The 67,719-nt window shown below is 58.7% G+C and overlaps 5 protein-coding genes and 1 long non-coding RNA gene across 13 annotated transcripts; 1 reads left to right on the top strand and 5 right to left on the bottom strand.

The window, feature by feature from the left end:
- Nucleotides 1-14,811: 14,811 nt before the first annotated feature.
- On the bottom strand, nucleotides 14,812-15,841 carry LOC123361584 (kinesin-like protein KIF22). The gene is made up of 4 exons (XM_045001570.1): nucleotides 15,795-15,841; nucleotides 15,369-15,572; nucleotides 15,218-15,277; nucleotides 14,812-14,950 (listed from the first exon to the last, which is right to left on the bottom strand). Exons 1-4 carry the CDS (start codon nucleotides 15,837-15,839, stop codon nucleotides 14,891-14,893), a joined length of 369 nt encoding a protein of 122 aa, XP_044857505.1. The 5' UTR covers nucleotides 15,840-15,841; the 3' UTR covers nucleotides 14,812-14,890.
- A 425-nt stretch (nucleotides 15,842-16,266) lies between these two features.
- On the bottom strand, nucleotides 16,267-22,088 carry LOC123361557 (kinesin-like protein KIF22). Its single transcript, XM_045001534.1, has 5 exons — nucleotides 21,871-22,088; nucleotides 21,640-21,767; nucleotides 21,397-21,557; nucleotides 16,652-16,692; nucleotides 16,267-16,300 (listed from the first exon to the last, which is right to left on the bottom strand). The coding sequence occupies exons 1-5, from the start codon at nucleotides 22,047-22,049 to the stop codon at nucleotides 16,267-16,269; spliced, it is 543 nt and encodes a 180-aa protein (XP_044857469.1). The 5' UTR covers nucleotides 22,050-22,088.
- A 2,044-nt stretch (nucleotides 22,089-24,132) lies between these two features.
- Nucleotides 24,133-33,308, bottom strand: LOC123361586 (zinc finger protein OZF-like). Of its 2 annotated transcripts, none has more exons than XM_045001573.1 (2): nucleotides 32,731-33,308; nucleotides 24,133-26,931 (listed from the first exon to the last, which is right to left on the bottom strand). In XM_045001573.1, exons 1-2 carry the CDS (start codon nucleotides 32,762-32,764, stop codon nucleotides 25,391-25,393), a joined length of 1,575 nt encoding a protein of 524 aa, XP_044857508.1. In that variant the 5' UTR covers nucleotides 32,765-33,308; the 3' UTR covers nucleotides 24,133-25,390. The 2 variants fall into 2 exon arrangements, with proteins under 2 accessions (XP_044857508.1, XP_044857509.1); XM_045001574.1 differs by having other exon boundaries at nucleotides 24,133-26,928.
- Nucleotides 33,309-33,470: 162 nt separating this feature from the next.
- Nucleotides 33,471-36,594, bottom strand: LOC123361587. The gene is made up of 3 exons (XR_006576177.1): nucleotides 36,149-36,594; nucleotides 35,319-35,452; nucleotides 33,471-33,604 (listed from the first exon to the last, which is right to left on the bottom strand). It is a non-coding gene; the product is annotated as an uncharacterized LOC123361587 (long non-coding RNA).
- A 3,581-nt stretch (nucleotides 36,595-40,175) lies between these two features.
- Nucleotides 40,176-44,820, top strand: LOC123361591 (flavin-containing monooxygenase FMO GS-OX4-like). Of its 7 annotated transcripts, none has more exons than XM_045001588.1 (7): nucleotides 40,176-40,265; nucleotides 40,784-40,964; nucleotides 41,577-41,803; nucleotides 42,073-42,211; nucleotides 42,891-43,021; nucleotides 43,467-43,519; nucleotides 43,644-44,820. In XM_045001588.1, the coding sequence occupies exons 3-7, from the start codon at nucleotides 41,589-41,591 to the stop codon at nucleotides 44,414-44,416; spliced, it is 1,311 nt and encodes a 436-aa protein (XP_044857523.1). In that variant the 5' UTR covers nucleotides 40,176-40,265; nucleotides 40,784-40,964; nucleotides 41,577-41,588; the 3' UTR covers nucleotides 44,417-44,820. The 7 variants fall into 7 exon arrangements, with proteins under 7 accessions (XP_044857523.1, XP_044857527.1, XP_044857529.1 ...); XM_045001587.1 differs by lacking the exon at nucleotides 40,176-40,265 and having other exon boundaries at nucleotides 40,299-40,964; nucleotides 43,644-44,441; nucleotides 44,498-44,820; XM_045001590.1 differs by lacking the exon at nucleotides 40,176-40,265 and having other exon boundaries at nucleotides 40,299-40,964; nucleotides 43,644-44,446; nucleotides 44,502-44,820.
- A 5,700-nt stretch (nucleotides 44,821-50,520) lies between these two features.
- LOC123361592 (lysophosphatidic acid receptor 6-like) lies at nucleotides 50,521-51,565 on the bottom strand. Its single transcript, XM_045001595.1, has one exon. The coding sequence runs from the start codon at nucleotides 51,563-51,565 to the stop codon at nucleotides 50,543-50,545; it is 1,023 nt and encodes a 340-aa protein (XP_044857530.1). The 3' UTR covers nucleotides 50,521-50,542.
- Between the last annotated feature and the right edge of the window lie 16,154 nt (nucleotides 51,566-67,719).

Raw genomic sequence — 67,719 nt, 5'->3', positions numbered from 1 at the left:
GCATGTCATAAATAAACAGATCAGGGTTAAGGTCTCTTTTCCCTGGAAAGGGTTAACAAGCTCAGTAACCTGAGAAACACCTGACCAGAGGACCAATCAAGGAGCAGGATAATTTCAAATCTCTGTGGAGGGAAGCCTTTGTCTGTGTTCCTTGTTTGCTCAGAGCTCTCTTTGGATCTAAGAGAGGACAGTCATGTCTCCAAGTTCTCCTGGAGTAGTTTCTACTATTTAATAGTGAGTATTAATTAGAAAGGCGGATTAGTCTTATAATTTGATTTCTATATTTGCAATTGTGTGTTTTGCTGAAGGAAATTCTTTATTCCTGTTTGTTACTTTGCTTTCACTGAGAAAGAAAGGGGGAGGGGGAATTCTCTCCAAAGATTGATAAGTTTACACCCTGTATATTGTTCCAATTTGGTTACAGAGACAGTGACTTTCCTTTTTATTCTTTAATAAATTCTTTTCTATTAAGGACTTGGTTGATCTTTCTTTGGGTGGATTCTCAGGGAAAGAGAAGGGGGAGGTATCCCTCTGTAGTTAAATCCCGGTGTCTCTCCTAGGAAAAGGGAGGGGGGAGGAAGCAGGGGGGAATGGTTTACTTCTCCTGGGTGTAAGAACTCCATGGATTTGGGGCTCTTGGAATCCCCTAGGATTTTGGGGAAGGACTGTGTCTCAATCCACATTTCCTGATTGAGTGGTGGCAGCTTTTACTAGATCTAAACTAGGATTTTAGTTTAGAGGGAAACCAGTGCAGGTCCCCACATTGGAACCCAACAGCTCCAAGTGGGGGTGAGACCTATGACACAGCAATAGAGCTCTGTGAAGTGATAGTTCTTGCTTGGCTTTATTAGTTTGCAGAGGAATCATCCAGGATCCCTCACCGGGAGAGAATATGGCAGAAGTGGACCTGAGAAGCCTGGACATCCTTCTAAGGAGACATGAATAGTTCTCAGCTTTCTGCCTCCCGCTTAAGTGGCTATGAGTAAGCGGTCAGTGCTTTCAATTACTCATCTGTACTTGCTGTAGTTTTCTTCACAGACCATGTGGTTCCTTGTTGGGTACGGGGCTCTGTGGGATTAAGGCTGGGAAGGGGCCATAGTCTTTGGGGCTTATAATCCGCCAAAACTGGAGGAAATTTTCCACAAGAACAAGCCGTGATATTTCAAACACACCAGCTCTGCTGTCTGGCACTCACCACCCCTTCCTGGTACCAAGTCTACACGGGGGCTGCCCAGAAGCTGAGAAAGTACTGAGGAAGGAGAATGTCCCTCTTCTGTCCACTTGCCATTGCCACGTTGTCCTGGTTTTTGTATGAAGGAAAAAAATGTTTTCTAAGATCTGTTGTTTTTTAAATAGTTGCATAGAATAAAAGCTTTAATAAAAGTTCATGTTAAAATAATCAGGGCCACGTTCCTTCCTGTCTGGGGTGGGTTTTTGTTGACACTTCGTTTTGCTGTGGGAAAGAGCAGAGGCTTACTAAACTACAGCACTGCCCCCTCAGTGTCACTTTACTTCCTCCTATGCTCTCTCCCTTATGTGTACCCATGCTGCTGTGTGGTACTTGAGAACCCCTGTCTGATTGTATGCCTCTAGATGGCAGTGCAGATGTTCTGAATGGACAACTGACAGCGTTACATAGCTTCTCTCCTTGCGGTAAGCTAAATGCCCAGATAAAAGAGCTGCATGGACGATTATAAGTCAGATGAGTAAGACTTGCTGTCTTCAGGGCCTGAGCTCTTCATTTGCTCCTTAGTAGTTAAAATGTATGGCCTTTATAGTCAGGTCCGGCTCCAGACCCCAGCGTGCCAAGCAGACACCTGGGGCGGCATTGTCTGGCAGGTCGGCATTTGACTCCGGCAGACCTTCCGCAGTCATGCCTGCGAGACGTCCACCGGAGCCCCGGGACGAGCAGACCTGCCTTAGGTATGACTGCGGAGGGTCCCCTCTTCCCGCGGCTCCACTTGAGCTCCGCACCGGAGCCGCGGGACGTGGGATGTGATGAGGCTTAGGGGTCTGGGGGGACCACCCAGGCCTCTCTGCAGGCTGTAGGGGTCCCAGGGGGCTTAGGGGCTTAATGGGGGAACCCCAGGCCTCTCTGCAGGCTGTAGGGGTCCCAGGTGGCATTAAGGGGTTCCGGGAGGCTCCCTAGCACTCTCTGCAGGCTGTAGGGGTCCCAGGTGGCATTAAGGGGTTCCGGGAGGCTCCCTAGCACTCTCTGCAGGCTGTAGGGGTCCCAGGGGGGTTTTGGGGGAACCCCCAGGCCTCTCTGCAGGCTGTAGGGGTCCCAGGTGGGATTAAGGGGTTCTGGGAGGCTCCCTAGTACTCTCTGCAGTCTGTAGGGTTCCCAGGGAAGAGAAGAGAGAAAAAGAAACCAACCAGTGAGTGAGGCAGTTTCCTCTTTAGCACATTTGCTTTTTTGCGCAATAAGCTATAGTGCCAACACATGACAGCAAGTGGGAACAATGTGGGTGGTCCCATGGGCCCCCACACAACACATCCGCTTTTCAGAAGAACAGTGCTGCCCAATTCCCTTGCAGGTTGAAACACGGTTTGTTCTTCAATTTAACAAGGCTGTGACAGCAGGATTGATCTGATTACAGTTTTACTACACTTTATTCTAGGAACACATGGTCAGATTTTTAAAAGCATATGCACGCTGACGACAACAGGAGAAGCTGGGTGTTGAGCAATTGTGAAAATCTGACCCTGGTTCCTATACGGACTTTGGGCACTTATGGACACATAGTCAACACTTCCTCCCCCTGTTACGTTGTTATATTTATGTGAATGGTAAGACTGAATACAAGAAAAGACAAAGGACCAGGTAGCTCTGCTCCAGGCATTCAGGAGAACAAAACATTCATAGAAAGTTAAAGCTCAGCCTCTGGGTATGACTCTCAAGATACACTGTTCCCTGGATATGCCAAGCAGGAAACCTAAGTGCGTTCAACAGCCAAGTCCTCCGCTTGGGAGCGGTTATGTAAGGCCTCCCCCAAGGAAGCAAGGCTCAGATTTGTAAAGGTATTTAGCTGCCGAAAGAAGCAGATAGGCACTTAGTGGCATACCAAAAAGTGCCTAAGAACCTAAATCCAGGGTCACACAAAATTCCATTGATCTGAGGCTGTGGGCCTTAGTTCCTTTGCAAAATCCCACTAGGCATCTAAACACTTTTACAAATCTGGCCCTAAGTGTATTTGGCTCCTTGGACCTACTTGAGAGATGTTTTCCCAAGACAGTCAAGATTTTGCAGTGACAGAAATGTAGAATTATGGAATAATCCACCCATATTGGATGGTTCCTCTCCAATCCCGGCTGCCCAAAGTTGGCTCGTGTCCAGTTCAGGAGGGTGTCTGTCCCTTCCCAATGTCTGGGGGCGATGGGCAGAGAATAAGTCAGCAGTGGTATCTGATTCTCTTTATGCGGTAAAAGGCAAGATGCCCCACGAGAGCCACCAGCCAGTGGCTTTGCATCCAGTCACATCCCCTCAGAAATCTGCCTTCTCTGGCACAGAGCTGGGAACCTACATAGTCACAGGGATGTTGGACACCTGACCTGACCCCATCCATGATGCCTGACCCCACTCCTGACCTGACCCCAGTCCTGACGTAACCCCCGACCCCCAGTCCTGATGTGACCCCATCCATGACACCTGACTCCAATCCTGACCTGACCCCATCCCTGATGTGACCCCAGTCCTGACCTGACCCCAGTCCCGACATAATCCCTGACCCCCAGTCCTGATGTGACCCCATCCATGACACCTGACCCCAATCCTGACCTGACCCCAGTCCTGATGTAACCCCTGACCCCGAATACAGATGTGACCCCACCAGCCCCCACCCTTGGACTCCCCCAGCCCCGACCCACCCGGCCCCCGCGCCCGCTGTGACCCGGCTTCAGGCCTGGGGGGCGGAGCCCGGCAAGCGGGGCGGGTACCAGAGGGGGTGTCGCTCTCTCCCGGGGAAAAGGGCCCCACGGTGTGTCCCGCGCCGGCCACCGTCCCGCTCCCAGGACTCACTTTCCCCCAGGGGTCCTCGGGCGAGGCGCCCAGCTGCTCCGCCATCTTCCCGGGGACGCGGGTCTTGTGACCTCCAGCATCAGCCAATCACAGCGCCCGACCATTGCAGTGAAAGGAACTTCCGGGAGACACCTGCCGCGGGGGCTGCTGGGAGATAACCGTGTCACCGCGGGGACTGACGGGAGTTGTAGTTCCACCGCGGGGACAGATGGGAGCTGAAGTGTGTCCGGGGCCCTGGCCCGACTGAGCCACGAGGGGGCGCCGTGACAGCGAAGATCCTGCAGAGGGAGGCGCTGCTGTCTCAGCACGGGGGGAGCCGCGTAACCCGAGTCCGGCGGGGAAGGGGCCCAGAGGGTGTGGGGGGCGCACAGTGGAAACCACGTGTCAGGGCTGCTAACGGTGGGACACTGGTGGGGGAAACAGCCAGGAACACCTGAGGGAGCTGGTCCTGTGACATCACGTGGCCCAGTTATTTGTCCAGTGACCCCAGATGACCAAATTTGCTCCCCCGGATCTAGGCTGTAACCTCAGATAACCCCATTACTTGCCCAGTGAACCCCAGATGATGCCATTCTGTGTCTTGGGTATGGACCTGTAATCTCAGATGACCCCATTACTTCTTCAGTGACCTCACATGACCCCATTTGCTCTTCTGGAGCTGAGTCTGTGTCCTCAGATGACCCCATTACTTCTCCAGTAACCTCAGATGACCCCATTCTGTGTCTTGGGACTGGGCCTCTTACTTCAGACGACCCCATTACTTCATCAGTGACCTCACATGACCCCATTTGCTCTTATGGATCTGAATCTGTGTCCTCAGATAACCCCATTACTAGTCCAGTGTCCTCAGATGACCCCAGTTACCTCAGCTGACCCCATTACTTTTTCAGTGACCTCACATGAAAACATTTGCTCTTCTGGAGCTGAGTCTGTGTCTTCAGATAACCCCATTACTTCTCCAGTGTTCTCAGATGACCCCCATTCCCTGCCCTGAGTCTGGACCTGTTACCACAGATGACCCCGTTACTTCTTCAGTGACCTCACATGACCCCATTTTCTATTCTGGATCTGACTCTGTGTCCTCAGATGACCCCATTACTTCTCCAGTAACCTCGGATGACCCCATTCTGTGTCTTGGGTCTGGACCTGTTACATAAGATGACCCCCATTACTCCTTCACTGACCTCACCTGACCCCAACTGCTCCTCTGGAGTTGAGTCTGTGACCTCAGATGACCCCATTATTTCTCCAGTGTCCTCACATGACCCCAGTTACCTCGGCTGACCCCAGTACTTCTCCAGTGACCTCAAATGACCCCATTTGCTCTTCTGGAGCTGAGTCTGTGTCCTCACATAACCCCATTACTAGTCCAGTGTCCTCAGATGACCCCAGTTACCTCAGATGACCCCCATTACTTCTCCAGTGACGTCAAATGACCATATTGTTCTTCTGGAGGTGAGTCTGTGTCCTCAGATAACCCCATAACTTCTCCAGTGTCCTCAGATGACCCCATTTCCTGCCCTCTGTCTGGCCCTGTTACCTCAGACGACCCCCATTAATTCTTCAGTGACCTCACATAACCCCATTCCCTGCCTTGAATCTGGACCTGTTACCTCAGATGACCCCATTACTTCTTCAGCGACCTCACATGACCTCATTTGCTCTTCTGGATCTGAATCTGTGTCCTCACATAACCCCATTACTAGTCCAGTGTCCTCAGATGACCCCAGTTAACTCAGCTGACCCCATTATTTCTCCAGTGACCTCAAATGACCCCATTTGTTCTTCTGGAGCTGAGTCTGTGTCCTCAGATGACGCCATTATTTCTCCAATGTCCTCAGATGACCCCATTCCCTGGCCTGGGTCTAGCCCAGTTACCTCAGATGACCCCATTACTTCTTCAGTGACCTCACATGACCCCCAATTGCTCTTCTGGATCTGAATCTGTGTCCTCATATGACCCCAGTTACCTCAGATGACCCCATTACTTCTCCAGTGAACTCAAATGTCCCCATTTGCTCTGATGGAGCTGAGTCTGTGTCCTCAAATGACCCCATAACTTCTCCAGTGTCCTCAGATGACCCAATTCCCTGCCCTGGGTTTGGACATGTTACCTCAGACGACCTCAATACTTCTTCAGTGACCTCACATGACCCCATTTGCTCTTCTGGATTGACTCTGTGTCCTCAGATGACCCCATTACTTGTCCAGTAACCTCAGATGACCCCATTCTGTGTCTTCGGTCTGCACATGTAACCTCAGCTGACCCCATTGCTTCTTCAGTGACCTCACATGACCTCATTTGCTCTTCTGGATCTGAATCTGTGTCCTCACATAACCCCATTACTAGTCCAGTGTCCTCAGCTGACCCCATTACTTCTCCAGTGACCTCAAATGACCCCATTTGCTCTTCTGGAGCTGAGTCTGTGTCCTCAGATAACCCCATTACTAGTCCAGTATCCTCAGATGACCCCATTCACTGGCCTGGGTCTAGCCCTGTTACCTCAGATGACCCCATTACTTCTTCAGTGACCTCACATGACCTCATTTGCTCTTCTGGATCAGAATCTGTGTCCTCACATAACCCCATTACTAGTCCAGTGTCCTCAGCTGACCCCAGTTACCTCAGCTGACCCCATTACTTCTTCAGTGACCTCACATGACCTCATTTGCTCTTCTGGATCAGAATCTGTGTCCTCACATAACCCCATTACTAGTCCAGTGTCCTCAGATGACCCAAGTTACCTCAGCTGACCCCATTACTTCTCCAGTGACCTCAAATGACCCCATTTCTTCTTCTGGAGGTGAGTCTGTGTCCTCAGATAACCCCATAATTTCTCCAGTGTCCTCAGATGACCCCATTCCCTGCCCTGGATCTGGACCTGTTACCGCAGACGACCTCATTACTTCTTCAGTGACCTCACATGACCCCATTTGCTTTTCTGGATTTGACTCTGTGTCCTCAGATGACCCCATTACTTGTCCAGTAACCTCAGATGACCCCATTCTGTGTCTTCGGTCTGCACCTGTAACCTCAGCTGACCCCATTACTTCTTCAGTGACCTCACATGACCTCATTTGCTCTTCTGGATCTGAATCTGTGTCCTCACATAACCCCATTACTAGTCCAGTGTCCTCAGATGAACCCAGTTACCTCACCTGACCCCATTACTTCTCCAGTGACCTCAAATGACCCCATTTGTTCTTCTGGAGGTGAGTCTGTGTCCTCAGATGACGCCATTATTTCTCCAATGTCCTCAGATGACCCCATTCCCTGGCCTGGGTCTAGCCCAGTTACCTCAGCTGAACCCATTACTTCTCCAGTGACCTCAAATGACCCCATTTGCTCTTCTGGAGCTGAGTCTGTGTCCTCAGATGACCCCATTACTTGTCCAGTAACCTCAGATGACCCCATTCTGTGTCTTCGGTCTGCACCTGTAACCTCAGCTGACCCCATTACTTCTTCAGTGACCTCACATGACCTCATTTGCTCTTCTGGATCTGAATCTGTGTCCTCACATAACCCCATTACTAGTCCAGTGTCCTCAGCTGACCCCAGTTACCTCAGCTGACCCCATTACTTCTCCAGTGACCTCAAATGACCCCATTTGGTCTTCTGCAGCTGAGTCTGTGTCCTCAGATAACCCCATTATTTGTCCAGTAACCTCAGATGACCCCATTCCCTGCCCTGGGTCTGGACCTGTTACCTCAGATGACCCCATTACTTCTTAAGTTACCTCACATGACCTCATTTACTCTTCTGGATCTGAATCTGTGTCCTCAGATAACCCCATTACTAGTCCAGTGTCCTCCGATGACCCCAGTTACCTCAGCTGACCCCATTACTTCTTCAGTGACCTCACATGACCCCATTTGTTTTTCGGATCTGAATCTGTGTCCTCAGATAACCCCATTACTTGTCCAGTGTCCTCAGATGACCCCAGTTACCTCAGCTGACCCCATTACTTCTCCAGTGACCTCAAATGACCCCATTTGCTCTTCTGGAGGTGAGTCTGTGTCCTCAGCTGACCCCATTACTTCTCCAGTGACCTCAAATGACCCCATTTGCTCTTCTGGAGCTGAGTCTGTGTCCTCAGATGACCCCATTACTTGTCCAGTAACCTCAGATGACCCCATTCTGTTTCTTCGGTCTGAACCTGTAACCTCAGCTGACCCCATTACTTCTTCAGTGACCTCACATGACCCCATTTGCTTTTCGGATCTGAATCTGTGTCCTCAGACAAACCCATTACTAGTCCAGTGTCCTCAGATGACCCCAGTTACCTCAGCTGACCCCATTACTTCTCCAGTGACCTCAAATGACCCCATTTGTTCTTCTGGAGGTGAGTCTGTGTCCTCAGATATCCCCATAACTTCGCCAGTGTCCTCAGATGACCCCATTCCCTGCCCTGGGTCTGGACCTGTTACCTCAGACGACCCCCATTAATTCTTCAGTGACCTCACATGACCCCATTCCCTTCCTTGAGTCTCGACCTGTTACCTCAGATGACCCCATTACTTCTTCAGCGACCTCACATGACCTCATTTACTCTTCTGGATTTGAATCTGTGTCCTCAGATAACCCCATTACTTGTCCAGTGTCCTCAGATGACCCCATTCTCTGGCCTGGGTCTAGCCCAGTTACCTCAGAAGACCCCATTACTTCTTCAGTGACCTCACATGACCCCATTTGCTCTTATGGATCTGAATCTGTGTCCTCAGATAACCCCATTACTAGTCCAGTGTCCTGAGATGACCCCAGTTACCTCAGCTGACCCCATTACTTCTCCAGTGACCTCAAATGACCCCATTTGCTCTTCTGGAGGTGAGTCTGTGTCCTCAGATAACCCCATAACTTCTCCAGTGTCCTCAGATGACCCCATTCCCTGCCCTGGGTTTGGACCTGTTACCTTGGACGACGTCATTACTTCTTCAGTGACCTCACATGACCCCATTTGCTCTTCTGGATTGACTCTGTGTCCTCAGATGACCCCATTACTTGTCCAGTAACCTCAGATGACCCCATTCTGTGTCTTCGGTCTGCACATGTAACCTCAGCTGACCCCATTGCTTCTTCAGTGACCTCACATGACCTCATTTGCTCTTCTGGATCTGAATCTGTGTCCTCACATAACCCCATTACTAGTCCAGTGTCCTCAGATGACCCCATTCCCTGGCCTGGGTCTAGCCCTGTTACCTCAGATGACCCCATTACTTCTCCAGTGACCTCAAATGACCCCATTTGTTCTTCTGGAGTTGAGTCTGTGTCCTCAGATAACCCCATTAGTTGTCCAGTGTCCTCAGATGACCCCAGTTACCTCAGCTGACCCCATTACTTCTTCGGTGACCTCAAATGACCCCATTTGTTCTTCTGGAGGTGAGTCTGTGTCCTCACATAACCCCATTACTAGTCTAGTGTCCTCTGATGACCCCAGTTACCTCAGCTGACCCCATTGCTTCCCCAGTGACCTCAAATGACCCAATTTGCTCTTCTGGAGCTGAGTCTGTGTCCTCAGATAACCCCATTAGTTGTCCAGTGTCCTCAGATGACCCCAGTTACCTCAGCTGACCCCATTACTTCTTCGGTGACCTCAAATGACCCCATTTGTTCTTCTGGAGGTGAGTCTGTGTCCTCACATAACCCCATTACTAGTCCAGTGTCCTCCGATGACCCCAGTTACCTCAGCTGACCCCATTGCTTCCCCAGTGACCTCAAATGACCCAATTTGCTCTTCTGGAGCTGAGTCTGTGTCCTCACATAACCCCATTACTAGTCCAGTGTCCTCCGATGACCCCAGTTACCTCAGCTGACCCCATTGCTTCCCCAGTGACCTCAAATGACCCAATTAGCTCTTCTGGAGCTGAGTCTGTGTCCTCAGATAACCCCATTAGTTGTCCAGTGTCCTCAGATAACCCCATTCCCTGCCCTGGGTCTAGCCCTGTTACCTCACATGACCCCATTACTTCTCCAGTGACCTCAAATGACCCCATTTGCTCTTCTGGATCTGAATCTGTGTCCTCACATAACCCCATTACTAGTCCAGTGTCCTCCGATGACCCCAGTTACCTCAGCTGACCCCATTACTTCTCCAGTGACCTCAAATGACCCAATTTGCTCTTCTGGAGCTGAGTCTGTGTCCTCAGATAACCCCATTATTTGTCCAGTGTCCTCAGATAACCCCATTCCCTGCCCTGGGTCTGGACCTGTTACCTCAGGCGACTCCATTACTTCTAAAGTGACCTCAAATGACCCCATTTGTTCTTCTGGAGGTGAGTCTGTGTCCTCAGATAACCCCATTACTTCTCCGGTGTCCTCAGATGACCCCATTCCCTGGCCTGGGTCTAACCCTGTTACCTCAGATGACCCCATTACTTCTTCAGTGACCTCACATGACCCCATTTGCTCTTCTCGATTTGACTCTGTGTCCTCAGATGACCCCATAACTTCTCCAGTGACCTCAGATGACCCCATTCTCCGCCCTGGGTCTGGCCCTTTAACCTCAGCTGACCCCATTACTTCTTCAGTGACCTCACATGACCCAATTCCCTGCCCTGAGTCTGGACCTGTTACCTCAGATGACCCCATTACTTGTTCAGTGACCTCACATGACCTAATTTGCTCTTCTGGATCTGAATCTGTGTCCTCACATAATCCCATTTCTAGTCCAGTGTCCTCAGCTAACCCCAGTTACCTCAGCTGACACCATTACTTCTCCAGTGACCTCAATGACCCCATTTGTTCTTCTGGAGCTGAGTCTGTGTCCTCAGATAACCCCATTACTTGTCCAGTGTCCTCAGATGACTCCCTTCGCTGGCCTGGGTCTAGCCCTGTTACCTCAGATGACGCCATTACTTTTTCAGTGACCTCAAATGACCCCATTTGCTATTCTGGATTTGACTCTGTTTCCTCAGATGACCCCATTACTTGTCCAGTAACCTCAGATGATCCCATTCCGTGTCTTCGGTCTGGACCTGTTACCTCAGATGAACCCCATTACTTCTTCAGTGACCTCACATGACCCCATTGTCTCTTCTGGATCTGACTCTGTGTCCTCAGATGACCCAATTTGTTCTCCAGTAACCTCAGATGACCCCATTGTGTGTCTTGTGTCAGGACCTGTTACATAAGATGGGGTCATCTGAGGTAACAGGTCCAGACCTTGGGCAGGTAATGGGGTCATCTGAGGACACTGGAGAAATAATGGGGTCATCTGAGGTCACAGACTCAGCGCCAGAAGAGCAAATGGGGTCAGGTGAGGTCACTGAAGAAGTAATGGGGGGTCATCTTATGTAACAGGTCCTGACCCAAGACACACAATGGGGTCATCTGAGGTTACTGGAGAACAAACGGAGAAGGAGAAATAGGCTAATCATCAGTAGGAGAACTCTCCTGATGTGGAGGGGTCTTTTTGCAGTGAGAATCATGGGTACAGACAGTCAGTCTTTGGCACTTCACAGCGGTGTTGGTAGTCAGCAGGACTTAATAAGGGCCTTTCCAGCATGGAGCTAAAGCAGTCTTTCACTGGTGGACCTTTACATAGATCCAGTCTCCTGGTTCCAAGGAGTGGCAGGGCTGCTAGGGTCTTTGGGTAGCGCTTCTTTACCTGTGAGAAAAGAAACCTAACCCATTTCATTAGTGGCTGGCAGTGTTTTGCAGATCTCATAGCTGCTTGGGCACATTCAAGCCCCCCTTTTCCTTAGGTAAAGGTAATAATTGGAGATAGACCAATTGCCTAGAACCAGAAGGGACCTTGAAAGGTCATCGAGTCCAGCCCCCTGCCTTCACTAGCAGGACCAATTTTTGCCCCAGATCCCTAAGTGGCCCCCTCAAGGATTGAACTCACAACCCTGGGTTTAGCAGGCCAATGCTCAAGCCACTGAGCTATCCCTCCCCAAGTCTTAGCTGCGAGCGGTGTCCTTGACTGGGGCCAGTGTTTTATCTTTAGTCTGAGCTTGCTAGCTATTTTTTTTCCAGTTAATTCATTCTGTTCTTTTTTCCCCTCTCCCCCTTCTTGGCTTCTTTTAACCTACAAAGAAAACTTCCACTCTTTACTCATACACCTTTTTCCATACCATGAACACACAAACATTGCCGTTATACAGTACATTAGTCTTATTCAATGTATGCCACATATACCCTTCCACTAAAATAACTTTATTACAGAGCTTTGGAGCAAAAAGCCAGGACAAGCACACCCACTTTGAGGAGTTCACTCAATATAACCTCTAGTCCAATAGCTTCCCACCATCCCCAGCCCTCTGGCTAGAAATCTGAGGTAGCCAGAAGGATCCCATGTACAATATGGGGAGTGGGTTAACTTTTCATGTCCTTGCTTCCAAAGACTGTTGGTATGCAAATTTTAACAACCATTTTCAATTAATCTGGCCAATGAAGTTTCTTTTTCTTCCTTAAGGAAATGTATTAGACTTTGGATAAATCAGGAAAATGTGATATACTAAACACTTTGTATTCCAAAGTTGAATAAAACAAAGTATCTGCATGTTAATCCTTCTGTTTGATTTTTAAACTAGACCATCCTATGAAAATATTAAACACAATTCTGGCCATGAGACAACCACCACAAGACAGGACATAGAACACAAAACATAATTCCTATTGTGCCAGTAAATGCATGGTATGGTAAAAGCTGTTCAGCTGGCATCCGTTTTCTTTGATTATCTCAAAGACAAAAAACAGAGGTCTACCCCTTCTGGGCAGTCAATCATCGCTTAAAATATACAAATACCCTTGTTGATTTCAGGCAAAACAGAGGAATTACCCCATATTATCTTGTATTTGTTTCATAGGCAGCCCAGGTTTCAATGGCTTCTACCTTATCAGTTAGATAATTTGCATTAATACAGTTGCTTTCTGGCTAGCTTCTGGATCCAAAGCTATCCACAGCTGTCTTGATCTAGGGGAATACTCTGTCTGAGTCGCTCGGGTAGGATTGGGCCTGCAGGCAGGATCGAGTCCTCTGAAGCCTGGGTCAGAACAGCACACAGCTAGGGGAGTTGGTTTTGAGGCAGCCGAAGGATGATTTTACCATCTGAAAAGAAAATCTGAGCACGCAGTTTACACAACAGATCTCTGCCCAACAGATTAACTGGGGAATCCGGAGCTAGCAAAAAGGCATGGGAGGTGGAGACACCAGAAATTTTCCACAGTAGCCTCCTGCAACACAGAATAGTCAAGTGGCTTTCTGCCTATACATTCCTTTCTGAACACCAGGTAAAGGCCATTTACTTAACATATTATCCAAAGGGCTATCCTTAGAGGGTTTATCCAGAGACCCACCCATCTGTCTGCTGACACTCAACCTGACAAGAGAATTACTTGAGATCAGTGGGAATTACGGTCTAATCCAGGTTTTCCTTCTTACAGGGGACGGGACAAAAAGGATCTCAATACAACCTCAGAGCTTCATCGCACACATGGCTTTCACTCTGAGGAATTACGAACGGGAAGTTCAGTTCCGCCCACACACCTAACGCCCAAATGAACAGAGCAGAAAAACAGTAACCGGTTAAACAGAACAGAACCAGATAGTGTTTCCTTATCCTATTAGGGCTCACCTTATCAGAACACGAACCCCAGGGGCCGCGGTGAAGCAGAGAAAGAGGGGCCAAACACCCCTGTCGTGGAAAAATTGACCACACCGTTGATTTTGGGTCAGACACACTGAGGCACCTTTATTAAAATACCGATATGCATAAAGGGAAGGTCAACATGGCCCCACACAAAGAAGGTGGCGGTAGCTGCCTTGTCTTTAACAGATTTTCACCAAGCTTATAAAGGCTAAAACCACAAAGCATAATTACACATCACACACATTATACGTTAACTCCTTATTTGGCAAGCGGGACACAGTCTGGGGCAAGCGGGACCCCTTAAAATCCCTATCACCCCGTTGGTGCCATTCCCAGTTTGCTGCAGCCGTCCGGAGTCCAATGTCCGAGCTAGGAGAATCCCATCTGGAGTCGCCAGAAACTGTTACCGAAATATCGGGTCCGTCTAGCTGAGAGCCAATAACAGCCTGACAGGGATAAGGAAAGATTGCTTTATTCTGCAGAAAAAAAAAGGAGAATTCTGTACTCAGGTACAAAGATCTCTGCTGCACACAAGTTTCGCAAGCTTTTTATACACTTTCAGACAAAGACCATGCCGTGTTAACGCTTCATTGGTGGGTATCAAACCCCGTGCTTCTGTTAGCTGCTTAGTAAACACTGGCTTGGAGCAAGATTTCTCTGCTTTGAGGCAGAAGAGAAAAGATAGTGAAAAAGTTTAGGTCACTGTGTTACGTGAGGCTTCGGCTTCCCCCTACTGGCCACCTGCTAGTTGTTAAGGGAGGGGGGGTCACTAGTAACTTTCACATTCTGATTGGGCGAAACCCTCCGCGCTCAGCACCCAGTCGCCAAGTGCGCATGACGACCCTTGGAGGAACAAGGTGCTGATTGGCTGACGCCCCCAGGCGTGCGCTCGCCATGGTAACGGTCGTTTCCTTTTCCTCCCCTAGCCCCTTAGCTTGTAACTACCCCCTCCCCTTATTCACAAAATGGCCGCTCAGATTGACCTCACGCCCACACAGGGCGGAAGGTACCATGAGAGGAACACGCTAGGACAGTAACTGACTCCCCCCCCCCCGGGTGAGATGGTTCTGCCCGCGCAGCCCACACCGCACCATCCCCGGGGTGCACCCCCCTCCCGTCCCCCTTAAAGGGGCAGAGCCACTTAAAGGGAAGGGCCCTCCCCCCGCCATGTTTGGCCGACACTTAATGGTCATGCTGGGGTGGGGGCAGCCAGACGCCTGGGTTCCCTGCGCGCAGGCGAAGGAGGAGGCGGCGGAGTCGGGGTGAATGACACACAGACTTTTATTGAGAGGGGGGTGGGAGCGAGAACGGGTCGCAGCCCAGGGCGATCAGCAGGTTTGCCTGGGGGGAGAGCAGCGAGTTAGAGGGGCGGCACCCCAGTGCCCCCCTTCACCCCCACCTCCAGCTTCCACCCCACCCCCTCCCATTTCTCCATCTCCCCCCCCCCACCAGTCCCCCAGCTTCCAGCCCCACTGATCCCCTACCACACTCCCCACCACTTCCATCCTACTCCCCTGGCCCCCCACAGCTTCCCCACCTCTCCTGCACCACCCCCAGCCCAACATGACACTGACACAGCCCCCCCAGCAGTAGACCACCCCCACTCACTTTCAGGAAAGAGGCCACGTGTCCCGCTGTCATCCCCTCCACCTGCTGCAGGTCCTCCACCTGCGAGAGGGGCAGAATGAGTGCCTTGTGGGCCAGCCCCCCAGTGCCCCACAGGCCAGCCCCCCAGCGCCCCACAGGAGGGAGGCAGTACCTGGCTGAAGGGTCCGTGCTTCTGTCTCCAGGCCAGGATGCGCTGGGCTCTCTTCTCCCCAATGCCGCGCAGGGCCTGCAGCTCCTTGGCATCGCCCTCGTTGAGCCGCTCCAGCAGGTTCTCCCGGCTCCGCGCCACCAGGTCAGGGGGCGTCACCAGCTCCCAGCCCGGGGCCTGGTTCTCGGCCCCTGTGGCCGCCTGGCCCTGTGAGGGGGAGACGGGCCAGGCGGTGACGCCCCCCAGCTCTGCCCCGCCCCACAAGCTGCCCCTGCTGCCCCCGCACCCAGCAATCCACCCCTCAACTCTGCCCCCTGGCACATTTCCACCCCTGCTGCCCCCCTGCCCAGCAATCCACCCCCAAACTCTGCCCCCCGGCACATTTCCACCCCTACTGCCCCCCAGCACCCTGTGCCCAGCCCCTCTCACCTGCTTCCTCTGTATGGCCAGGATCTCTTCGGCTCCACTGGGCATGGCCTGCTGCCCAACGGGGGTCTGCCCTGCAGAGCAGGGGGCAGGGTTAGCTGGGTAGGAGCTAGGACTCCTGGGTTCCGTCCTGGCTCTGGGAGGGGAGTGGGGTCTAGTAGTTAGAGTGGGGAGGGCGGGGGGCTGGGAACCAGGACGCCTGGTTGTCACGGAGTCACCGGGCGATGCTCTGGAACTGCTCCCCACCAAGCCAGTCAGAACTATGGGGAGCCTCCTCCCCCTTGGAGCAGACTGTCTGCAGGGCAGGAAACTCACACGGCTTCACCTCCTGGGTCTGACCTTGGAGCGTTCAGCATCCTCTGCCCCTCCGTGCGCTTCCCACAGCGAGCCTGCCCCGGCGGGGTCCTGGGGGGGCCACAGGGTCCTGCCCCCCCACTGCACAGTCAGACTCTCAGCCAGCCAGTAACACAGAGGCTTATGCGGTGACAGGAACGGGGTCTAAAACAGAGCTGGTAGATACAGCAAACCGGACCCCTCGGCCGGGTCCAGTGATTTCCCTACACCCCCCCCTGAATTTTCCCAACACCCCCCCCCAGTTTTGTGAGCTAGTTACATACCAATTTAGTATGTAAATGCCCACAGACAACCTGCCAACCTGAAGCATATTCTCACCAGTAACTGCACACCGCACCATAGTAACTCTAGCTCAGGAACCAATCCATGCAACAAACCTCGATGCCAACGCTGCCCACATATCTACACCAGCGACACCATCACAGGACCTAACCAGATCAGCCACACCATCACCGGTTCATTCACCTGCATGTCCACCAATGTAATATATGCCATCATATGCCAGCAATGCCCCTCTGCTATGTACATCGGCCAAACTGGACAGTCTCTAAGGAAAAGGATAAATGGACACAAATCAGATATTAGGAATGGCAATATACAAAAACCTGTAGGAGAACACTTCAACCTCCCTGGTCACACAATAGCAGGTCTTAAGGTGGCCATCCTGCAGCAAAAAAACTTCAGGACCAGACTTCAAAGAGAAACTGCTGAGCTCCAGTTCATCTGCAAATTTGACACCATCAGCTCAGGATTAAACAGACTGTGAATGGCTAGCCAACTACAGAACCAGTTTCTCCTCCCTTGGTTTTCACTCAACTGCTAGAACAGGGCCTCATCCTCCCTGATTGAACTAACCTCGTTATTTCTAGCTTGCTTCTTGCTTGCCTATATAAACCTGCCCCTGGAAATTTCCACTACTTGCATCCGAAGAAGTGGGTATTCACCCACGAAAGCTCATGCTGCAAAACGTCTGTTAGTCTATAAGGTGCCACAGGATTCTTTGCTGCTTCTACAATATTTATTGGTGATTATCGATCCTTTCTCAAAGTGGATAGAGGCATTTCCTCTTAAAGCCAATACTGCAAAAGCCACTGCCAAGGTCTTGGTAGAACAAGTCTTCTCTCGCTGGGGGATCCCTGCAAAGGTAGAATCGGACCAGGGATCACATTTCACAGGACAGTTCTTTAGGGATTGTCTTAAATTGATGGGAGTCCCGCAGAGACTACACATCCCATACAGACCACAGTCATCTGGGATGGTGGAACGAACCAATCGGACTATAAAAGTGATGTTGAGGAAACTGGTTGATGCCAATGGACATAACTGGGACACCCTCATGCCTTTAATTTTAATGGCATTGAGGGCAACACCGGCTGCATCTACTGATAAAACACCTTTTGAAGTGATGACAGGCCGAACAATGAGGTTACCAGAACATTTAATTTGGCAAGCTAGTGGCACTCAATTAGAGGGAATAAAAATGGATACCTACCTGCAAAATCTGCAAAAACATTTAAATCACATTCACTTGCAGGTAGCTGCCAAATTGGGAAAATCCAGACGTAAGGCAAAGGCTTACTTTGACAAAAACCAGAGAGAGAATACTTGGGAGGTAGGAGATCAAGTAATGTTATTGTCATATAAGTCACCAGAACATGGGTTGTGTAATCGATGGATTGGACCTTTCCAAATCATTGATAAACTCAGTTCAGCAGTAGATAAAATCAGAATAACAGGAGGAAAGCATAATGGAGACAAGATTTATCATGCTAACCAGTTAAAGCTGTATCGATCGTCCAGGTCGCAGGAGCAACTTCCTCCTCAGGACTTAAGTGATCAGATGAAATCGCAACAACTGGAGCCCAGCAGTTTGCAACCATGACATTGACATTTTTGACTTATTACACCCTTATTGTTGCTCTAAGGGTAGGACTATGCCAAAATCTTAAGTCTGAAACTGAACTATTGCAACCCCAGGAAACCAGACGATCCAATCGTACTCAGTTGTCTGAGCCCAAGCAACAGAACATACCAACAAAGAAGGAACGGACTATTATACTTAATCCAAAACTGGTCGTCAACCCGATTCAACAGGTTAAGGGAATTCGGGGGGAGGATGTTACGTTTGAATATCAATTGGTGGAAGTAACTGCACTACCCTCTAGTGGTTGGAAAAAGATGTGGCCCTTAGATGAAAATTCTAAGGGGGGAGGATGCAAATGATGTAAATTGTCCAGTGTTAAACCCAGGACCTGTTAGTGGTCTTACCACAACACCCATAATGGGGAAAGTAATTAATCAATTTCAATTTATGCATATTCCTGCAGTGCTAAATTTGTCCAATTGGTACTTGGGAGAATTTAGCTATTGTCAGCATACTAGAGTGGCTTCCTTTTTCTCAGTACGACTTGTGGATAGGATTGTAGCCTATCAGCAACGAGTGCGAGATATTGTTCTGTTAAAGAATGATAAAGTTCCTAAGTCACAAACTCTTAGGAGAAAACGTAGCTTAAATCTCCTTGGAGGTTTAGGATCCCTAACAGGACTATTTGGTGCAGGAATGTCAATTTGGAACCAAGCGGATATTGGAAAAATCCGCAAGCATATAGATTATGTGTTAAAAGAGGAAGCTAACCGAGTAGTCAATCCAATGTTACAGGGAATAAAGGGATTGGCACAGGAAGAACGATTTACTGTTTATGATATGCATGATATAACCCAATTGTTTAATGAAACTCAACAGAAAATTAACCAGTTAATTGCTTTAAACAATGATCAGAAAAGGGATCAGCACTTGGGGAAAGAAATTATATGCTCTGCATATGGGGAATATGTTGTAAGCACAATTACTGATGCATTGCGATCTTTAAAATTAGGAGAAGTTTCTGACTTAATTAAGGATGAACAACTAATAAGTTGGTATTGTCCTAAATGTTTTCAAAAGCTGGAAAAGGAAAGATCCACTTGTTTGGATGCATGCCAGCATTTGTCAGTGGGTGCTATGAGAGAAATAGGATCTGTGACACCTCACCCCAACCGAGACAGTTGTTCTCTTGCAAAAGATTGTATAATGGCACGGTCTTAGTATGTTTCATTCACGGTCTCGTTACCAGTGTTTGACCCAGACAAAGATGTGTACAGGCAATTGGCTGCTATCCATTCTATCCATGTCACCTTGAAGATGACATCTACAGGGAACGCATTAATGCACCTCCCCTGGTAGTCTATCACACTCCAACTCAGACGTGGAAAGTACCACAGATGGCCTGTTGTTCTGAAAAAGGACCTCAGTATATCTGTAGATGTAATGTGTTTGAATCAGACACTGTTTTGTGTGGACTACAGGGAGAGAGAGCACAGAATTCATCATCGTCATGCCTGGTGAGGCTGACCACATGGAAGACTCCGATAGAGAGGGTGACCTATGCTGGAAGGAACCAATTTTGCGTGGTTACCAATCAAAAGAGGTACCAGTATGGTCCCTTGGAGTGTCCTGTCACAGAGCCAAATTTCTGTTTTATCCCAAGGCAACCCACTGTAATAGGAAATCAAGTTATTTCCCCTATCCCTACTTTTGAGAACATTACCATTATTCAGTCTAACCCTGATTACCAGAATTTAACTATTTAAAGCACACCCACCTTTTTGGCCTATATTTCACCATTAGGGTTACAACTGAAATCATTAATGACTCGTAAGGAGACTCACCTCATTCAAATTACTAATAATATGGACGAAGCCCAACAAGTTGTTACCCAATTAATGAATGAAGGTAATGAGCCTGCAATAATTTCTAGAGAGAATTTCGGATTAAAAGTGTGGGTAATTATCCAAGGAATTGGGATTGGAATTAATTTCCTTATTTTGGGTTATATGCTGTATAAACGCAACAAATCCAAGCCAAAAACTAGGCAGAGACCTAGACAGACACCCAGACAATTAACTAAACAAATGCACAGACGAGCACCACCTGGGGATAAAGATGAATATATATACACATGGTGCCCATTCCAGATACATACCAAAATTTGCCCAGGTATGAAACTAAAAAGGGCCCCACAGATATTGAATCCTAGGTGATGGGGTTTCTTGATGTAAATCACCCCGTCAAAGGGGGGCGTGTAGCCCTGAGGATCAATCTGTTGGTCTGTATAAAATGTCTTTTTGATAAAAGTGTGTAGGCTGCATAGATTATAGAATTATTTACAATAGCTGTAATGCAAGACACCTACAGACATCCAGGCCAGACACCCTGGCCAACTTCCTGCGTGACGCTGAAAGCAACCTTTAGGACCCTTACTCAGAAAAGTAAGAATAGAATACAAACCTACGCAAATGTCTGGGGACCTTTCACCTAGGAAAGGGTGGAAAGTGGGGATTTTTGCCCACAAATCTAACAAGTACACCACAGATGCGTACATATCTGTCACTCATAGGCATATCTATGAGGGATGGTACCCTAACCTTTCCGTGGGGGAAGGACAAATTTGGGCATAGGAGGAAGGATTTCTCCCTATAAAAAGGGTGTTGATACACCATATGGTAGGCGATATATCCAGCTATTTCCTTATGGTCTCACCTTGTCTCCCCTATGAAGGCTGTCAACTACTGATGGTATTTCTTTTCACAGCTGTAAGTATAAAGGAATCTAATTTCTGCTTTATCTTTTTAAAAGCATCTAGTTTAGAGGGGTAAACTTATACTCGGTCTTTTTATTATTTCCTTTTAAAATAAGTGTGAAACCACACCCAAGTGTCTATTGCACAAGGTAAATTTGTCATAGGTATATCTCTTATAGAACTGTGATATTTGTAACTTTGTAATCTCAAACTGCTTTTAACATTTACTTATTGTTTCATTGATTTTAAATAAAAGGTCTTAAAGACTAATTTTGTCTCAGTGTAAGTTCCTGTCATATACCCGAATCTCCTTGTATAAATTCTGTGAAGCCTGATTTAAGACGAACTCTTATCTTTTGATCACACATATTGGCAAACCATACCCATATTATTACCTATTAATTATTACTAATATTATTAATTAATTAGAAAATTAATTACCAAATAAAACTAAATTAAGTGGATAAATTCCGCTGACCCTACTAACCCACCCCAAATCAGGCTGCACTCCGAGACTGCTCCAAAGCTGGGGTCTTAGTACCCGTCCTGTGGATCTGCAACAGTGGGTCCAGCAGCTGGCTGGACAATTCTTCCCCCACCCCTAGTCCTGTCCTCCCCACTCCTATACTTGCCTTCTCCTGGTAGATCTCCAGGTAGGACATGGAGACGGAGAAGTCCCACTCCTCAGCCCCGGGTGAGCGGCTCGCCTCCCGTGTCATTTGCAGGACATCCCGCAGCGCCCGTGGGATCACACCTGGCTGTTCAGTGCTGCCCAGCATGGTGTGCGTCTTACCTGGGGTGGGGGGCAAGAAATCACTTCCTCAACTTCCACAGCCCCCCGCCCCGCCTCTGGGCTCAGCCTCCCCCTCACTCACCAGCACCGGTGCGCCCATAGGCCAGCACACTGGCGTTCTGCCCCTCCAGCAGGTGGCACAGGACAGGCCGCACGGAGCCGGTGTAGATGTCATTCTGGGTGGCTGGATCACCATAGAAGGTGTCGAACCTGGAGAACAGGGTAGGGCATCCTGTGATGGCAAGGGAGGAGCTCAGCCCAGGGGCACCCCCAGCTGGAGACACCCCACCCGGGGACACCCCACCCCACTTACTCGTACTGTAGAGTCTCCATCTTGTTCCTCCAATAGATGATCTCCAGGGAGCGGGAATCCAGGCCGCGGATGCAGGGGTCCCCCTGGCTGCAGGGGCGCAGGCGGACGCACACTCGCACGTGGGCTGGGGGGCTGGCACGGCGGGGCTCGGCCAGGCTGGCTCTCTGCTGGGACAGCATGGTGCCCACCACAGGGGTTGGGGGGTGGCAGGGGGGGAGAGCTCGCTGCTGGGGGGAGGAGAGTTAGGAGACTGCAAATGGGCTTCCCCCCACTCCACTCCCCAAGCTGAGCTAGGGGGTGAACCTGCTGCTCTCTGCCCCCCATGGCCCCCCCCACAGCTTTCGGGCTCCTCCCCTCCCCCTCCAGTGCCCCCATCTGTTCCCCTCTCCTCCTCCCTCCCGGTGCCCTTCCCGCACCCCCTCCCTGTGTCCCCTCCTGGTGCCCCATCTTCTCTCCCCACCTCACGCCCCCCCACCGAGCCTCCTGCTCTCTTTTGGGTCCCCCACAAGCTGTGACTCCTGCGGGCCACAGCCATTTGTATTTGGCACTAGCCCCGCCCCTGCTCGGACACCAGCCAATCAGGGAGCCCGCTCTTAGCTCCTCCCCTTCTGCTGTCCCGCCCCCTCTTGGCTCCTCCCCTCCAGATACCCAGCCTCGTGCCCTCTTAGCCCCGCCCCTCCTGATACCCAGCCCCGCCCCCTCTTAGCTCCTCCCCTCCTGCTGCCCTGCCCACTCTTGACTCCTCCCCTCCTGATACCCCCCCCACCCCCGCAACACAGCCTGCCCCCTCTTAGACCCTTACAGCATTAAAAGAATGCTGGAGGGCCCCCCAGAACCCCTACAGCCCGCAGAGAGGGCTAGGAGGTACCCCAAACCCCCTAAGCCCCCCCCGGGATGCCTACAGCCAGGAGAGAGGGCTGGGGTGCCCCCAGGAATCCCCTAAGTGCCCCCATTACCACTACAGCCAGGAGAGAGTGCTGGGGGGCCCCAGATCCCCCTAAGCCCCCCCAGGAACCCTACAGCCTAGAGAGAGCTCTGGGGCGGTCCCCCCAACCCCCTAAGCCACACCGGGACCCCTACAAACCGGAGAGAGGTCTGGGCCCCCCTGAACCCTCTAAGACCCCTAAGGACCCCAACAGCCTGGAGAGAGTGCTGGGGGTCTCCCAGAACAACTTAAGCCCCCCCCCCCCAGATCCCTACAGCCTGGATAGAGGTCTGGGGAGTCTCCCCAAACTATCTAAGCCCCCTGGAAACCCTACAGCCTAGAGAGAGGGCTGGGGGCCCCCTGGAACCCTCTAAGCCCCCCCAGGAACCCTACAGGGGGAGTCCCTCTAGGTTTATAAGCTAGACCCTGTAATATTTTCATCCTGGTGTTAGAGATAATGTTTTTCTTTCTTTCTATAAAATATTTTCTTTTTAGAACTTGATTGATTTCTTCCCTTGTTTGGAGTCTCAGGGGAAGAGGAGGGGGGAAAGGGAATCCCTCTTTGTTTGAATCAAGGTGATCTCTCCGACGGCTAAGGGAGGGGGAGGGGGGGAATGGGCTATTTCCCTTTGTGTTAAGATCCGAGGAGTTTGGATCTGTGTTCCCCGGGGAAAGTTTTGGGGGGAACAGGGAGTGTGCTAGACACGGGAATTTCTAGCTGGTGGCAGCATTACCAGATCTAAGCTAGGGTTTAAGCTTAGAAGGATCCATGCAGGTCCCCATCTTTTGGACGCTAAAGTTCAAAATGGGGAATAAACCTATGACAATGATTCCATGATGACTCAGAATCAGGACATGAGATTCTCCCATTGCATTCTCCTCTGAGCCGTTCAAACCTCCTTTGTTCATTAGGACTGAGTCTCATTATTTACAGAAGCTCTAGTATCAGAGGGGGAGCCATGTTAGTCTGGATCTGTAAAAACAACCAACAGTCCTGTGGCACCTTATAGACTAACACGCGTATTGGGGCATAAGCTTTCATGGGTGAATCCCCATTTCGTCAGACGCAAGTTCTAGCATCGCCGTAATGGAAAAAAACCAACCAGCCAGCTCCCTACGAAGCCGGGAGGACTCTGGGGGAGCCTCCTCTCTCTGAGCAGACTGTCTGCAGGGCAAGAAGCTCCCACAGCTTCACCTCCTGGGTCTCTCCTCGGAGCATTCAGCATCCTCTACCCCTCCGTGCGCTTCCCACAGCGAGTCCGCCCCGGCGGGGTCCTGGGGGGGCCACAGGGTCCTGCACCCCAATTCCACAGTCAGACGTGACTCTCAGCCAGCCAGTAAAACAGAAGTTTATTAGATGACAGGAACATGGACTAAAACAGAGCTTGTAGGTACAGCGAACCGGACCCCTCGGCCGGGTCCATTCTGGGGAGGCAGGAAGACCAGAGCCCTGTCTGGCTCCCCTCCATTTCCCCAGCCATCTCCAAACTGAAACTCCCTCCAGCCTCTTCCCCAGCCTCTGTCCAGTTTCCCGGGCAGACGTGTTACCTGGCTCCAACCCCACTCCTGGGTTCTCATGTTACATGCTCAGGTATCTTCCCTCAAGGAAAGTCTCCCATCCCCAATGTAGCCAGTCCCAATAAACCTCCCCTGCTACCTTCCCAGGTCAACACTCCCCACTCCCTGCTGGGGCACAGGCACCCACCCAGTATTCAAAGAAAACATTGAGAACATTCTCACTTCGTCACAGTCACGCACCCCTATTCCCAGCACCCAGGAATTGGTGCAGCACACAGGGAAACTGAGGCACACACAGTATTCATGTAAAACTCACATAGGCTCAACAGTAAGACTCACATACAACATAACAAGGGAAAATCCCCACTTCATCACACCCTCTATCCTCACTCCTTCTCTGGTATATTTACATTGAGAGAAAGGGTACAAGACCCAACTGCTATTCGGCAGAACCCAGTGCAATCTGGGAACGAGCCAATCTGTCCCTAATGGGGGAACCTGGTGACTAACAATCACTTCGCAGTGGGAGGAAAAGTATAAACGTGATGCTCTAAATTTGGTTAGACCAGGAAAAGTGACGGAGGTTGTGTCCAGTGGTGAGGAGATTTGCTACGTTACCCTGGCCGCTATATGGGCTGTTTTCTCCACTGAAAAAACTAGTTGTGTTTTTACATCAGGATCCCTAACGCAATCTAGCTAACTCCACGGAAAACCCTAGTGGAGCCAAGGCCCAGGTCGATTTAACCTCCACGTACCAAGTAAAGGTCACTCCTGGCTCCCCCACCTGGGGCTGACGGACATTCCTGGAGGGACGCACACTTCCATGATGCAGGACAAGGGGGTTGATGAAAAACACCGTGGGCTTCACTCCAAGGAAAGGTGAGCTGCAAAAGGGAAAAGCAGACCACTCACGTGAAGGAGCCACAAATGCCGCCTCAAAGTTCACTACTTGGGAATTAGCAAAAGGAAAAAACAAACAATCTTTTCTGAGACCCAGACGAGATTTTCATGGTGTTTGTCTCCCTTGCAGCTTCTCTGGTGATACATAAGAGAAGAGTCGTGATGGAAGAATTTCTCTCACTCACGGCATCCATAGGGTTTCTCCCCTGTGTGGTTCCTCTGATGTGTAATAAGGCCTGATCTCCCAGCGAAGGTTTTCCCGCACTCACAGCATCCATAGGGTTTCTCTCCTGTGTGGCTCCTTTGATGGGCAATAAGGTGTGGGTGCTGAGCGAATGTTCTCCCGCACTCGCAGCATTTATAGGGTTTCTCCCCTGTGTGGATTCTCTGATGTGTAATAAGATTTGAGAAGTGAGCGAAGGTTTTCCCGCACTCACGGCATCCATACGGTTTTTCTCCTGTGTGGCTCCTCCGATGTGAAATAAGGCCTGAGATCTGAGCAAAGGTTTTCCCACACTCATGGCATCCATAGGGTTTCTCTCCTGTGTGGCTCCTCTGATGCGTAATAAGGTGTGAACTCCGAGCAAAGGTTTTCCCGCACTCACAGCATCCATAGGGTTTCTCCCCTGTATGGATCCTCTGATGGCGAATAAGGTGTGAGCTCCGAGCAAAGGTTTTCCCGCACTCACAGCATTCATGGGGTTTCTCCCCTGTGTGGCTCCTCTGATGGCGAATAAGGTGTGAGCGCCGAGCAAAGGTTTTCCCGCACTCGCAGCATCCATAGGGTTTCTCCCCTGTGTGGCTCCTCTGATGGCGAATAAGGCGTGAGCGCTCAGCGAAGGTTTTCCCGCACTCACAGCATTCATGGGGTTTCTCCCCTGTGTGGCTCCTCTGATGGTGAATAAGGCGTGAGTGCTCAGTGAAGGTTTTCCCGCACTCACAGCATCCATAGGGTTTCTCCCCTGTATGGATCCTCTGATGGCGAATAAGGTGTGCGCGCTGAGCGAAGGTTTTCCCGCACTCACAGCATTCATGGGGTTTCTCCCCTGTGTGGCTCCTCTGATGGCGAATAAGGCGTGAGTGCTCAGTGAAGGTTTTCCCGCACTCACAGCATCCATAGGGTTTCTCCCCTGTATGGATCCTCTGATGGCTAATAAGTTGTGAGCGCTGAGCGAAGGTTTTCCCGCACTCACAGCATCCATAGGGTTTCTCCCCTGTGTGGATCCTTTGATGGCGAATAAAGGTTGAGCGCTCAGTGAAGGTTTTCCCGCACTCACAGCATCCATAGGGTCTCACTCCGATGTGGATCCTCTGATGGCGAATAAGGGTTGAGCGCTCAGTGAAGGTTTTCCCGCACTCGCAGCATCCATAGGGTCTCACTCCGGTGTGGATTCTCTGATGGTGTGAGTGCCTCCTGAACTTTTTCCCACCCTCAAAGCCCGTGTTATTTCTCTCTCCCGTCAGGATTCTCTGCTGGGCCGTGGCTTCCTTGAGGCCTTTGTGAGTTCCCCGATAATTAACAGATATTCCAACTTTCTGTGCTGGCTGGTTTCCCTGCTGCTTCTCTGGCCTGTGCTGCCCCTGAGAGCCTCTTCCCCGCTCACAACTCCTGGACACACTCCCTTTGCATCTTTGCAATAACACCCCATGTGCTTCCACTTGCTCCTCTTCCTGCTGAGGCTTCTGCTCCACGGTCTCTCTCACCATCTCCTCACCTGCTGGGACAGAGAATTAGAGGATCCGTGATTAGAGGATCCATTGCCAAGTTAAATAACAGTGGAGACATAGGGTCTCCCTGCTTAACACCAACTTTAATTTCAATAGATGGAGTACGTTCTATACCAACTTCTATTCGAGTATGGATCTTTTTATAAGAATCTTCAATTATATTCACAATATGTTGATCCAATCCCCTTTCCTGTACTACCCACATAATGTGATCATGAGATACCGAATCAAACGCCTTAGCAATGTCCACAAATATAAACCCCAACGATTTTTTGCTCTTTTTTGCTTGCATCAATATTGTATGAAGTATCTTGAGGTTCTCTGAACAGCCTGGTGTAGCAATAAACCCTCTTTGTCGAGCATTTATTGGGCATGCTTTGGCCAGTCGATTGGTTATTATCCTCGAGAACAGCCGTAATATAATGGATCCAATAGTTAAAGGCCTCCAATTCCCCAGATCTTTTAGGGCTTCAGGGTCTGCAGTTTTAGGGATTAGTAGAGAACGACATTCTTTTATGGTATCAGGTATCATACCAGTGATTAGCCACGTATTAAACAACTTCTCAAGAGCAGTACATTCCGGATCCGCTAGGAGTAGGTCTCTGAGACTGATCTTATCAGGGCCTGGTGCAGAGTTCTTATTCATCTCCTTTACATTCTTCAGTATTTCCTTAGCCGAGAGGAGAATTTCAAAGGCGGTGTTATCAGCCACTGCATGGGATTTAAATTGTCCCAATCCTTCAAAGGGAGTCAAAGTCTCCCATTTACTCTTGTATGTTTCAAATATTTCAGTGAGAGGGATAGGGAAATGGGGGGGAACAAACCAAGAGAATAGCTGGAGATGGAGAAAATCAGGGACTGAATTTCCCCAAACGGGAGAGAGGAGAAGATCAATTCTGCATCCAGTTCCCATCCAAACACTCAGGGAGAAGGGAGTCTGGGGAGGGAACTACTGGGTCTGAGGGAAGCAGAACGTGAGAACACAACTGTATTGTACTTTGCGATGTATGTGCTGCCTCTGGGAGAGACCCTCCCAGCCTGGGTCCCCAGACTGGCCTTGGCAGGCTGTATGTAACTGCCAAGATGTTGCAGATTGGGCTGGAGCTCAGTCTCTGAAGCCTGAGCTGCAGTGTCTACACCAGCGGTATGTGTACCCCTGGGGTACGCAGAGGTCTTCCAGAATTGCTACGGCAAAATCACTAGCCAAGTCAGTACAGAGTAAAATTTCATACAATGACTTGTTTATACTGATCTATATAATATACACTAAAATGTAAGTACAATATTTATATTCCAATTATTTAGTTTATAATGATATGGTAAAAATGAGCAAGGCAGCAATTCATGGTGTGCGGTGACACTTTTGTATTTTATGTCGGATTTTGTAAGCAAGTCGTTTTTAAATGAGATGTAACTCGGAGGTACGCAACACAAATCAGACTCCTGAAAGGGGCTGTCACGGAGTGTGGGGGAGTCAGGTCCTGCACCCCCGGACTCCCTGCAGATTCATCAGGACTCTCAGCCAGCCAGTAAAGCAGAAGGTTTATTTAGACGACAGGAACACAGTCCAACACAGGTCTTGCAGGCACAGATAACCGGATCCCCCGGATAGGTCCATCTTGGGGGGCCCCACAGCCCCCCTTGGGGATCAGAGCTCGGTCTCCCTGCCTCCCCTCTGTTCTCCAGCCAGCACTCATCTGCCCATTCCTTCCGGCCCCTCCTCTTTCCTCAGCTCCTTTCCTTTGTCTGCCCTGGCCAGAGGTGTCACCTCCCCTCCCCCAGGCCAAGCTCAGCTCACAGTTGAATTCCTGCATCTTCACCTAAACCTCTGGCTCTCCCCTCCCCCGCACAGACAGTCTGTGCTTCCTACTCTTTCACACCTCTCCCCCCTCCGAGACTGAACTGAGCGGGGTCACTCCAGCCAGTGACCCGGGGAAGTTCGGACCCACCTACAACCTTATGCCGCCCGCGCCCTCTCCCCACCCCAGTACCCCTGGGGTGCACACGGGGCTGGGGCCTTCCCCCCACGTTCCAGTCTGGGGGGCTGTGATTCAGGCTCTCTCGGTTCAGAGCCCCCCTCCTGACCCTGGCCCCCCTCCAGACAGGCTCCTCGGGGTGGGGCCCGGGCCTTACAGCCATCTCCCCCCTGTCCCGGGCCTTCCTCCCCCTCTGGCAGACGTCACAGGAGCGGCAGTGCTGCCGGACATGGGCAAAGACCCCAGGCCAGTAATAGTTCTGCAGCAGCCGCTGCTGGGTACGCCAGGCTCCCTGGTGCCCTGAGGGGGACATGTCATGGGCCTGGCACAGCAGCTGGTGGCGATACTCCTGGGGTACCACCAGCTGCCTCCTGATCCCTCCTGACTCCATCTTCCCTGGGGGAGCCCATTCTCGGTACAGGAGCCCCTTCTCCCACAGGAACCTTTTCCGGCCACCTCGTCCCATGGTCTGTCCCCCCCCGAGGTTGGCCAGGTCCCTTATCCTCCGCAAGGAGGGGTCTTCCCGCACCGCGGCCTGGTACTCAGCCGCTGGGGCAGGGGCGGGGATCTGCTCTCTCTCACCGGCTGGGTATGGGGCCACAGCCTCTCTGAGCCCCGTCCCTGGGCGTTCCCTCCCTACCGGGTCAGGGTCCGGTGTCTCGGCCAAAGTACTTTCCCCGGGGTCAGGGTGCAGAGCCCTGCGTCGACCCTGACTACGGTTCACGGACAGGGTACCCTGGGTGTTACTTGGCCAGTCCTCGAGGTGTCCCCCCATTAACACCTCCGTGGGCAAATGTGGGTGCACCCCCACGTCCTTGAGGCCCTCCTTGTCCCCCCACTTTAGGTGCACCCTCGCTACAGGCACCTTGAATGGGGTCCCGATCACACCCCTCAGGTTCAGGTAGGTGTTGGGCACCATCCGATCCGGGCCCACCACCTGCGGCCGGGCCAGCGTCACCTCTGCGCCCGTATCCCAGTACCCAGTGACCTCCTTCCCGTCTACCTCCAGGGGAACAAGGCACTCGCTCCGGAGGGGTAGTCCCGTGCCCACCCTGTAAACCCCAAACTCAGGGCTGGGAGCATCCAGCCCCTCGGAGGGGTCAACCCGGGGCCCCCCTCCCTCCTTCGCAGGGGGTACGCGGCCCACCCCCCTTTCGTGCGAACGCTGCCCCTCATCCGGCTGGGTCTCTACCAAGTTGACCCGTGTGGGGTTGGTCTGCTCAGTTTGTCCCGGAGCTTGGGGCACTGGCCCCGTACGTGGCCCGGTTGGCCACATTGATAGCAGCCCATGTCTCGTGGGTCCCCTCGAGTGGGACGGCTGGACCTGACGCCCGATGCTTCCCTTTGGTGGGGGCCCTCCCTCGGCTCCTTCTGGGAGGTCCCATGGTGACTCTCTCTCTCTGCGTTGAGGCAGACCTGCTCCTTCGAGACGCCTCCCTGCCATCCCCCGCCCGACTGTCCATGTATTGGTCGGCCAGCCGGCCTGCATGCTGCGGGTTCTCCGGCTTCCGGTCCATCAGCCACTGCTTCAGGTCAGATGGGCACTGCGCATACAGGTGCTCCAGTACAACTAGGTCAAGCAGGTCCTCTCTCGTTTGGGCCCCAGCCGTCCACTTGCGGGCGTACCCCTGCGCCCGGTTGACCAGTTGCAGGTATGTGCCCTCCCGGGTCTTACGTTGACCCCGGAACCTCTTCCGGTACATCTCCGGGGTCAGCCCAAACTCGCGGAGCAGGGCCTCTTTGAACAGGTTGTAGTCCCGCGCCTCCTCCCCTCTCATTCGCTGTACACCTCCACGGCGGTGGGGTCCAGTAAGGGGGTGAGGCACCGGATCCTGTCTGCAGGGTCCACCTGGTGCAGCTCGCAGGCATTCTCAAAGGCCGTCAGGAAGGTGTCTATGTCCTCCCCCTCCTTACGCGGGGCCAGGAAGCTCTTACCGAAGCTCTTTGTAGGCTTGGGCCCCCCCTCACTCACCGCAGCCGGGGTCTTACTGTTGTTCTGCTGGGCCAGGGCCAGTTCATGTCTGCGCTGCTCCTCCTTCTCTCTCGCTTCGAATTCACGTTGCTTCTCCTTCTCCTCCAGCTCACGCTGGCTTTGTCTTTCCTCATATGCCCTCAGCTCCTTACGCTCCTCCATCTCCATCTCCATCCGTTTGATCTCTCTCTCCAAGTCCAGCCGCCTGAGTTCCACGGAGGCCGAGCGTCGCCGGGACGATCCCCTGCCGGCCGGGGGGGTCACGGTGCCCTCGGTAGCTGGGCTCCTCCTCCCCCTCCCCCTAGGCCTAGGGGTGGGAGGTCTCGAGGAGCCCTCAGCAGCCGGCTGACCACTCCCAGCAGGGACAGACACTGGTGCCTGCGCTGCATCTGCCGGGCTGCTTCCCTCAGAGACAGGGACCGGTTCATTGACTCGATCTCTCTCCTCCAGCCGGGCAATCAGCTGGGCCTTGGTGAGCTTCCCATGGCGCAGCCCCCTCTGCTTGCACAGCTCCACCAGCTCACACTTGCGCTTCTGGGAATACATCTTCCTGCTGGCCACTCGCAGGCCGGGGTGCTCGCCGCTCCCCACGGGTTCCAGGGGGACCCCTAGTGTGCCAGTCCTTGAGGTCACCCCCTCTCTGCCAGGGTCGAGCTGCAGACTCCTCCGCCCCTGGGACCGCTCGCTGTGATCCCCCGGGGGACCCTGTTACTGCAAAGTCCTTCTCTCGGGCCACACTCGCCCAGGGGTGAATCGCCCCTTCGTTTTACTGCTCCCCAGTCACTTACTGCAGGAAGCGCCGTCCGCGGGGTGCAGTCGATCCCACCGCTGCCACCAGTTGTCACGGAGTGTGGGGGAGTCAGGTCCTGCACCCCCGGACTCCCTGCAGATTCATCAGGACTCTCAGCCAGCCAGTAAAGCAGAAGGTTTATTTAGACGACAGGAACACAGTCCAACACAGGTCTTGCAGGCACAGATAACCGGATCCCCCGGATAGGTCCATCTTGGGGGGCCCCACAGCCCCCCTTGGGGATCAGAGCTCGGTCTCCCTGCCTCCCCTCTGTTCTCCAGCCAGCACTCATCTGCCCATTCCTTCCGGCCCCTCCTCTTTCCTCAGCTCCTTTCCTTTGTCTGCCCTGGCCAGAGGTGTCACCTCCCCTCCCCCAGGCCAAGCTCAGCTCACAGTTGAATTCCTGCATCTTCACCTAAACCTCTGGCTCTCCCCTCCCCCGCACAGACAGTCTGTGCTTCCTACTCTTTCACAGGGGCACAGTAGTGTGGAAAGCTACCCAGCTATTTCTAACGTGCTAGCACCTACAGTGGAGCACCCATAGGGAGACACATCTCAGAGAACCATTGTTACTGCACAAGTTGAGTAACTTCTTCTTTTGCGTGTTACCTGATCTCACTGGGTGTGTTCTTGCCACAAGGTTTGTCAGCAGGGGCTGGTGCCATACGTGCCTGGGGTCCCCGGGGCTCAGGGAGGGGTAAGTGGGGGCAAGGACTCATTGGAAGGGTAAAGGGGTGGTGACATTATGGAAGTCCAAGATGGATTGTGTGCAGCAGGCTCAGGGTCCAAGCGCAGGCCAGGGCAGGCAGCTTCTGTTCCCTACATCGGACCTAACCCCAAGTTTTGCCTTAGCAAAGAGACGGTGTCAGCGTTTGCGCTGTCCTGCGCCTGTGCTCTGCTCCCAAAGTGTTCTGTAGCGGGGAGGGACGAGCGCTGGTCTATGGGTCACTGGCCTGTCGGGGTGTCGCTGAAACAGGGCAACGCTGAGGGTGCCTTGTGAACCTTCACGCTTCATTTCCCCTCTAAGAACCGAGGGGACGGGAATCCTTACCCAGCGAGGCCACGTTCTCATAGTTCTCCTGCATGACGTCTCTGTAGAGGGCTCTCTGAGCGGGGTCCAGCAGAGCCCACTCTTCCCTGGTGAAATACACAGCCACCTCCTCGAAGGTCACCGGCCCCTGAAAGAGCAAGAGCCCCCCACTCTGCACCTGCTGCCCAGTGACAACCCCACCGGTCACAGGGGCGAGGGCCAATCACATGGAAGCTGTGGGAGGCAGGCAGGATCCCACCCCTTCCCCATCAGAGCAGCCAGGAGGCATCAGGGGGAGGGGAGAAAGAGAGAGAGAGAGCCCCTCACCCCCTTCTAGCAGACAGAGATGGGAGGGGTCTGAACATTCAACACTCACCTACCTGCCAGAAGCTGATACAGGAGATGGAGCCCCCAGCAGGGTCCAGGGACAGGCCCCCTGGCAGGAATCCCAACACCCTCCCCAGTGCCAGCACTTGGATGGGAAGGGATGGGGTGTCTTCCCTGGGTCTCACTGGGGGCTGCCCTCTGGCTAGTAGGTTCAGACTCCAGTATTGGAGGCTGGTACGTTTCCCCAGCCCAGTCCAGGGGGGTTGATAAATTAGGGAATTTCCACCCACAAACCGCATGGGTCTGTTGCTAGAATCTAGGCCTCACCATAAACTAATCCCACCAGGTTTGTCACACCCTCTCCCCGTCCCGTTCTCCACCCTGGGTATTTCCTGCCCCCTCCCAGCTCCTGACCACCCCCAGAAGCACCCACCTCCTATGTCTTTACAGCCTTTCTCCCGCCAACAGGAGCCCACCAGCAACTCCCCGATAATCCCTACCTGAGCTGGCCCCACGGCAGCCATTTCCCTTCCCTGGTCCCTGGAAGGATGGGACGTGACACTGCAGCCTGTCAGGGCAAGAAGGGGATGTGTCAGAACAGGACTGTCACGTCACATCACAGTTCCCCCCCGGCTCTTTCCCCGCAGATGGATGTTCTCGACTCTGTCATGCAAACAACAGAAATATTCAAAACTATGGGTGAGTACAAAAGAACAGCACAAGCATAAATTCACAGGACTGGAAGGGACCTCACGAGGTCCTGCACTCATGGCAGGACTAAGTATTTGCTAGACCATCCCTGAGAGGTGTCTTATCCAACCTGCTCTTAAAAATCTCCAGAGATCGATATTTCACAACCTCCCTGGGCAATTTATTCCTGTGCTTAACCACTCTGACAGTTAGGAAGTTTTTCCTAATGTCCAACCTAAACCTCCCTTGCTGCAATTTAAGCCCACTGCTTCTTGTCCTGTCCTGAGAGGTTAATGAGAACGATTTTTCTCCCTCCTCCTTGTAACAACCTTTTACGTGCTTGAAAACTGTTATGTCCCCTCTCAGTCTTCTCTTCTCCAGATTAAACACACCCAAGTTTTTCAATCTTCCCTCATAGACTTTTCATCATTTTTGTTGCTCTTCTCTGAACTTTCTCCAAATCCTTCCTGAAATGTGGCACCCAGATCTGGACACAATACTCCAGCTAAGGCCTCATCAGCACAGAGGAGTGCAGAAGAATGACTTCTCGTGTCTTGCTTTCAACACTCCTGCTAATACAGCCCAGAATCAAGTTAGCTTTTTTTTGCAACAGGGTTACTTTGTTGACTCACATTTAGCTTGTGGTCCACTCTGACCCCCAGATCCCTTTCGGCAGTGCTCCTTCCTAGACAGTCATTTCCCATTCTGTATGTGTGCAACTGATTGGTCCTTCCTAAGTGGAGCACTTTACATTTGTCCTTATTTGGTCAGAGAAGGGCAACTAAAATTATTAGGGATTTGGAACGGGTCCCACACGAGGAGAGATTAAAGAAGCTGAGACTTTTCAGCTTGGAAAAGAGGAGACTAAGAGGGGATATGATACAGGGATATGAAATCATGAGTGGTCTGGAGAAAGTGAATAAGAAAAAGTTATTTACTTGTTCTCATATTACAAGAGCTAGGGGTCACCAAATGAAATTAATGGGCAGCAGGTTTAAAACAAATAAAAGGAAGTTCTTCTTCACGCAGCGCAGTCAATCTGTGGAACTCCTTGCCTGAGGAGGCTGCAAAGGCTGGACTATGACAGGGTTTAAAAGAGAACTGGATAAATGCATGGAGGTTAAGGGCATTAATGGCTATTAGCCGGGATGAGTAAGGAAGGGTGTCCCTAGCCTCTGTTTGTCAGAGGGTGGAGATGGATGGCAGGAGAGAGATCACTCCCTTGGGGCACCTGGCATTGGCCACTGTGGACAGACAGGATGCTGGGCTGGATGGACCCTTGGTCTGACCCAGTACGGCCATTCTTATGTTCTTAAATTTCATCCTATTTACTTCAGACCATTTTGTCCAGATCATTTTAAATTTTAATCCCATCTTCCAAAGCACTTGCAACCCCTCCCAGCTTGGTGTGGTCCACAAATTTTTTAAGTGTCCTTTCTATGCCATTATCTAAATCACTGATGAAGATATTGAACAGAACCGGACCCAGAACTGATCCCGGTAGGACCCCACTCGTTAGGCCCTTCCAGCTTGAGAGTGAACCACTGAGAACTACTCTCTGGGGACAGTTTTCCAACCAGCTACGCACCCACCTAATGGTAGTTCCGTCTCAGTTGTACTTCTCTAGTTTGTTTAGGAGAAGGTCATGCCAGACAGTATCCAAAGCATTACTCAAGTCACGATATACCATGTCTACCGCTTCCCCTCTAGCCACAAGCTTGTTATCCTGTCAGGAAAAAAACAGTAGAGTGGTTTGACCCGATTTGTTCCTGACAAATCCATGCTGACTGCTACTTCTCACCTTATTATCTTCTAGGTGTTTGCTAACGGATTGCTTATTTGTTCCATTATCTTTCCGGGGAATTAAAAAAAGCTGATTGGTGTGTAATTCCCCAGGTTGTCCTTACTCCCCTTTCTACAGATGGGCACTAGATTTGCCCTTTTCCAGTCCTCTGGAACCTCTCCCGTCTTCCATGACTTTTTGAAGCTAATCGCTAATAGCTCAGAGATCTCCTCAGTCAGCTCCTTCAGCATTCTAGGGGGCATTTCATCAGGCCCTGGTGACTTGAAGACATCTAACCTAAGTCATTTTTAACTTGTTCTTTCCCTGTTTGAGCCTCTGACCCTACCTCATTTTCACTGGCATTCATTAAGTTAGATGTCCAATTGCTGCTAAACTTTTTGGTGACAACGGAAACAAAAGGCATTAAGCACTTCTGCCATTTCCACAGTCTCTGCTTCCCACCACCTGTCTCCCTGGAGCTGAGCCGCCTGGGACTGATGCAGAAGGCTGGTCAGTCTCGGCCAGTTGGCAGGGGGTGGGGTTGGCTGGGCTCCTCCAGGCAAGTGGGTCCTGAAGGAGCCTGGGAAGGGCAGGCCCCGGCCTGAGCGATTCCCCGCCCCAGCTGGAGAAAATCCTCACCTTGGGCACAGAGGCAGCTTCACTCACGGTCACTCCCCAGCCCCGATCCCGCTGGGGGAGCAGCAGCTGCTCAGCCTGGGCTCCCACACCACAATCGGGGCAGCAGCATCTGAACCAGGAACCTCAACCCCAATATCCTGAGCAGAGAAAGAGATGGAGAGAAACTGAGTCACTTTCCCCCCTCTGGCAACAACTGAAACCCCCTCCCCACAGGGACACGCCCTGATCTGATCTGCCCCCAGGTTAATCTGGAGTCACTCCCTGTTCTGCCTGGCAGTGACTCCGGATGAACACGCGTCTACCAGAAACGTGGCTCAGGAAGGAGGAGACCAGAATCCTTCTAATGGGATCATTGCAGCCGGGGGATCGAACCTCCGTCCGCCCCCCCCTCGCTCCCCATGCGCTGAGAGGGATTCACAGCGACAGCTTTCCATCCCCCCCGCCTGCCCCCCCCCATTTCACACCCTCTCCCCCAACCCTGCCCCTTCACACCCTCTGCCCCTCCCCCACCCCCCATTTCACACCCTCTCCCCCATCCCTGCCCCCCTTCACACTCTCTCCCCCTCCCCCAACCCTGCCCCCCCTTTCACACCCTCTCCCCCTCCCCACCCCCATTTCACACCCTCTGCCCCCTCCCCATCCCTCCCCCCCTTTCACACCCTCTGCCCCCTCCCCATCCCTGCCCCTTCACACCCTCTGCCCCCTCCCCCAACCCTGCCCCCATTTCACAGCCTCTGCCCCCTCCCCATCCCTCCCCCATTTCACACCCTCTGCCCCCTCCCCCATCCCTGCCCCCTTCACACCCTCTCCCCCCTCCCCCCAACCCCTGCCCCCCATTCCACTGCCTGGCCCCCTCCCCCATCCCTCCCCCCCTTTCACACCCTCTGCCCCCTCCCCCCCCCCCTTTCACACCCTCTGCCCCCTCCCCCACCCTCTCCCCCTCCCCCTCCCCACCCCCATTTCACACCCTCTCCCCCTCCCCCACCCTCTGCCCCCTCCCCCATCCCTCCCCCCCTTTCACACCCTCTGCCCCCTCCCCCACCCCTGCCCCCTTCCCCCCCTCTCCCCCTCCCCACCCCCATTTCACCGCCTCTGCCCCCTCCCCCACCCCTCCCCCCCCTTTCCCACCCGCTGCCCCCTCCCCCATCCCTCCCCCCATTTCACACCCCCGGCCGTCTCGGTCCGGCCCCGCGCGCGCGACGGGCCCCGGGGGGGGTCTCTCCGCCAATCAGCGATCGTGACGTCACTTCCGGCCCGCGGCGCGCCAGGAACTACCTCTCCCAGCCTGCCCCGGGGCGCGGCCGCCCGCTCGGGCCCAGCCTGGCCCCAGCCCCGCCCCGTACAGACCCCGCCCCGCCCCTGGCCCCGCCCTGCGGACGTGGCGTCACCGGCTCGGCCCCGGGAGGCGGGTGCGGCGGTGGCTGCCCGGGCTGGGACGGCGCATGCTCAGTAGCACCCGCTGAAGCCGCTGCGCCCTCACGCTGCCCTGAGCGGCCCGGAACTCCCCGGGGGGGCGGAGTCTGGGCAGGGGGCGGGGTCAAACACTGGAGGCGGGGCCGGGGAGGGGGAGGGGCAGAACCCCGGGTGGCGGGGGGGGTTGGTCCCCCCTCCCACAGCGCAGCCCCCACTGCCCGGGGGTCCCTGCCTCTGTCTGTGGGGGGGGGGGGAATAACCGGGGGGGCTGCCTCCGTTACCCCCCCAGGGGTCCCTGCCTCTGTGTGGGGGGGGGATAACCGGGGGGGCTGCCTCCGTTACCCCCCCAGGGGTCCCTGCCGCTGTGTGTGGGGGGGGGGGATAACCGGGGGGGGCTGCCTCAGTTACCCCCCCAGGGGTCCCTGCCTCTGTCTGTGGGGGGGGATAACCGGGGGGGCTGCCTCCGTTACCCCCCCAGGGGTCCCTGCCTCTGTGTGTGTGGGGGGGGGATAACCGGGGGGGGGTGCCTCAGTTACCCCCCCAGGGGTCCCAGCCTCTGTCTGTGGGGGGGGATAACCGGGGGGGCTGCCTCCGTTACCCCCCCCAGGGGTCCCTGCCTCTGTGTGTGTGTGGGGGGGTTAACCGGGGGGGGGCTGCCTCCGTTACCCCCCCAGGGGTCCCTGCCTCTGTGTGTGGGGGGGGATAACGGGGGGGCTGCCTCCGTTACCCCCCCCAGGGGTCCCTGCCTCTGTGTGTGGGGGGGATAACCAGGGGGGCTGCCTCCGTTACCCGCCCAGGGGTCCCTGCCTCTGTGTGTTTGTGGGGGGGATAACCGGGGGGGGCTGCCTCTGTTACCCCCCCAGGGGTCCCTGCCTCTGTCTGTGGGGGGGGGATAACCGGGGGGGCTGCCTCCGTTACCCCCCCAGGGGTCCCTGCCTCTGTGTGTGGGGGGGGCGGATAACCGGGGGGGGCTGCCTCCGTTACCCCCCCCCAGGGGTCCCTGCCTCTGTGTGTGGGGGGGGATAACCCGGGGGGGATGCCTCCGTTACCCCCCCAGGGGTCCCTGCCTCTGTGTGTGGGGGCGGGATAGCGGGGGGGGCTGCCTCATTTACCCCCCCCAGGGGTCCCTGCCTCTGTGTGTGGGGGGGGGATAACCGGGGGGGCTGCCTCCATTACCCCCCCAGGGGTCCCTGCCACTGTGTGGGGGGGGGATAACCGGGGGGGCAGCCTCCGTTACCCCCCCAGGGGTCCCTGCCTCTGTGTGTGGGGGGGATAACCGGGGGGGGCTGCCTCCGATACCCCCCCAGGGGTCCCTGCCTCTGTGTGTGTGGGGGGGGATAACGGGGGGGCTGCCTCCGATACCCCCCCAGGGGTCCCTGCCACTGCCTCTGTGGGGGGGGATAACGGGGGGGCTGCCTCCGTTACCTCCCCAGGGGTCCCTGCCTCTGTGTGTGGGGGGGGGATAACGGGGGGGGGGCTGCCTCCGTTACCCCCCCAGGGTCCCTGCCTCTGTGGGGGGGGATAACCGGGGGGGGCTGCCTCCGTTACCCCCCAGGGGTCCCTGCCTCTGTGTGTGGGGGGGATAACCGGGGGGGGCTGCCTCCGTTACCCCCCCAGGGGTCCCTGCCTCTGTGTGTGGGGGGGAATAACAGGAGGGGGGATGCCTCACTTACCCCCCCCAGGGGTCCCTGCCTCTGTGTGTGTGGGGGGGGGGGATAACCGGGGGGGTCTGCCTCCGTTACCCCCCCCAGGGGACCCTGCCTCTGTCTGTGGGGGGGGGATAACCGGGGGGGCTGCCTCCGTTACCCCCCCAGGGGTCCCTGCCTCTGTGTGTGGGGGGGGATAACCCGGGGGGGGCTGCCTCAATTACCCCCCCAGGGGTCACTGCCTCTGTGTGTGGGGGGGGAATAACCAGGGGGTGCTGCACCCACACACACACACACACACACACACCCGTTGGCCAGCAGGGGTCACTGCTGCAGTTGGGTACTGCACACAGGATACTGCCCAGTGTGGATGCCAGAGATCATCACCCCCCCCCACACACACACACACACCATGTGTGGGGCTGGGGATACACACAGGATACTGCCCCGTGTGGATGCCAGAGATCACCCCCCCCCCCCACACACACACACACACACACCATGTGTGGGGCTGGGGATACACACAGGATACTGCCCCGTGTGGATGCCAGAGATCACCCCCCCACACACACACACACACCCCATGTGTGGGGCTGGGGATACACACAGGGTACGGCCCCGTGTGGATGCCGGCGTCGGGGGCAGGGCGAGATCCTGGTTGTGGTGATTTCTGCCTGCCGCGCCGAGCCGCCCTTGCACGAGGCAAACGGAGACGCTGGTGCAGGTTCACCGACGTGCCCCGCCAGCAAGTGTGAACAAGCGGGACGGGGACGGAGCAGTGGGGGTGGGGGGGTAATAGGCGCCTAGATAAGAAAAAGCCCCACAAATCGGGACTGTCCCTATAAAACCGGGATATTTGGTCGCCCGAGTGTCACCAGCCCCAATCCTGGCGCCGGGAAAGGGGCTGGTTGCTGCCTCCCGGGGGGGGGGGGGGGAGGGTTTCCAGACACAGGGCCCCACAACTCGGCCCCAAGTTCGGGCAGGAGGCAGAAGACTACAACTCCCAGCAGGCTGTGGGGTGCTGCACAGGAAGGGGCACGTGGGGCTGAGCGCAGCTGGTGAGTCAGGGGGCAGCAGTGGGGCTGAGGAGGGGGGGCAATGAGCCATGCCAGGGGGGCGGGTTGAGCCCCAGTTGTGCCTGTAGGAGGGTGAGGGGGATCCCTTCCGCTGGAGCCCCAGGGCACAGCTGGGGGGCAGCCCCCCGCCTGGGGCCAAGAGATTGAGACCCCCACCCTGTTGTGCTGGTTAGAGACACCCCCCCCCAGGCAGGCAGCTCCCTCCTGGGGTCCTGGCCCCACGGGGGGGACCATCCCCCCCCCACAGTGTCAGCTGGGAACAGGATTCCTGGCCGCGCTGGGCTCCCCGCTAAACAGCTGGGGGGTCACCTACCTAGACAATGCTGGGGGGGGGGGGGGTTGAGTAGCTCGTTCCTTGCTGATCGCCATCATTATTACTAGTGTGTATAGTTTAGCGCCTGACACACTCTTGTTTCGTGTCCGGCTGAACTAAGTATAAAGGATCTAGGGTTGGGATTGGGGCGCTCGCTCGGTGTGTTTTTTCGCCCGTTCGCAAACAGGAGGAAACCATGGTGCCAAGAGACCACATCCCCGTTGTGGTCACCAAGGAGGACGGCGGGATCCTGCGGGCTCCCCAATGACCGGCCAGGCTCCTGCAGGAAGAGACGAGACTCCTGGGCCCAGACAACCGGGGGATTCGCTGTAAACACGGGCTGGTTAGGAGCCGGAAGCATTTTCGACGTAACTCTCCTAATTCTTGCACTGTTCTCGCTGAGAGAAAATATTTCCGAGACTAGTTTCTTTGCCACTTTTCTCAATAGGCCCAAGGTTGCCAGACTAGGCTTCAGAACCGTACAAAAAAAAAATCCCCCTTCTCCACCTTTTTCTCTTAACCAGGTCCCGTAGCTCTCTATAAATACTCCTTCCCCTCCACCCCAGAGGCAGCTGCATCGCGGTGCCCGGTGGGGGCTCCCTGTGTCAATAGCCCCCACCCCCTACCCCGGAGCTGGGCGAGGGAACCCCGTCGGGGTAATGGGTTTGTCCGGGGTCGGGAAGGTGCTGGGGATACGGGTGCCAAACTTGTCCCCCGCCCCCCGTGACGAGGGCCTGTGAGGAATGTGCTGAGTGTCTGTGAGATGTGGCCAAAGTCCACGCAGGGTTTGTGCCTGGGAACGGAGTAGGAGCCTGTTCTCTCCAGAAGGCGGGGGGGGGGGTTATGGGGGTGATCTAGGGGTGAGGGGCAATGGGGAAGTCGGGGGGGGCTGTGGCAGTTGCAGGGAGGTTTGGGGGCGAGGGGGGGGCGAGAGAAGCCTGGGCCCCAGCTCACCTCCCCTCTGCTTTGCCTGTTCCCAGCCGCGCTGCGGGATGACGGCCCCGGGGAAGCTGCGGGTGGCGGTGATCGGGGCCGGAGCAGCCGGCCTGTGCGCCGCCCAGCACCTCGCTGCCCGCCCCGAGTCCTTCGCGCCCCCCGTGGTGTTCGAGGCGTCCGGCCGCGTCGGGGGCATCTGGGTCTATACCGAAGAGACGGGGCAGGGACCGGACGGGCTCCCCGTCGGCTCCAGCATGTACCGGGACCTCAGGTAGCCGGCGCGGGGCACCGGGCAGGGGCACTTCTCAGGCCTCCAAGTGTGTGTGGGGGGGGATCCCCTCCCCTGAGCCCACCCCCCGTCCCCCCAGGGGGTCTGTCTCCTCGCTGCCCCCCCCCCACCTGCCCCATTTCCCGCTGCAGCTGTTCCCACGTGGGCCAGGCCTGGGGGTGCAGGAGGGGACAGGGACCTGGGGAGGGGAGGGCGGCGCATCCAGCCTGGCGAGGGGGGGGGCGCGTTAACCGGCGTTCGCACCCCCCCAGGACCAACCTGCCCAAGGAGGTGATGGCGTTCCCTGACTTCCCCTTCGACCCCTCGCTGCCGTCCTTCCTGCACCACTCGCACGTGCTGGCTTATCTGGAGCGTTACGCCGACCACTTCGGGGTCCGAGAGCACATCAGGGTGAGTGGGGGGCCGGGGGGGGCAGGGACCCCTGGGGGGCCCCATTGCCTGCCCCCCAGAGGCGGGGCCTGAGCACGGAGCTGGGTCCGGTCTAGGGTTCCAACTGTCTATGAGCACAAAACCGAACACCCCAGCGACCCCGTTCCCCGAGGCTCCTCCCCCTTCCCCAAGGCGCCCCCCTGCTCACTGTATTCCCCCTCCCACAGCTCTCCCCTTTCACTGGGCTGGGGCAGGGGGTTGGGGTGCGGGAGGGGATGGGGCTGGGGATGAGGGGTTTGGGGTGCAGGAGGAGGCTCGGGGGGCTCAGGGCTGGGGCAGCGGCTTGGGGCGTGGGCTTACCTCAGGCGACTCCCTGTCAGCGGCACAGGGGCTAAGGCAGGTTCCCGGCCAATGGGAGTGCGGAGCCGGTGCTTGGGGCGGGGACAGTGCATGCTGCAGAGCCTCCGGCCGCCCCCCTGCCTAGGAGCCGGACCTGCTGGCTGCTTCCGAGGCGCAGAGCAGTGCCCCAGGACAAGTACCTACCTTAGCCCCGAAAACCGGACACGTGGTCACCCGGCGGGACGTGACACCCCCCCCGGGATACAGCCCAGCCCCTGCCCAGCCGAGGCCCCTGCACCGCTCCCCCCCCCCCCCCGCACGCACACACCTGGATCCGCCCTGCTCCTGTCGCCCCTTCCAGTTCTGGTGGCGGGTGGATGCCGTGAGCCCGGCCGAGGGCGCCGAGGGCGGCTGGGACGTCACCGCCTGCCAGGCCCAGGACCGGACGGTGCAGACGACCGAGCGCTTCGACGCCGTCCTGGTCTGCAGCGGGTGAGGCCCTCGGGCGATGGCGTGGGGGGGGCACCCCCAGTTTGCTGCACCCCCCCTGCCCTGCGGGCAAAGGGGCTGAGCAGGGTCACTCGCCGGGGTGGGTGCGTCGGGGGGAGGCTTCCCCGGCTCCGGGCGGGACGGGGGGCTGCCTGCCCTGCAGAGGCCTCTCCCCCGGGTGCGTGCAGAGGGTGGCCGTGGGGGAGCCCAGACCTTGGAGGGGTAAAAAACGGGCTGTGGGGGAGCCCAGGGGGTGGGGGGCAGTCATGGGGTGTCAGGGGGGAGCCCCAGAAACCCCCCTCCCCGGGGGGTGAGCAAACTTCCGGTCCTGGGCTGGAGTTTGGGGAATCCCCCTCCCTGGGGGAGGGGGGCTGTGTCAGTAAACGGGGCCCCCCCCCAGGCCCCAGGGAAGCACTAATGGGGTCCCCTCTTTCTGCTCCCTGTGCAGTCACTACGCCGACCCCTTCGTCCCCCCCATCCCCGGCCTGGAGACCTTCCCAGGTAGGAGCCTGCGGGGGAGTCCGTCTCCTGGGACCCGCCCTTCGCTCCGGGCTCCGGGCGTGGGGAAGGGGCCGCCCGCAGGAGGGAGCCGCTGCCCCTTTCAGCCCCCTCTCGCTCCCCGCAGGCCAGCTGCTGCACAGCCACGACTACCGCTGCCCGGAGCCCTTCGCGGGCCGCACCGTGGTGCTGCTGGGGGCCGGCCCGTCCGGCGTGGACCTGGCGCTGCAGCTGGCCCCCGTGGCCCGGCGGGTGGTCCTGAGCCACCGGCAGCCCCCGCTGCCCGGGCTGCCCGGGAACGTGCTGCAGGCGGCGCCGGCGGTGGGCGTGGCGGGGGCCACGGTGCAGTTCGGGGACGGGGCCGAGCACCGGGCCGACGTCCTCATCCTCTGCACCGGCTACCGGTACCGCTTCCCCTTCCTGGCGCCCGCCCGCCTGGGCCTGCGGCTGACGGAGCAGACGGTGACGCCGCTGTACCGGCACCTGCTGCCGCCGCGCCATCCCGGCCTCTTCTTCATTGGGCTCTGCCAGCAGATCTGCCCCTTCCCCCACTTCCACTGCCAGCTGCTCTTCTGCCTGGCGGTGCTGGCGGGCACCTGCCGCCTGCCCCCCGCCGCCGAGCTGCAGGCGGCCGCCGAGGGGGAGCTACGGCAGCACCTCGGGGCCCCCCGGCACTTCCACCGCCTGGGCGGGCGGCAGTGGGGCTACTGCCAGGAGCTGGCACGGCTGGGGGGCTTCCAGCCCCCGCCCCCCGTGCTCAGGAAGATCTACGAGGCCGTGCGGGCGAGCCGCAGCCGGGACGCCTCCCGCTACCGGAGCCTCAACTACCGGGTGTTGAGTGCCGAGGAGTGGGAGCTGGTGGGGGCCGAGCCCGGGGGGGCCCCCGGCGAGGGGCGGTAACGGTCCCTGTGCACTGAGGGGGCAGGCCCGGGGGCCATGGAGACGGAGCTCCCGGGCCGGCCGCGGGGGAGCCGGCGGCAGCCCCGGGGGCAATGGAGACGGAGCTCCCGGCCCGGCCGCGGGGGAGCCAGCGGGCGGGTGTCTGGAGACCCTTCCCCATCGGTGCCTCCGGCCCCCGCTCGCCCCACGCCACCGCCTGGGGCCCCGGCCGGTCCCCGCTCGCCCCGCGCCACCCCCCGGCGGCCAGGGCCCCGGCCAGCCCTCCCGCCACATCCGAGCCGGGAGAAAATCCCCTGGCACGTCGGGGCCGGTGGGGACTGGGCGCCGGTAGCCCGAGGAGCCGAAACCTCGGGCTGGGGCGGTTTGACAGTGAAGAAATGAGCAAATAAAGGGTCAAAACGGAACCTGCTGCCCCTGGAGTTTCGCTGGGGGGAGGGGAGCGCGGGGGGGGAGTTGCCCCTCGCTGCCCCACGGTCTGTGATGGGGAGGGGGCGAGGGGGGCGTGATCGGCTGTCGGCAGCCCCTCGCCTCTGGGCACAGGACCCTGCGCCTGGCGCAGACCCACTCACCTCCCTGAGCGGCACGGGGCTGCTGGTCTCTGTATCTGTGCCCCCCAAGTACCCCCTAAGCCCCCCGGGTACCCCTCCAGCCTGGACGTAGGGATCTGTGCCCCCCATATCCCCTTAGCCCCCCCGGGAACCCTCCAACCTGGATGTAGGTATCTGTGCCCTCCACGAACCCCCTCAACCCCCCTGGAACCCCTCCAGCCTGGACATAGGGATCTGCACCCCCCACAAAACCCCAAAACCCCCCGGGACCCCCTCCAGCCTGGACATAGGGATCTGTGCCCCCCATATCCCCTTAGCCCCCCCGGGAACCCTCCAACCTGGATGTAGGTATATGTGCCCTCCCCGAACCCCCTCAACCCCCCAGGAACCCCTCCAGCCTGGACATAGGGATCTGCACCCCCCACAAAACCCCTAACCCCCCCGGGACCCCTCCAGCCTGGACATAGGGATCTGTGCCCCCCACAAAACCCCTAACCCCCCCGGGACCCCTCCAGCCTGGACGTAGGGATGTGTGCCCCCCACAAAACCCCTAACCCCCCCGGGACCCTTCCAGCCTGGACATAGGGATCTGCGCCTCCCACAAAACCCCTAACCCCCCCGGGACCCCTCCAGCCTGGACGTAGGGATCTGTGCCCCCCACAAGCCCCCTAAGCCCTTTGGGACCTGTGTAGGGGGGCCCATCCCAGCGGGCCGTGGGGCCCTGGTGTGATAACCCTGCCCCCCCCCAGGGCTCTGGGAGCCAAGGGCCAGAGACGGGCGGCCGCAGAGCACCCCCATAAATAACTCCCTAGACACCCCATGACCACCAGCCCCACACCAACACCCTCGACGCCCCAGCTAGAGCCACCCTCCCAAACATCCCTTCTCGACAGACGGGCCCCGCCCCCCACCCCCGAGGCCTCCTGCAGATACAGGCACAGACACCCCACAAAACCCCCGGTACAACCCGCCCCCGTGACCGGCCCCCAAGACACGTGTACTAGAACCTCCCCTGCAGTCACGTCCCCAGACAGAGCCACACATGCACATCCGCCCCCCGCCCCAGACACGGCCCTACAGCCCCCCAACACCCCCTAGACATGTGGTATAACCCCCCCGGACACGCAGACCCCCCCCGGACCAGCCCCACAGCCCCCCCAACACCCCCTAGACACATGCTATAACCCCCCCCCGGACACACAGCCCCCCCCCGGACCAGCCCCACAGCCCCCCCAACACCCCCTAGACACATGCTATAACCCCCCCCAGACCCGCAGACACCCCCCCCTGGACCAGCCCTACAGCCCCCCAACACCCCCTAAACACATGGTATAACCCCCCCCGACACGCAGACCCCCCCGGACCAGCCCCCCCACGACACGGCCCTACAGCCCCCCAAGACCCCCTAGACACATGCTATAAGCCCCCCGGACACGCAGACCCCCCCCCCGGACCAGCCCCCCCCGACACAGCCCTAGAGCCCCCCCAGATACCCCCTAGACACATGCTATAACCCCCCCCCGGACACGCAGACCCCCCCCCGGACCAGCCCCCCCTGACACAGCCCTACAGCCCCCCCAACACCCCCTAGACACATGCTATAACCCCCCCTGGACACAGCCCCCCAACACCCCCTAGACACATGCTATAACCCCCCCGGACATGCAGACCCCCCCCCCCGGACCGGCCCCCCCCGACACAGCCCTACAGCCCCCCAGATACCCCCTAGACACATGCTATAACCCCCCCGGACACAGCCCTACAGCCCCCCAACACCCCCTAGACACATGCTATAACCCCCCCCAGACACGCAGCCCCCCCGACACAGCCCCACAGCCACCCCCCCTCAACACCCCCTAGACACATGCTATAACCCCCCCCGGACACGCAGCCCCCCCGGACCAGCCCCCCCAACACCCCCTAGACACATGCTATAACCCCCCCCAGACACGCAGACACCCCCCCGGACCATCCCCCCCGACACAGCCCTACAGCCCCCCAACACTCCCTAGAGCCATTTTATCACCCCCCCCCCACACGCAGACCCCCCCTGGACCAGCCCTCCAGCCCCCCCACACCCCCAACACACATGGTATAACCCCCCCCCCGACACGCAGACTCCCCCGGACCTGCCCCCCCCGACACGGCCCTACAGCCCCCCAACACCCCCTAGACACATGCTATAACCCCCCCGGACACGCAGACCCCCCCCCGGACCAGCCCCCCCCCCCGACACAGCCCTACAGCCCCCCAGATACCCCCTACACACATGCTATAACCCCCCCCGGACACGCAGACCCCCCCCGGACCAGCCCCCCCCGACACAGCCCTACAGCCCCCCCAACACCCCCTAGACACATGCTATAACCCCCCCTGGACACAGCCCCCCAACACCCCCTAGACACATGCTATAACCCCCCCGGACACGCAGACCCCCCCCCGGACCAGCCCCCCCCACCCAGCCCTCCAGCCCCCCCAACACCCCCTAGACACATGCTATAACCCCCCCTGGACACAGCCCCCCAACACCCCCTAGACACATGCTATAACCCCCCCCGGACACGCAGACCCCCCCCGGACCAGCCCCCCCCGACACAGCCCTACAGCCCCCCAACACCCCCTAGACACATGCTATAACCCCCCCTGGACACAGCCCCTCCCGACCAAGTCACACAGCCCCCCAACACCCCCTAGACACATGCTATAACCCCCCCAGACACGCAGACCCCCCCAGACATGGCCCTACAGCCCCCCTGAACACCCCCTAGACACATGATATAACCCCCCCCGGACACAGCCCTACAGCCCCCCAACACCCCCTAGCCACATGATATAACCCCCCCCCGGACACGCAGCCCCCCCCCACACAGCCCTACAGCCCCCCAACACCCCCTAGACACATGCTATAACCCCCCCCGGACACGCAGACCCCCCCCCCCGGACACGCTCACACACAAACCCCACCAGTTCACAGGCCCCCTGCCCCGTCGCAGCAAACGGCACCACCCTTGGAGGCCATGGGAGGGCGGGGAGCGCTGTGGGGTGTGTTAGCAGCCCCCCCCCCGCACCCCCTCCCCCGGCAGTGCCCCCAGTGTCACACTTGCCTCTTGCTTCAAAATTATGTTTTATTTGCTGCTGCTGTAAAAGGACCAGCCCCGGCGGAGCCGGAAAAGAGTCGCTGCAAATGGAAGGACCAAGCCCCTGTCCGGCCCCTCACTCTCCTGCGTTATTTCTAAACACCCCCCCCACACACACACACGGAGACACACACACAGACACAGACACCCCCGCCGGTTCCTCCTGCCCGGGGGAGGGCCCTGGCTGCATGCCCGGCCTGTGCTGGCAGGAGCCTGCAGAGCGGGAAGGGAAGTGGGGCAGGGGGGGAGCACCGGCCCCTTTGCCGGGCCGTGAGGGTCCACCGGGCCCCGGCATCTCGAGTGTGCAAACACACACACACACACACAAACACACACCCCGGGGTGGGGCAGCGGTAACTCCATGACCCCGCCAGGGACCCCGAGCCGGGCCGGGCCTTGGCACACGCTGGGCTGCAGCCCGGGAGTTCGGCCGCTTCCCGCCTCGAGTCAGGAACCGAACCCGAGTCCCGGCTCCCTGCCGGGAACACGCGGCTGGGGCTGAGACGCCCCCCTGAACGCCGGCTCCCCGGCTGCCGCTGTCCCCGGCCTGGCCGCCCCCCTTGTGCTGCAGCAGAGACCGTTCGAAACCCCGGTGCAGAGTCAGGACCGGCCGGGCCCAGCAGTTAAAGGCCCAGATTTCAAGCTCCCGGGACAGCAGACAAAACTCCTTCCATGCAGCCAGCCGGGAGCCGCGCTGCTGTGAAATCTGGCCCCGCAAAAGCCTGGCCTGGCCCGGCTCGGCTGGCACAGGCTGCCACGCTGGTGCTCAGGCTCTGGCCGAGCCGGGGCCCTGGGCGTCGGCCGCTGCTCCGAGTAGAAATGCCCGAGTGATGAGCGACAGCCGGGGGACGGAGCCGGGGACCCCGGAGCGGCCGCTGCTCGAGCCCTGAGTCATCCTCTGCTGCAGGCGAGGGCCGCCCAGCTGCGGCACCGGATCGGTTTAGCCGCAAGCGCCTGCAGCTCGGGGAGGGGGGGATTCCTGCTGCCTTCGCCAGGAGCCTGGGCGTGAAAGCTCAAGGCAAACCCCGCCGGCAGCAGGCGCTGCGGAAACGCTGCACCCAGCTGGCCCCCAGGCTGCAGCCGAAGGGCCAGGAGGGAGAAGACGCCTCCCCCTGCCACGACCCCGGAGGCTCAGCCCAAATTAACGCCCCCCCTCCCGCCCAATTTCACACACGCGCCAGCCGGGGCCTGCGTGGGGGTCCTGCCTCCCCCCGGTGAGGGGATGGGCCGCGAGCACTGGGCCGTTGCTGATTCTGACACCTCCCCCGGGCGAGGCTCTGAGCGCTACGTCTCCCTAGCCGAGGGACTGCCACCGCCAGCTCCCAGCGCTCCCCGAGCCCACATCGCCCCCATCCCAGCGCCTGGGGCAAACCCGGCCTGCGACATCCCAGCGCCCGGCGCAAAGCTGGCCTGCAACAACCTCTCCCTGCACCCGGCGCAAAGCCAGCCTGCGACATCCAAGCGCCCGGGGCAAAGCCAGCCTGCGACATCCCAGCGCCCGGCGCAAAGCCAGCCTGCGACATCCCAGCGCCCGGCGCAAAGCCAGCCTGCGACAACCCCGTCCCAGCACCCAGGGCAAACCCGGCCTGCGACATCCCAGCACCCGGCGCAAAGCCAGCCTGCGACAACCCAGCGCCCGGGGCAAACCCGGCCTGCAATAACCCAGCGCCCGGGGCAAACCCGGCCTGCAATGCCCCCGTCCCAGCGCCCGGCGCAAAGCCAGCCTGCGATGTCCCAGCGCCCAGGGAAAACCCAGCCCCTGACATCCCGGCACAAACCCGGCCTGCGACATCCCGGCGCCTGGTGCAAACCCAGCCTGCGACATTCCCGTTCCAGCGCCCGGGGCAAACCCGGCCTGCGATGTCCCGGCGCCCGGGGCAAACCCGGCCTGCGACAAGCCAGCGCCCGGGGCAAACCCGGCCTGCAGTGCCCCTGTCCCAGCGCCTGGCACAAAGCCAGCCTGCGATGTCCCAGCGCCCGGGGCAAACCCGGCCTGCGACACTCCCATCCCAGCGCCCGGCGCAAACCCAGCGTAACGCTGGCAGACCCCGGTAGTTGGCGGGCAGGACTGAACCTGGGACCTCTGAAGCTTAGTGCCGGAGCCTCTACCGCAGGAGGCGAAAGCCAGCTGGCTGGTAGCTACGGCTGTAGCAGACTCATTCATCTCTAAGTGGTCTTGGTGCCACTAGACGGGACAGAGCCTCACGCCCAGGAGGTGTCTGGGTTGCACCAGTGCCCGGCCCAACCCGAGCCCGCGACGCCCCTGTCCCAGCGCAAACCCAGCCTGCGACGTCCCGGCGCCCACCGTAACCCGAGCCAGCGACACCCCCAACCTGGGTCGCCCATGTACCAAAGTCCCCTCCTCCCTCAGGCACGTCCCGCTGCCCTGTGCCCTGCCCAGGGGGCCTCGTGTGGCGAGGGGAGCCCAGCCCCGTGGCCCGCTAGCTCCGGGGCTCCCTGCTGGGGCTCCCCACCAGCGGGGTGCTGTTCGGCACGGCCAGGATGTTCTGCAGGTAGATGCACTGCCGGAGCGCGGTCTGGGAGCGGCTCTGCCCCTCGGCGCTGTCGGTGTGAAAGCCCCAGGCCTGGCGCAGGTTGTCCATCACCACCATGCGCTGGAAGGTCTCGGTGGCAAAGTAATAGGCCAGCGGGTCCAGGGCCGCGTTGGCGGAGGCCACCAGCAAGGTGCAGCGGTAGGAGAAGTTCAGCGTCTCGCCCTTCAGGGAGTCCACCTGGTAGCAGATCAGCACCAGGTGGAAAGGCAGGAAGCAGCCGAGGAAGATGGTGACGTTGGCCACGATCATGCTGCGGATCTTGGCGCTGTTCACCAGCTCCATCTGGGCGGCCGCGCTGCGGTGGATGGCGCGGAGCAGGGCCCAGGAGCAGACCACCATGACCAGCAGCGGCAGGGCGAAGCACAGGGCCATGGCCGAGGACACGCTGGGCTTGGTGACGTACTCGGGCTGGTTGTCGAAGCAGTGGCGCTTCGTTGACACGTCTTTGTTCATCTGGGCGAAGTAGGTGGGCACGGTGCCGGCACAGCTCAGCAGCCAGACGCCCAGGCAGATGTACTTGGCCTGCTTGCGCAGCGCCTTGACCCGCGGGTGCATGGGGAAGCAGACGGCCATGCAGCGGTCCCAGCTGATGCAGGTCAGCAGGAAGATGCTCCCGTACATGTTGACCAGCAGCAGCAGCCCCGTGATCTCGCAGAGCTGGTACCCCAGGTTGGGCCGCCTGCTGTAGTAGTAGATGCGGACGGGCAGGGACACCACCAGCAGCAGGTCGGAGACGGCCAGGTTCTTCATGTAGACGGTGGTGAGGGAGCGGACGCTGCTGCAGCGGAAGAAGATGTAGAGCGCGGCCAGGTTAAGCACCAGCCCCAGCGTGAAGATGAGGGTGTAGAGGCCCACGAAGACCGTGTCCGCCAAGCTGCTGTTGCTGCTGCTGGAATTGGAGAACGTCATCTTGTTGCCAAGCTCCAGGTCACGTGAGGGACAAGTATCCCACCCGGGTCAGGGAAGCATCTGTCCCACCGAGTCCCGGATGCTGCCCCGCCACGCGGCTCCGTGACCCACGATCGCGCCGAGCTCAACCTAGGAGGAAGCAGGGAACGGGTGAGTTCGTCCCACTGGCCGGCGGGTCCAAGACCAGCCCCGGAGGAAGTAGATTTGTGGGACCATTCTGGGCTCCCGCCATCGCCCCATACAACCCAAATCTGAGGCGCTGTAAGAACGAGATGCCCAATTTCCACAGGCTGGTTAATCCCCCCCCCCCCCCCCCAGCCCCGAGTCAGTTGGGCCCTGTTATGTTCATGGCACGCGTGTGCACGTGCGCGCGCACCCGTTAGATTAAAAACATGAAATGCTCTTGCTGGACGGTTGCAGAGCAACGGGAGTTCACGTCTTAGAACCCAGAGCCCCGGCACACACAAACCCAGACAGGGAGAGAGAAAGCAGGCTGCTCCATAAGGCAGGAAGGCCCCCTTCCCCCCATTTTGCGGAAGGCCATCTGCAGGCTGGCCAATGTTAGACCCAGATCACCTGCTTCCCTACAGAACCCCCAGCCTGCAGGTAGGAGCAGGAGAACCCCTGAGTCCGCAGTGGGCCCTTGTTGCCAAGGCGGCCAATGGCATTTTGGGTTGTATAAGTAGGGGCATTGCCAGCAGATCGAGGGACGTGATCATTCCCCTCCGTTCAGCACTGGTGAGGCCTCATCTGGAGACTGGGTCCAGTTTTGGGCCCCACACTACAAGAAGGACGTGGATAAATTGGAGAGAGTCCAGCGGAGGGCAACGAAAATGATTAGGGGGCTGGAGCACATGACTTATGAGGAGAGGCTGAGGGAACTGGGATTGTTTAGTCTGCAGAAGACAAGAGTGAGGGGGGATTTGATAGCTGCTTTCAACTACCTGAAGGGGGATCCAGAGAGGCTGGAGCTCGGCTGGTCTCAGTGGTGGCAGGTGACAGAACAAGGAGCAATGGGCTCAGGTTGCAGTGGGGCAGGTCTAGGGTGGATATTAGGAAACACTGTTTCCCTAGGAGGGTGGTGAAGCACTGGAATGGGTTCCCTAGGGAGGTGGTGGGATCTCCACCCTTAGAGGTTTTTAAGGCCTGGCTTGACACACCCCTGGCTGGGATGATTTAGTTGGGGTTGGTCCTGCTTTGAGCAGGGGGTTGGACTAGATACCTCCTGAGGTCCCTTCCAACCCTGATCTTCTATGATTCTATGCTTTAAAGTGACAGCTTATAATTGCAATACAATTTTCAATACACCACAGTCCTGAGGTTAATTCCTGTCCCGGCTGAACCGTAACTATTTATTTTCCATCTGAATTTGTCCAGCCGTTGCCTCTTGTTCTGCCTTTTCCTGGTGGATAAAGGAGAACGTCCGGACCAGACATCTCTTCGTTCAGCGACTTCGCAGACAGGGTAGAAAAATCTTTCCCAGTGGAAAATGGCTTTTGGGCTGAACTGGAAACGTCCGTTGTCAACGACACTTTGGGGGGGATTTGACAAAATTTTTCAGTTGGCCAAAACCGCCGAAAAATTTCAACATGCACAAAAAGCCTCTGTTGTTGTGGAAGCCTCTCGTGGTGAGAAAGCCCGTTTGCTAGAGCTGGTACTTACAGGCAGAGATCCTCAGGCAACGCCAGGCTGGACCGGAACCGAGGCCCGTCTTGTCTCCCGCAGTGCCAGCACCCTGGCATGAGAATCCGCGGTTGCAGACGTGGGAAAATCCACCCCTACAGTCGGCTTCTTCCTGGTCATTAACCGTCCCTGTGAAGCTAAAGAGATCACACCCCGTTTTCTATCGCAAGACCATCCGGCCCATTGTAGCCAGACTGTCTCTGTGCTGCGGCCACCCACGGGGAGCCCCAGTCAGGGATTGGGGCAGGCTATGCCCGGCGCTGGGCAGACACTTTGCCCAGACGCCCGTCCCTGCCCAAGCGAATGAAAACAGACAGAGGGATGGACAGGGTGAAATCACACAAACAGGGGTGGCCCATGCAGAAAAGCAGAAGTTTTTTTTTCAGAGAAACCACAGGGGCTTGAACCACACGCAGATAAGAACCAAGCCTGGATCTGCTCCTCAGCACTGCTGAGCGCCTGGAGCTCCCCACTGCAGCTGGGCGGGAGGATCAGGGGGGAGAGAGATCGGCCAGGGCCCGGTTCTGCCGAAAACCAAGCCCCTGATTTCAGTCCCTAAATAGGGAGTCGTCCTGTGGCTTGTGTCAAGCAAGAGGAAAGGATCACAATGGACACATCTGGCCTATGAACCCCACCCTGTACAGAGCACCACCGCGAGGAGAACCTCGGCCTGGGCTAGCAGGGGCTGTGGGTCGGGAGTGAGGGGCACTATAATGTATTAAAATAAGTTAAATTGTTTTTTAAAAATAACCCTGTTGTTATGCTGGGGCTTGAGCAAAGCCTAATTGAAGCTGGTGGGCGTAGCAGCCATCCTGAATTCATGACAAATGTACGAGCCACAGGGCCCCTGTGTGGAACAGACACCCGAAACACTAGGAGCCACCCACACAGTCTGCGGGGCTCTCCTTGAGGTGAGCAGGCTGGTTGCTGGAGGGAGGGAGCCGGGTCTGGCCACAGCAGCACACAGAGAACTGACAGCAGGAAGCCCCCAGAGACAGCCAGAGAAGCACCGAGAAACGGCGACGAGCAGGAGTTTTGGGGCAGAGTGCTGGCTGTGGGTCTTTGTAAAGAAACAGGGTGGCTTCAAATAAATGCCTGAGTCCGTCATCAATTTCTCCCCCCTAATGGAAACCACCCACTGCACCCCGAATATTGGTGAACGACTCAGGTCAACAGGCGCAACAATATTCAAGCAGGACATGAAACCCCTGAACTGGTGGCTGTCACTGGCTAAGCACCGAGAAACCAGAGTTTGTTGACGTACTAAGCCCGCTTGTGAGGCCAGGAGCTTCTTCAGGAGGTGCAGAGGGAATATTTTCTTCATTGAAGTTTATTCAACTAGTTCAGTTCAAAGCTTTGAGCAGGGGGTTGGACTAGATACCAACCCTGATATTCTACGATTCTGTGTGACATGGATTGGGAGTTGAAAAAGCTTGTTTTCCCTCTTCCAATAGCTGAATAAAAACTAGGTGTGAGGATGAGATCTACTAGTTCTAAAATCTTGAAGGGTGAGGTGACCAGAAACAATAAGTTCACTTCACTTAACTGCAGATACTAATTGTGCCTTTCTTTAATAAATCCATCAGTTTTAAATGCAAAACATACTTTGATAAACTTCCTTTTTCTCTTCACGTGTCCAGCACATGTCAAATAGTTTGATTTATGCAATGAAAACAATTTAAAATGTTGTTTTTGTGCATTTTTAATTGAATTCCAGTTTCCACCCAAATGCAGCATGACCAAACCACGAGTAAAAAAGTTCCTCATCTCGTTAGTAGGAAATGTGTCATTCGCCATTTTCTAACATAAAAACAAATGTTCAAATGAGGACTGGAGAAAAGTATGTTATGCTGTAAAACTGCTTAACTAACTGTGGATCGATACACGGTATCGTCCTGGTTAGCAAAAAGGAGGACCAAATGATACCAACCAATGAGAACAAACTGATGATTTAAAACAAGATTTCCTGCTTGCTGATTTGTGTCCGTGGCTTGACTCGGATTTAAATCAATCTACCGCGGGGAACAGAAGAGCTGTTAACAAATCTATGTTAAGAGGCAGTTGCATTTCCCGGGGGTGAGGGAATCTGAGCCAGGCAGTTTACTAGGTGTTTGGCTGAACCAAGTCCCGGCCTCTGGCTGGTGTGACACTGCACCACCTCTCTCCAAAAGGCGGTGAGGGCGGCTCAGCCATGTCAAGCTGTTTGCCGCACCTCCAACGTCACCTCAGCGAGGACACGGCTGACTCAGCAGCCACAGATGGCAGGCAGCAATGGGGGGCACCCTCAACGCAGGGAGAGGAAAAAACAGGTCAGCATTTGTGCAGACAAGACACTTTGAAGGAATTATCTTTCCTCTGTTATCATCCGGTTCTCACCTACCAAGCCGTGGGGAGGTGAGGTCTAAGGTATGCTTGCAGGACACCAGCAGAGCTGGGTGAAGAGGGGACCCAGGGCTGGGCTAGCAGAGGGCTGCAGCAGGTCGGGACTGAGAGGGGGTGACTCTAGCAGGACTCGGCCTCATGTTTCACTCTCAGAAGTTACAGTAAGTTGAGCCACAAACCCCGTCCGCCCCCCGCCTCTCCTCCACCACCACCACGTCCGTCCGTCGGGGGATTGTGCAAAGATGCTATCGGCTGAGTCTGAGTTTGTCGGCGGCTCAGGGCCTGCTTTGGGTCTGCTCGCAAAGAGATTGCGTGTGTGTGTGGTTGGGGGGGGGCGGCGAACAGCCCTGGGAGATGAAGCCTGCACCAGAGAACTGGGCCTGCTACCGGGAGTCGGGTTCCAGAAAGCTCCTGGCGCAGGGCGAAGGAAATCGTTCGGAAGGAAGGATGGCTGGAGGGAAGGACAGAGGGATGGAGAGAGGGATGGATGGAAGGAGGGAGAGATGGAGGGATGGAAGGAAGGAAGGAGAGATGGAAGGAGGGAGAGATGGAGGGAAGGAAGGATGGACAGAGGGATGGAGGGAAGGAAGGAGAGATGGAGGGATGGAAGGAAGGAAGGAGAGATGGAGGGAGGGAGGGAGGGAGTGATGGACGGCGGGATGGGGTAGCACCATTATGGTTAAGATTGATACTCTGTGAATCTTCAACACCTGTTTTTTCTACGTGCTCGAGAACCTAGCCGCTTACTTGGATTGATGTGAAAATCGCTGTGCCTCATGGGGATCCCGGGTTCTGTCACTGGTCCAGATTTGCGGCCGTTTCCGCGAAGGTTTCCCAAGAATCAGCTCCCCCCCTAAAATAAAAATCATGGGAAATCATCAAAACGTTGCCATTCTTACACAGCGCAGGCCGAGGGTGCAGACTCTGCCTCCCCCAACCGCGCTCACCCCTTGGGACTGATCCCAGCTGGTGCCCTTTGGGGAACCAATACTGAAATCCTCACTGAGGGTAAAAAGCAGCTGGAGCCCGAACCACGCTGACGCAAAGGCCTCGTACGCGGCGGCAAGCCAGCATGTTGGCTGGCAGCCTGGCACCAGAACACGCGGCTCTGGGACCTTGGCAGCACCCGTGCGCCGGGAGAAACCGCCCTGGGCGGCTTTCCAGAAACGCGTGTCGCTCTCTGCCAAAGGGGATTCGGCTGCAAGCTTCTGCCCTGCGTGCAGAGCGTCTGGTTTGACCGCTGGTATCACCAAGTGCTCCGAAAGCCAGGCCCAAGTTCAGGCCCCGCTCCGGCCCCCTCACGCCCTGATTTTAACAGGCGTTCGGTGCCGAAACGCCTTTGAGGCTCCGGGCCTCAGATTTTACTTCAGACGTTTTGTCCAGGGTTAGGGTTAGATGAGAGACGCCGGGAAGCAGCAGCCGGTTTTGGGCGGCTCCCCTGGACTACGTGACTGAGTTTGAACCCCGAACAGCAACCAGCTGCTCCGCTCTTCAAAGCGTTCACAGCTGTCAACGTGCCGTCACACCTATGAAACCGGCCATCGCCGGAAATGTCACAGGCGAGAAAAGCGTTAAGTCAGGGGTCGGCAGCCTTTCAGAAGTGCTGTGCCGAGTCTTCATTTATTCACTCTGATTGAAGGTTTCGCATGGTGCCAGTCATACAGTTTAACGTTTTTACAAGGTCTCTTTCTAGAAGTCTGTAATACAGAACTAAACTATTGTTGTATGGAAAGTAAAAAAGGTTTTTAAAATGTTTAAGAAGCTTCATTTAAAATTAAATTAAAATGCAGAGCCCCCCGGACCGGTGGCCAGGACCCGGGCAGTGCGAGTGCCGCTGAAAATCAGCTCGCGTGCCGCCTTCGGCACCTGTGCCATCGGTTGCCTACCCCTGCGTTAAGTCACCAGGCCCTATGTTAAACCTGCCAGTGAATTCCCCACCCCTGCCTGCCCCCACAAGCCACCAGGAGAGAGAACCTCGGCCGACCTGCCCCTGCCCGGCTGCAATGGAAATCCTGGCGCAGAAGGGATCACTCGATCAGCTCGTCGCCCAGGAAATCGTTACCCCGGCAGGGTCTCTGCATAACCCTGGCCAGCTGGCCCTGCGGGCGGGACCAGCCACCGCTGCTCGGGGGAGTTGGTTAATCGCCCGCACCGGGAACAATCCTGGTTTCTAGCCAGAAGGTGTCCAGCTTTAACGTCCAGCCCCTGGCTCGCACGCTGCCTCTCTCGGCTACGGCCAAGACCACATTCGCGCCTGTATGTTCTCCCCATCAAGCTAAGCCGACGCTGCAATCGAGTCAGGCTGATTTTTGAGAAGCTCAGCGGATTGGGTCCCTCGCTGTAAAGACGTTTCCTCCAGCCCTTGAATCCCGACTCCCTGGCGCTTTTCTTTCCTGCCTCCCCTTGATAACCCGGAGAGCAGAGCCAGCATCCATCTGACCAGCGCCGCGTAAACTCCCCGCCCTGCTGCTCTCGCTCCACCCGTTTCTCCAGCCGAGGGTGACGCCGGCCCTTTTCCCCCAGCTTCGCGCTGGGCACGCGCGTGGGACTGTGTCCTTTCCAGCGGCCGCTATCCCGGCCCCAGGCCCCCGTGCTGCAGTAGGGCCTGGCGCCCTCGATCCCCCCACGTATCGCTGCCTTATCCAACTCCTGGGCCCTGCTGAGCACCGAACGACCGGCCCGGCCTCACACTTACGTACCCGTTACCTTCCTTCCCGCTCCCCTCCCTGCCACTGCAGCAGCAGGGAGTTGGTCTTCATAGAGCCAGAGAAGCTCAGGGCGGGACGGGACCTCAGGAGGTGTCTAGTCCAACCCCCTGCTCAGAGCAGGACCAACCCCAAATCCATCATCCCAGCCAGGGCTCTGTCAAGCCTGACCTTAAAAACCTCTAAGGGTGGAGATCCCACCACCTCCCTAGGGAACCCATCCCAGTGCTTCACCACCCTCCTAGGGAAACAGTGTTTCCTAATATCCACCCTAGACCTGCCCCACTGCAACCTGAGCCCATTGCTCCTTGTTCTGTCATCTGCCACCACCGAGACCAGCCAAGCCCCAGCCTCTCCAGACCCCCCTTCAGGCAGTTGACTTCATCAGTGACCTGGACGAAGTACAATCGCCAGTAGCCTCCGGCCCAGCTCCAGCCCCTGTGAGAGCAGAGAGGCCGATTCGAAACACCGTGTCCTGGGTCATCAGCTTCAGGGATCAAACCCGGGACCTCTGCATCTTAACGCAGGCGTCTCGCCTCCAACTCGCCTCCCCGTGCCGTGCCGCCTGCCATTCCGCAGGTACGGACCAGGGAGAGGGGTCCCCGGGGTGCCCACCCACACCCACGGAGACCCCGTGTGCCCGCCCCTGTGCCGGCCTCCTCCGACACGGCAGCCCAGCCCAGCATAAGCACCCGGGCCGGAACAGGGTGCGGGTGACGCCTGCGCCGCTGGCGCGAGCCGTGTTTGAACAGGGTTTGTGCCCACGGCAGCGGGACGGGACGGGGCCTCCAAACAACCCCCAAGACCTTCAGCTAACAGAGACAAGGCTCCCGGCTCCCGGCAAACATTCCCCACCCGCCCGCGCCCCAAATTCGCTCCCAGAGGGGGCCCACTGGGGACGCCAAAGGGCCGCACATGGATGGACATCCCACACCTCGCTCCCCGCTGCCCCCCCCCGCTCCCCCTGGGGCAGCCCCGAGCCGCGGCAGGGTCTCTCACCTGGCAAGGCCTCTGCCCCCCGCGGGCCGCGGTGCTGCTGGCACAGCGAGAGAAAGCAGGAACTGAGCCCGGCAGCGGCTCGGCACAGCCACCATTTGTAGCTGCTCGCGCTTCCTGAGAGCAAAAATATCACAGGAGAGTGAAAAACCCCCAACGCGGGGGCAGAGGTGCCAGCAGCAGCCCGTTCCGCAGCAGTGCCCGTCATCACCGGCACCCCGCGACGGGCGGGGGACTGGAGCACCAAGGGAAGAACCCAGGAGTCCTGGCTCCCAGCCCCCCCTGCTCTGACCCACCAGCCCCCACTCCCCTCCCAGCGCCGGGGAGAGAACCCAGGAGTCCTGGCTCCCAGCCCCCCCTGCTCTAACCACCAGCCCCCACTCCCCTCCCAGAGCCGGGGAGAGAACCCAGGAGTCCGGGCTCCCAGCCCCCCCTGCTCTGACCCACCAGCCCCCACTCCCTTCCCAGCGCCGGGGAGAGAACCCAGGAGTCCTGGCTCCTAGCCCCCCCTGCTCTAACCCACCAGCCCCCACTCCCCTCCCAGCGCCGGGGAGAGAACCCAGGAGTCCTGGCTCCTAGCCCCCACTGCTCTAACCCACCAGCCCCCACTCCCCTCCCAGCGCCGGGGAGAGAACGCAGGAGTCCTGGCTCCCAGCCCCCCCTGCTCTAACCCACCAGCCCCCACTCCCCTCCCAGAGCATGGGAGAGAACCCAGGAGTCCTGGCTCCCAGCCCCCCCTGCTCTAACCCACCAGCCCCCACTCCCCTCCCAGAGCCGGGGAGAGAACCCAGGAGTCCTGGCTCCCAGCCCCCCCGCTCTGACCCACCAGCCCCCACTCCCCTCCCAGAGCGGGGAAGAGAACCCAGGAGTCCTGGCTCCCAGCCCCCCTGCTCTAACCCACCAGCCCCCCCTCCCCTCCCAGAGCTGGGGTGAGAACCCAGGATTTCTGGCTCCCAGCCCCCCCTGCTCTAACCCACCAGCCCCCACTCCCCTCCCAGAGCCGGGGAGAGAACCCAGGAGTTCTGGCTCCCAGCCCCCCTGCTCTAGCCACCAGCCCCCACTCCCCTCCCAGAGCCGGGGAGAAAACCCAGGACTCCTGGCTCCCAGCCCCCCCTGCTCTAACCCACCAGCCCCCACTCCCCTCCCAGAGCCGAGGAGAGAACCCAGGAGTCCTGGCTCCCAGCCCCCTCCTCTAACCACCAGCCCCCACTCCCCTCCCAGAGCTGGGGAGAGAACCCAGGAGTCCTGGCTCCCAGCCCCCCCTTCTCTAACCCACCAGCCCCCACTCCCCTCCCAGAGCCAGGGAGAGAACCCAGGAGTCCTGGCTCCCAGCCCCCACCCAAACCCCCTATACCCCACTCCTCAGCCGTTATCCAGGGGCCCACTTACCAGTTAACACGACAGCCTTTATTTTGGGGGTTGGGGGGGCGGGGAGCCAGGACTCCTGGGTTCTCTCTCTGGTACTGACGGCTCTGTGGTGACCCTGGGGGCGGGTTGCCCGAGGCAGGAGGCGCTGAGAGCGAGGGGCCCCGCCTGCCGAGGGGGCCTGCGGTGGGGGCCTGGCGCACGTAGGGTGGGGTGCAGGAAACCCCAGGCTGCTGCATGCTGCAGCGCACCCAGCTGGGGGTGGGTGGGGGTGGGGAGCTAAGGGGGGCGGGGAGCTGAGGGGGGGCAGAGAGCCCAGCTGGGGGGGGCAGGGAGCTGAGGGGGGGGCAGGGAGCCCAGCTGGGGGGGGGCAGGGAGCTAAGGGGGGGCAGGGAGCCCAGCTGGGGGGGCAGGGAGCGGGGGGGGGCAGGGAGCCCAGCTGGGGGGGCAGGGAGCTGGGGGGGGGCCGAGCGCCCAGCTGGGGGGGAAGGGACATAGGGGGGGGCAGGGACCCAAGGAGGGGGGGCCGGGAGATGAGGGGGGGCAGAGAGCCCAGCTGGGGGGGGCAGGGAGCTGAGGGGGGGCAGAGAGCCCAGCTGGGGGGGGCCGGGAGCTAAGGGGGGGCAGGGAGCCCAGCTGGCGGGGGGCAGGGAGCCCAGCTGGGGGGGCAGGGAGCTGGGGGGGGGCCGAGCGCCCCGCTGGGGGGGGCAGGGAGCTGAGGGGGGGCCGAGCGCCCAGCTGGGGGGGGCCGAGCGCCCAGCTGGGGGGGCAGGGAGCTGAGGGGGGGCCGAGCGCCCAGCTGGGGGGGCAGGGAGCTGAGGGGGGGCCGAGCGCCCAGCTGGGGGGGCAGGGAGCTGGGGGGGGCAGGGAGCCCAGCTGGGGGGGTCTGTCTCTGGGCTCGGCTGACAGTTCAGCACCCACCACACGGGGGGCGGGGGGGGGGTGTTTCCCAGACGTTTATTTAGAAATAGCTCCGAGCGCAGACACCGGCACCGCCCCCCCCATTTCCACGGGGACCCGCGGCTCCCCCAGGTCCAGGGGGCCCAGTGCCCCGAGCAGGGCGCCCAAGGGGGTGAATCCGGGCGACCGGCACCGGGGTGAACAGGGGCCCAGGCGGCTCCGGGCTGCACCCGCTGCTGAGCCCCCACCTGCCCCGGCTGCACGCTGCCCCCCGGCTCTGGCTCCTACCTGGGGGGGCCCACAGGGATCCCTGAGCCCCCGCCCCGAGGACCAGCTCTGCACCCCATCCCCCGGCCCTGAGCCCCCCCACCCAGAGCCCCCTCTGCACCCCAACCCCCAGCCCTGAGCCTCCCACCCAGAGCCCCCTCTGCGCCCCAACCCCCAGCCCTGAGCCCCCCCCACCCAGAGCCCCCTCTGCGCCCCAACCCCCGGCCCTGAGCCCCCCCCAACCCAGAGCCCCCTCTGCACCCCAACCCCCGGCCCTGAGCCCCCCCCAACCCAGAGCCCCCTCTGCACCCCAACCCCCGGCCCTGAGCCCCCCCACCCAGAGCCCCCTCTGCCCCCCAACCCCCAGCCCTGAGCCCCCCCCACCCAGAGCCCCCTCTGCACCCCAACCCCCGGCCCTGAGCCCCCCTCACCCAGAGCCCCCTCTGCACCCCAACCCCCGGCCCTGAGCCCCCCTCACCCAGAGCCCCCTCTGCACCCCAACCCCCGGCCCTGAGCCCAGCCCACCCAGAGCCCCCTCTGCACCCCAACCCCCAGCCCTGAGCCCTCCCCACCCCCAGCCCCCTCTGCACCCCAACCCCCAGCCCTGAGCCCGCCCCACCCAGAGCCCCCTCTGCTCCCCATCCCCCGGCCCTGAGCCCCCCCCACCCAGAGCCCCCTCTGCGCCCCAACCCCCGGCCCTGAGCCCTCCCCACCCAGAGCCCCCTCTGCGCCCCACCCCCCGGCCCTGAGCCCCCCCCACCCAGAGCCCCCTCTGCACCCCAAGCCCCAGCCCTGAGCCCCCCTCACCCAGAGCCCCCTCTGAACCCCAACCCCCACCCCTGAGCCCCCCCAACCCAGAGCCCCCTCTGCACCCCAACCCCCGGCCCTGAGCCCTCCCCACCCAGAGCCCCCTCTGCACCCCAACCCCCAGCCCTGAGCCCCCCCCACCCAGAGCCCCCTCTGCACCCCAACCCCCAGCCCTAAGCCCCCCCAACCCAGAGCCCCCTCTGCACCCCAACCCCCAGCCCTTAGCCCCCCCACCCCAGAGCCCCCTCTGCACCCCACCCCCCGGCCCTGAGCCCCCCCCACCCAGAGCCCCCTCTGCACCCCATCCCCCGGCCCTGAGACCCCCAACCCAGAGCCCCCTCTGCACCCCCTCCCCCGGCCCTGAGCCCTCCCCACCCAGAGCCCCCTCTGCACCCCAACCCCCGGCCCTGAGCCCTCCCCACCCAGAGCCCCCTCTGCACCCCAACCCCCGGCCCTGAGCCCTCCCCACCCAGAGCCCCCACTGCACCCCAACCCCCGGCCCTGAGCCCCCCCCACCCAGAGCCCCCTCTGCACCCCATCCCCCGGCCCTGAGCCCCCCCCACCCAGAGCCCCCTCTGCACCCCAACCCCCGGCCCTGAGACCCCCCCACCCTGAGCCCCCTCTTCTCCCCAACCCCCGGCCATGTGACCCCCAACCCAGAGCCCCCTCTGCACCCCATCCCCCGGCCCTGAGCCCTCCCCACCCCTAGCCCCCTCTGCACCCCAACCCCCAGCCCTGAGCCCTCCCCACCCAGAGCCCCCTCTGCACCCCAACCCCCGGCCCTGAGCCCCCCCCACCCAGAGCCCCCTCTGCACCCCATCCCCCAGCCCTGAGCCCCCCCCACCCAGAGCCCCCTCTGCACCCCAACCCCCGGCCCTGAGCCCCCCCGACCAAGAGCCCCCTCTGCACCCCAACCCCCGGCCCTGAGACCCCCAACCCAGAGCCCCCACAGCACCCCATCCCCCGGCCCTGAGCCCTCCCCACCCAGAGCCCCCTCTGCACCCCAACCCCCAGCCCTGAGCCCTCCCCACCCAGAGCCCCCTCTGCACCCCAACCCCCGGCCCAGAGCCCCCCCCACCCAGAGCCCCCTCTGAACCCCATCCCCCAGCCCTGAGCCCCCCCAACCCAGAGCCCCCTCTGCACCCCAACCCCCAGCCCTGAGACCCCCCCACCCAGAGCCCCCTCTGCCCCCCAACCCCCGGCCCTGAGCCCCCCCCCCCCAGAGCCCCCTCTGCACCCCAACCCCCGGCCCTGAGACCCCCCCACCCAGAGCCCCCTCTGCACCCCAAACCCCTCACCCCAGTGAGCTGGGGGGGCTCAGGGAAGGGGCCGGGTTAGGGGGTGACTCCGGCGGGGGGGGGGAGCCCCAGTCCCCAGCGCTGCCCCCCCACGCAGGCCCCAGACTGTCACTTCCCCACCGTGCGATTGCTCCATCGCTCCCAGCTGCTGCCTCATTTCCTGAGGCCTGGGGCAGCGTCCGCCCTGGGGAACTGCCGTGCGGGGCCCTCCCCCCCCCCGGGCCCTCCCTGCCGTGCGGGGCCCTCGCTCCCCCGGGCCCTTCCTGCCGTGCGGGGCCCTCACCCCCCCCGGGCCCTCCCTGCCGTGCGGGGCCCTCACCCCCCGGGCCCTTCCTGCCGTGCGGGGCCCTCACCCCCCCGGGCCCCCCCACAGCATGGGGCCCACTCCCCCCCCGGGCCCTCCCTGCCGTGCGGGGCCCTCACCCCCCTGGGCCCCCCCACAGCATGGGGCCCTCACCCCCCCGGGCCCTCACCCCACCCGGGCCCTCCCTGCCGTGCGGGGCCCTCGCCCCCCCGGGCCCTCCCTGCCGTGCGGGGCCCTCGCCCCCCCGGGCCCCCCCACAGCATGGGGCCCACTCCCCCCCCGGGCCCTCACCCCACCCGGGCCCTCCCTGCTGTGCGGGGCCCTCACCCCCCCCGGGCCCTTCCTGCAGCGTGGGGTGCTCACCCCTCCCCCCGGGCCCCAGCGTTCACCCCCCATGACTCCCCCACGGCGCAGGGCGCTCATCCCCCCCGGTGCCCCATGGGTGACGCGGCCAGTCCCTCCCCTGCCCGGCAACCCCCCCAGCCCCCCCTCCCCTGTAACCCCCCAACCGCCTCTTCTCCTGCCCTGCAACCCTCCGAGCTCCTCAACCACTTCCCCCCCGCCAGCCGGGAGCTCACCAGCCGCAGGGCGGCCATGGATCCCACGTCGCGCTCGGAGCCACGTTGAACCTCAGCCCCACGGCGTGGGCGTCTGGGCAGAGGCGCGAAGGGCAGGGAGCTCGAACGGCACCGAGTGCCCCCCACATTCACACACAGCCATTCGCACACCCCCCGTGCGAATGGCGCAGGCAACCCCCGTGCAAATGGGGCTGTTCACACTCACACCCCCCTCATGCAAATGTGGCCAGATACCCCCACGTGCAAATGGGGCTGTTCACACTCACACCCCCCTCGTGCAAATGGGGCCAGGCACACACCCCGTGCAAATGGGGCTGTTCACACTCCCTCCCTCCTTGTGCAAATGTGGCCAGGCACCCCCACGTGCAAATGAGGCTGTTCACATTCACACACCCCTCGTGCAAATGGGGCCAGGCACACACCCCATGCAAAGAGGGCTGCTCATGCTCACACCTCCCTCGTGCAAATGGGGCCAGCCACACCCCCTCGTGCGAATCAGCACTCACGCTCCCCGTGTACTCACCGATCTCCTTGTCAAGGCCCGAATTCTGCAGGGACCCGGCCGAGCTCCCCACGGTGCAGGTCCGCAGGGGCCCAGCTCCTCCACCAGGTCCCTCTGGGGCAGGACCCCCCCACACTTGGGGGTGGTGAAGGGCCCCTCCCCAGGGTGCAGGATCCGCACCCTTGCCCAAGCCTTCAGCTGGCCCAGTGGCTCCGGCCCTGGGGGGCGCCTGGTGCTTGTTCCCGGCCCCGGGGGGAATCTCCTCCTTCCAGAGGTGCTGGGACCCCCGGGCCCCTAAGCCGTGGGGCCGCCCCCCGACCAGCACCTCCTCCAGGCGCCCAAGAAGCTGCCAGTGCTGGGGAGCCAGCCCCTGGCTGGGGGTGGGGGGGGCTGTTTATACAGGGACCCCTGGCCCGGCACTGAGAGGCGGCTGTGTGACGAAGTGGGACTGTTCTTAATGTTTTCTCTGAATACTGTGTGGGTGCCTCAGTTTCCCCTGTGCATTTCTTAAGTCTCCAGTCGGCATAAATGGCCGACACTCTGTCTCCTGGCAACTAATGGCCGGGCCCTGCCCCCCTGCAAGGGGATGGTAAAGGTGGGGGTGAACAAAGAGACCAGGTGACCTCCTGGCCCGGGGAAGGAGCTGAGCAGAGACGAGGGGCTGGAGGGGGGTCAGTCTGGAGCTGTCTGGGGACGAGGAGTGAGGGCAGACGTGGGGGTCTGGCTCACTGCCCCCCAGGATGGACCCGGCCGAGGGGTCCGGTTCGCGGTACCTACAAGCTCTGTGTTAGACCCTGTTCCTGTCATCGAACAAACCTCTGTGTTACTGGCTGGCTGAGAGTCACGTCTGCCTGCGCAGTGGGGGGGCAGGACCCTGTGGCCCCCCAGGACCCCGCTGAGGTGGACTCGCTGGGGGAAGTGCACGGAGGGGCAGAGGAGGCTGAATGCTCCAAGGAGAGACCCAGGAGGTGAAGCCGTGGGAGCTGCTTGCCCTGCAGACAGGCTGCTCCGAGGGAGAGGAGGCTCCCCAGAGTCCTGCCTGGCTCGGTGGGGAGCAGCTCCAGAGCAGCGCCCGGGGACCCCGGGACAGGCTGGCTCTGGGGTGGGACATGGGGGCTGTTTAATGGGGGACCCCCTGCCCGGCCCCGAGAGGCAGCTGGCTCTGGGGTGGGGGGCAGGGGGCTGTTTATGGGGGGACCCCTTGCCTGGCCCCGAGAGGCGGCTGGCTCTGGGGTGGGACATGGGGGCTGTTTACGGGAGGACCCCCTGCCCGGCTCCGAGATGCGGCTGGCTCTGGGGTGGGGCGCGGGGGCTGTTTACGGGAGGACCCCCTGCCCGGCTCCGAGATGCGGCTGGCTCTGGGGTGGGGCGCGGGGGCTGTTTACGGGGGGACCCCTTGCCCGGCTCCGAGATGCGGCTGGCTCTGGGGTGGGACATGGAGGCTGTTTACGGGAGGACCCCTTGCCTGGCCCCGAGAAGCGGCTGGCTCTGGGGTGGGGCGCGGGGGCTGTTTGCGGGGGGACCCCTTGCCCGGCCCCGAGAGGCGGCTGGCTCTGGGGTGGGGCGCGGGGGCTGTTTGCGGGGGGACCCCTTGCCCGGCCCCGAGAGGCGGCTGGCTCTGGGGTGGGGCGCGGGGGCTGTTTGCGGGGGGACACCTTGCCCGGCCCCGAGAGGCGGCTGGCTCTGGGGTGGGGCGCGGGGGCTGTTTACGGGGGACCCCTTGCCCGGCCCCGAGAGGTGGCTGGCTCTGGGGTGGGACATGGGGGCTGTTTACGGGGGACCCCTTGCCCGGCCCCGAGAGGTGGCTGGCTCTGGGGTGGGACATGGGGGCTGTTTATGGGGGGACCCCTTGCCCGGCCCCGAGAGGTGGCTGGCTCTGGGGTGGGACATGGGGGCTGTTTACGGGGGACCCCTTGCCCGGCCCCGAGAGGCGGCTGGCTCTGGGGTGGGACATGGGGGCTGTTTACGGGGGACCCCTTGCCCGGCCCCGAGAGGTGGCTGGCTCTGGGGTGGGACATGGGGGCTGTTTATGGGGGGACCCCTCGCCCGGCCCCGAGAGTCGGCTGGCTCTGGGGTGGGGCGCGGGGGCTGTTTGCGGGGGGACCCCTTGCCCGGCCCCGAGAGGCGGCTGGCTCTGGGGTGGGACATGGGGGCTGTTTACGGGGGACCCCTTGCCCGGCCCCGAGAGGTGGCTGGCTCTGGGGTGGGGCGTGGGGGCTGTTTATGGGGGGACCCCTTGCCCGGCCCCGAGAGGTGGCTGGCTCTGGGGTGGGACATGGGGGCTGTTTACGGGGGACCCCTTGCCCGGCCCCGAGAGGTGGCTGGCTCTGGGGTGGGACATGGGGGCTGTTTATGGGGGGACCCCTC

The sequence above is a fragment of the Mauremys mutica genome, unplaced genomic scaffold, assembly GCF_020497125.1.
Source record: "Mauremys mutica isolate MM-2020 ecotype Southern unplaced genomic scaffold, ASM2049712v1 Super-Scaffold_328, whole genome shotgun sequence".
In the NCBI taxonomy this organism is placed as follows: Eukaryota; Metazoa; Chordata; order Testudines; family Geoemydidae; genus Mauremys; species Mauremys mutica.
The sequence above is the reverse complement of the archived record's forward strand: the minus strand, read 5'-3'. Positions and strand labels throughout refer to the sequence as shown.

Bases quoted from the DNA above. Each gene is read 5' to 3' on its own strand.
- LOC123361584 (XM_045001570.1), bottom strand. From the start codon at position 15,839: ATGCCCAGTGGAGCCGAAGAGATCCTGGCCATACAGAGGAAGCAG. The intron at 15,278-15,368 runs GTACTGCCTCCC...CCCCTCTCGCAG, and splicing joins AGCACGGACCCTTCAGCCAG to GTGGAGGACCTGCAGCAGGT. The intron at 14,951-15,217 runs GTGAGTGGGGGT...CTCTCCCCCCAG, and splicing joins ACGTGGCCTCTTTCCTGAAA to GCAAACCTGCTGATCGCCCT.
- LOC123361557 (XM_045001534.1), bottom strand. From the start codon at position 22,049: ATGCTGTCCCAGCAGAGAGCCAGCCTGGCCGAGCCCCGCCGTGCCAGC. The intron at 21,768-21,870 runs GTAAGTGGGGTG...CCTGTTCTCCAG, and splicing joins ATGGAGACTCTACAGTACGA to GTTCGACACCTTCTATGGTG. The intron at 16,693-21,396 runs GCAAGTATAGGA...CCTTTTCCTTAG, and splicing joins TGGAGATCTACCAGGAGAAG to AGACTGTCCAGTTTGGCCGA.
- LOC123361586 (XM_045001573.1), bottom strand. From the start codon at position 32,764: ATGCAGGAGAACTATGAGAACGTGGCCTCGCTGG. The intron at 26,932-32,730 runs GTAAGGATTCCC...TCTCTGTCCCAG, and splicing joins TGAGAACGTGGCCTCGCTGG to CAGGTGAGGAGATGGTGAGA.
- LOC123361591 (XM_045001588.1), top strand. From the start codon at position 41,589: ATGACGGCCCCGGGGAAGCTGCGGGTGGCGGTGATCGGGGCCGGAGCA. The intron at 41,804-42,072 runs GTAGCCGGCGCG...GCACCCCCCCAG, and splicing joins AGCATGTACCGGGACCTCAG to GACCAACCTGCCCAAGGAGG. The intron at 42,212-42,890 runs GTGAGTGGGGGG...CGCCCCTTCCAG, and splicing joins GGGTCCGAGAGCACATCAGG to TTCTGGTGGCGGGTGGATGC.
- LOC123361592 (XM_045001595.1), bottom strand. From the start codon at position 51,565: ATGACGTTCTCCAATTCCAGCAGCAGCAACAGCAGCTTGGCGGACACG.